General features: G+C 41.0%; 2 protein-coding genes across 7 annotated transcripts; one reads left to right on the plus strand and one right to left on the minus strand.

Moving 5' to 3' along the window:
- Nucleotides 1–868: 868 nt before the first annotated feature.
- Nucleotides 869–34,695, plus strand: LARP1B (La ribonucleoprotein 1B). 6 transcript variants are annotated; one of them, XR_012831001.1, is made up of 20 exons: nucleotides 869–1,106; nucleotides 8,984–9,045; nucleotides 10,151–10,210; nucleotides 13,908–14,076; nucleotides 15,513–15,656; nucleotides 18,149–18,292; nucleotides 18,542–18,710; nucleotides 22,508–22,652; nucleotides 22,864–23,038; nucleotides 23,841–24,013; nucleotides 24,503–24,874; nucleotides 26,611–26,734; nucleotides 27,572–27,783; nucleotides 28,190–28,296; nucleotides 28,839–28,999; nucleotides 29,331–29,475; nucleotides 30,726–30,835; nucleotides 31,056–31,183; nucleotides 31,997–32,557; nucleotides 34,007–34,695. XR_012831001.1 is itself a non-coding variant. In XM_075709001.1 (19 exons), the coding sequence occupies exons 1-19, from the start codon at nucleotides 869–871 to the stop codon at nucleotides 32,228–32,230; spliced, it is 3,072 nt and encodes a 1,023-aa protein (XP_075565116.1). In that variant the 3' UTR covers nucleotides 32,231–33,992. The 6 variants fall into 6 exon arrangements, 5 of the variants coding, with proteins under 5 accessions (XP_075565116.1, XP_075565117.1, XP_075565119.1 ...); XM_075709001.1 differs by lacking the exon at nucleotides 34,007–34,695 and having other exon boundaries at nucleotides 31,997–33,992; XM_075709002.1 differs by lacking the exon at nucleotides 34,007–34,695 and having other exon boundaries at nucleotides 27,578–27,783; nucleotides 31,997–33,992.
- A 4,334-nt stretch (nucleotides 34,696–39,029) lies between these two features.
- Nucleotides 39,030–52,197, minus strand: PGRMC2 (progesterone receptor membrane component 2). Its single transcript, XM_075709006.1, has 3 exons — nucleotides 51,831–52,197; nucleotides 41,466–41,621; nucleotides 39,030–40,707 (listed from the first exon to the last, which is right to left on the minus strand). The coding sequence occupies exons 1-3, from the start codon at nucleotides 52,195–52,197 to the stop codon at nucleotides 40,610–40,612; spliced, it is 621 nt and encodes a 206-aa protein (XP_075565121.1). The 3' UTR covers nucleotides 39,030–40,609.
- Nucleotides 52,198–71,467: the final 19,270 nt, after the last annotated feature.

Here is a 71,467-nt window from a genome sequence, read left to right on the forward strand (position 1 = left end):
TAGGTTTTCAAAACTGGGCCATGCCCTCACTTCAAAGCAACTGTTGGGTGACTTCTTATTTTTTTTGGCAGCAGCGAGGGGTGCCGAGTTAGTTTGTTTCCGAGGGTGGGGTGTGCGAGCGGGCTGGGTTCTGGGCACCCTTGGGTGACGGCCCGCTTGGCATCGTACGCCGCTTGGGCACCTCAGAGGACCTTTTTTTTTTTTTTTTTTTTCTTTTTCTTTTTTTTTTTCCCCCCTTTTCCCTCAAGGCGGGGTCAGAGCGGGCTGCGCTGCTAACACAGGCGCTTGGGCAGCTGAAACCAATCGCAAAGGGGCTTTTTTTTTTTAGCAGGGCACCCCCGCGGGTGCGCTGGGCGGCTTTAAGCGGCTGCTTCCCCAGGGCCGCCGCCGTTCCACGGGGGGGGAAAGCGGCGCCGTCCCGCCGCTTCCGCGGGGGCGGGAAGGGGAGCAGCTCGCGCCGCCGCGCTCGAGCGCGGCCGCTGTGAGGTCATAACGCACAGGAGTTGCCCTCCAAGCCCCGCCCCTCCCCTCCAGCCTGGCGGCTACGGCGGCCGCCGCCCGCGCACCCCCCTGCACGCGGGCCGGGCCGAGGCGGAGCGGGGCCGGGAGGGGAGCGCAGCGCTGCCCGGCCCGTCCCGTCCCTCGCTCCCTCCCTCCTTCCCTCGCTGAATGAGCGGCTGAGGCGGAGGGAGCAAGCGGCGTTGCGGCCCGGCCGGGGGAGCTGACGGGGGGGGACCTCCCGGAGCCCCGGCCGGCGGGGCGGGGCGGCGGCGAGGGGAGGAGGAGGCGGACCCCCCCCCCGCCCGCCCCCGCCTTGGCTTCCCCGCGGCCGCCCCGGCTGGCGGCCCCTCGCGGCGGGCGGCAGGGCATGTCCGCGGCGCAGGTGGCGGCGGCGCCCGCCGAGCGGCGGGGCTGGGGCGCTGAGGGCGGCGGCCCGGCCGTCAGCCGGCCCCGGGAGGCGGAGGAGGCCGCGGAGGAGGGCGACCGGCGGCGGTCGGCGGTGGAAGCCCCGCCGCCCAAGGAGAACCCGTGGACGAGGCGCAGACCGGCGGGGGACAGCCCCTCCCCGCCCGCGGCCGACGAGCAGCTCGGCCCGCAGGACCCAGGTGCGAAGGCCGGGCCGGGGGGCGGCGGGCCGGGTGCTGGCGGCGGCGGTGGTTTTCTGGTGGTTTTGGGGCTTTTTTTTGTTTGGGTTTTTTTTTTTTTTTCCCCCCTCCAGATCCGAAACGCGTGTTCCCCCGCTCCCCGGGTGCGGCTCCGCGGGCGGCGGGCCGGGCGCTCCGGCTTTTGACATACATGGGCAGAGGAGGGAAGCGAGCGGGGGGGGGGGGGGGGGGTCCGGCCGCCGCCTTCGCCCGCCTCGGGGAGGGGGGGCACGGGCACACGGGGACGCGATTGGGGTGAGGGAGCGGCTGCGCTGGCCGCAGGCCCCCGGGGGTTGCAAATGCCGCCCCCCCCCGGCCGGGAGCGATGGGGGTGACCCCCGGCGAGCCCCGCATGGCGCTGGGCTCCGGTACCGGCACATGGGGCCGGTAAGCTACTCTACGTCTCGCTTTGCTTTTCTTCAGAGATATTGCTAAACCCCGTTTGCTTTACCGCAGGTCTTTTTTGCCTAATTATATAGTCGGGCCCTCTGTACGATCCGTTACTTGGTTTTGCTTTCCGGAAGATTTGGATTGCGGAGGCTTTAAACGTTAACAAAAGCAGTCAGTTTGCTCGCTGTCGGGACTCAGACTGCTTGTGTTGTAGGAGACGGGGCGACGGTAGCCGTGGTATAATTCCGTGGCCTTTAATTGCTACGTGTAAGATAAAGCTACTTTACAGGCTGCGCACCGACTAAACAGGCAGATGGCCGTACGAATTTGGTCCCTGAAGACCTGATGTGAAATTGCCAGGCTTTATGCTTAGGCTAGCAAAGCGTTCCTAGAAGTCAGCAGCTGCTCGGAGTATTGTTGTTGGCTGGAAGTAAAGCGCTGACCTCAAAATACGTATTTCAGCCTGTGTTTCCCGAGAATTTCAATCTCAGCGCTTGCTTCTGAAGGCATCTGACAAACCTTTTTGTGATCTGACAGTCGCTTTTATGCTTGAATTAAATACGTACTTCCTTCACAAAGAGAAATAGATAATTTATAGGTTCAAGTATACAGGTCGTGCAAGCAGAGGAAAGAGTTCTGCCGACCACAAAATCTCTACCTAGCTGAAGATCAAACCTTTTGGCGACGTATATAGTCATCTTTATCATCTTGACTGCTTTGTTTGCGTGTAGTGACGCACTTGTAAATACCTAGTTATGCATAGCTTCTACAATCCGGCTTGCTGGGCAGCAGCTTGTGGTCTTGTCCATACATGAAAGAGAACTTGTCACTCGGTTGGCTTGCTGTGGCACTAATAATAATGGTACATCAGAAGCATTGGGGAAACTTCTTTTGTGGCATTAGCACCTTGTGCTTCACCTTCTGTAAAGTTTACTTTTCCACTTAAGATAAAACACACAAACAGTTGTCGAAGGAAGGAGGAGAGAGGAAGGAGGCAGTGTGTTCACATGCTGTGCGCATTATATGCTTAACTTGATGATTGCAGAGAACTTTAAATTATTTTTCTTCTGTGTAAAAGTTGTGCTTACCCTTTATCAACTTAATAGGAAACCGAGTAGCTGCTCCGGAACATCTTTTTCAGTGGCAAGTGTATAATTTAGCAAATATGGGAGTCACTGTCGCTGGTAATGGCATTGGTGAAGGACACGTACCAGGGTGCGTGTTTTGGTTTGGCCACCACTGAAAGCACCGGGAAGGAGCCACCGCTCTTTCCCTTGTAAAAGACGAAGCAGCTGATCTTTCCTGGCTGTTGGAAGGAAGGACTTGCCATGTGCCTCCATCTGCAGTGAGGGATGTATTTTGAAGTAACTAATTGCACGTTGGCAAAGCAAAATCAGTCATGCTAGGCCCTTATAAATGTAGTAGTATGGAAATTAGTCATGTGAAATAATAAGTAGATGAGCAGAAATACTACTGGGATGGAATGTAAAACTCTCCGTAAAGAGGATAATAAAACGTAAAAGAATCTCACATCAAAGTAGTGACTGAATCCTGTTCGACTTGTTGATCCTGGCTTAATTTGTTGAAAGTTTCCTGAGATGGGCACGTATGGTATGTTCAGTGATAGTTACACGCTCGAGAAAATTGACCCCAGTCTGTCATGTTTTGACTTTCAATTTAGCGTGGCATTAGCTTGTAATAGAGGCAAACTTGACTCTTGTTGCTGAAAGAAACTGTTAACGTCACCCAACGCTAGAGGGGAAAAAAGTCATGTAAAAGGCTTAAAATTCGTGGTGAAAGAATTCGGTCAAAGCATTGTTACTATGACCTGTTATTTTTTTTGTCTCGGATATGTTAGTAGGTTTTAATCATGTTTATAGTAAACCAAACACCTAATGTAAACATACTTGAATTTTTCATGGTACATTTGTTACCACAGGTCATTGTTTCTGACTAAGACTTTTATTAAACTTCTCTTTCAAACAGAATAATTTCAGAATTAGACAGCTACTTTTACATCCTATTCTGCATTTAACTCATGAAGAAAGGCTGGTAGCAGTATGAAATTGCTAGTGAAATTAATAGGCTTCTGTCTAAAGGCTTCCCAGCTTTAGCATAGGCTGCCAAATGGTGAAAGGTACTTCTGCAGTGTGTCTTCCTCCCCTCGCCTTCCCTTGTAGCGCCCAGCCAATGGATTGCAGTAAGTCTTCAGTTCTTCAAGTTGAAGTTCTATGAGTAAGAGAGGAACGGTTGCGAGGAAGAAGTCGTATATAATCTTGTAGATGATTTTTTACAAGGTAACAAGGTAAGCTCTCTTTAAATTGAGCCAACAAGATGTGTCCGTACGGGAGCTGCGGAATGACCCAGCGTTAGTCCTGTATTCCTTGTCTTTCCTCCGAGTCTTGTTTTTCCTCAGCTGCCCCTCACAACTGGGCTCTCGCAGAAGAGGCTAGTAACCCTTTCTCCGTAAAATAACTTGCCCAGGATGGAATTGTTGAAATATTTTTTTTTTTTTACGAAAGTTCTCCCGCCTCTGTGTTTGATGAAACCTTAAAGTGCTGCCCTTTTTCTAAGCTTGGAAAAGGGAATCTGAATGACAAGCTCTCTAGTCTTCATCCGATTTGTGTAGCTGATGTGGGTCTCGAGTGATTCGTTAGATAATTATTCAAAAATTGTTCATGAAATTTATGAAAGTATTCAATGAAGCAAAATACCTGTGCTGCTGAAGTGGTTGAAGTGGGTTTGCTTCCTAGTGTGCTTGAATGATGTACTTAATTAAAATAACTGCACAGTTCAGTCTTTTATATTGTGCTGAGTTTGTCTTTCTTCATTGCGCTTATTTCTGGGCATCAAAGAACACCTTTTATCTGATTGATATTTTGGTAGCAGAACCAGTTCACTGTAGTGCTCTTGTGTAAATTAATTTGCTTTAGTCTGTTAGCAAACAGGTTGTAAAAGTACAGTTCAGTAAATGTATACTGTGTTACTAGGAATAGCAAGCTTTTGATTAGCAAATGTGTAAATGATTTGATTATCACATTTTTTTGGTGTGTCCAAGGCAGATATTATCGTTCGTTCTTATGAATACACTGAGTGTTTGAATAGCAGCTTTTAAAAACTATTTTAAGAATTATCAGAAGGTACAACATTGGCAATTGCCCCAACCCTGAAGGAATTAAAAGCATTATCTTTACAAACCTGCTGTCTGTATTTGAGTTGTATGCTACAGCGTGTGTAATTTTGTGTGGTAGGGGAGTTTTTTGTTTGTTTCTAAACTGGACACTTGTTACGAGAGAGAAATCCATCCCGCTGCCTGGAGTCTCGGGCTCGGTACTGCCTTGCTGTGCTCTAGCACGTGCTCCCGTTAGACCACGAAAGCTTTTGTAGAAATTGAATCGCGTCCTGCAGCTTTCTATGAAGAAACTAAGAAAAAATTGAGACGAGGAATGAAATGCAAGGAAAATAAATGGTATAATGATTAATCAATCGTCTGTTGGGGATTTTTTTCCCCTTATTGCTTGTTGTATCGAAAAACTGCCTGGTTTTGAATGTAAATAGGCGGAAGGATGCAGGTGTCGTAACTCACTGCCTTGGTTAGTTGTTCAAATAGCGTGAAGAAGGTCATTCTAATGTAGCTCTGCTATAAAATGCTAGAACTATTGTAGGAAAGGATGTTAGCATAATTACTGTTTTCTTTTTTTTTTTTAATTTATTTCCCAGAATCTTGCATCTAAATCCATGCTCTAGATTTACGTTATGATGTACTCAAGGGATTGTTTTGTCACATTTGCAAGACTGTCACATTTATCTGTTAAAATGATAAATTTAAGTATAGCTTACCTTATTTAAAAATGGATTTTACTGTGAAGTTTCAAACTGAGCATTGAAAGGAAAACATCATATAAGTTCAACAGACATTTTCCACTGAGGTTTTGAAGAGCTGGGTGATTTCAACTGCTGCTTGAGGCGTTTCTGGTATTTATGCAATGTTGTTCCTTTGCTGAAGGAAATACACGTGCAGTCCAAGTAAAAATAAAACTTGAATATTGTCTAGAAATCCTTACAGCATAAACTGCATTTGTAGCAAAATTAAAATGTGTTCCACCTTTTATTAATAGACTTCGCTTTCAGAAGAAATTGGCAATATCATCCCTCCCCTTCTATCAGAAAAAAATTACTTGCTGACTAGTTATTTGCAGGACTTCAAATCATCCATTCTGAAGTACTACTACTGAAAACGTAATTTGTCTTGTAATCAGTGGTACTTTGGTGATACATCATTATGTACAAATTTTGCTTTTCTTATCTTTGGACAGCATCCAGTCTGCTTTTCCGTTTTTTGTTGCCGCTGTCTCAGAGGATTGCTGCTGTTTCGGTGGTTCAAAAATTCACCTCTCGTTTTTCACAACTGTCATCGCGTGTATCTTGACATACTGCACTTGGCATGTTTGCACATCCATGTCTCTCTGTGGAAAACATCTCCGGTTAGGATGTGGTGTATTAAAAGACTTAGAAGAACCATAATAACAGAAATCAGCCTTCAAAGCCGCTTTTTTTTTTTTTTTTTCATGTGGATGGCATCTTTACTGGATGCAGTTCAGTGATTGAAAGATAATCATTGGCAATTAAACTTCCTCATCCTTAATTTTAATTTTTTTCCCCATCCCCTCAAAACTCAGGTGAAACCCAGCAAGTGAAGTAATTGAAGATAACTGAATTTTTATCAACATGGCATGCCGTTAGTAAACAGGTTACCTTGTAGCATATGACTGAATAAACCATTTTATTACAGTTAGGTTGGAATTAACAATAAGTGAAATAGTTTATTTGCAAGAGCTTGCTGGGTTCTGCTGGAGCAATGTACTAAAGGTGCCATTTCTGGATATTCAGCACTGTTACATGAGGTTGAAACCAGACACTGGGGTAATATAGAGCATAGAGCTTTTACCTAAACGTGCTCTAGAGTAAGTTTTGCCTGAACAGTGGCCCTAGATGTGTTTGTAACAACAGAACAGATGTGACCTGGGTAAAACCTTTTAAGTGGTCCGATGTTTTGTTCTTTTACTCTGCCACCCTTCCCCTTTATCTTGCCTTTCATGCTTCACACTAAAATCCAACTCCCACACGATAAGCCCCAGAAGACTGGTCAGGAAAAGGTCAGTTGAATTTGGTTTTGAGCATGGCTCTTCTGGGAGGACAAGAAACTCTGTGGAGTTGTTTTTGGGTAGGGAAGTACGGAGTGTGGCGAGATCTCAGGCCTTTGAGTTCAGAAAGGGCACCGTCAACTAGGCGGTGTGTTGCCTAATGTTAATTTTCTTTTCGTTTAGCGTGCAAATGCATCTTCCAAGTCTTGGATTACTACATACAGATAAGAGACGTTCCTTAAAACAAGTTGGGTCTCATTCTGCTCGATTCAGATAGCCTCTCCTGCCGCCTGGAACAGTATCCCATGACTAAGATAGTGCAGCGACGTTGAGTCTTTTAGTTTTGAATCCCTTGCTACGCCCTGGTGACACACAGAGAAGAAGTTCTGGCAGAGCAGTCCTTCAGCAGCAATTTAAGTAAAAGTGCTGCGAGATGGAAAAAGAGCTTCAGTAAGGTAATTGAACAGCTAAAGGGAGACGTGTGTTTGCAGACTACTGGAGGACAAACGCTATGGCCGGTCAGTTTACCTTTACAGGTAATTGGTAGTTTAGTTGGAGAAAATTACAAATTTGTTTGCTACTCCACCTCTACAGCTGTTTGTCTTGTTTTGTAAAGGGCAATTAGTTTACTGTTGAATGACAAGTAAAAATTAGGATTACACAGTCACTGTGTGTTTCTGAAAGCTCGCAGTCTAAAGTTAATTGAGGCTGAGTAACGAGGAGGAGGAGGCAGTCTGGGGGTGTGTGTTTTGTCTTTGTTTTAAAAAGCAGATCTGTAGGAGAGGAAAAAAGACTGGTAAATGGTGTGGCAAAGGTCAAAGGCCGATCAGGATTCACTGGTCACGTGTTGTGTGTGATGTGCAAGTTGTATACAGTAGTAGTAATATAATTTACAGTGGAGTGTGGAGTATGCATTAGTTTATGCCTCTAACGTTCACAGTATATTCCAGGAAGCAAACAGGGTTTTCAGAGTCACTGGGGCACGAGGGTGGGGTTCCCAGTGTCAAGCTGTGATAAGGAAGATTAGTCACTGGATGTGAAAGAGATAAGGCTCCAGGAGGCGATGTTATCCCTGTATGAAATAATAATCCACTAGTGATTTCAGTCATGTTCGATGTTTGAAGCTCGTCTTGCAATAAAATACTGCTTAAGAAGTTTCAAGGAAAGGTTGTGACCACTTCGCTTCACAGTGGTTGTGACCGCTGTGGGCAAATACGCACTGGGAGAACAGAACTAGGGCTTAATGGGAGAAGTTAAGAGGTGGTTTCCTCTGTCTCAATTCTAATCTCCAAGAAAAATTGCCTGATACTAGTGGGGGTTTTTCCCCCTGAATTCCCAGCGCAAAAAGTAGAACACAATTCAGATGGGTGGGGAAAACTTGCACAGAATAAGAAATTCAGATTCATATACAAGAAGGGTAATTGCGTATGTATTAAAAGATGTAAGTTTAAATAGACTTTTATTTTTCAATGTAGATCATTAGGCCCAATAATGTTGCCATATGCGAGAGAGTGAGTTATTTCCAAGCGTTGTATTAATCCCTGGCAGATATTACCGGTAGAAGTAAGTCTCTTGCTCGGCAGATCAGGTGGGATCCTTATTATAAAGTTTAGGTCTTGGCTCGGGATGGTTCTGAAAATGTATGAGTGTCAGCTTCATTGCAAATGCTCATAGTTATCATAAACATATCCACTGTGGAATTTGGGCAGTAAAATTTGTTAGTATTATTGTAGTTTTTATAGCCATTTTCTCTTTTCACCTTTTTTTTTTTTTATTATTGCTTTGGCTTGATTATGAGCAATATGGCTAAATTTTATTTGGCATTTGAGTAATTGCTTATAAAAGGAAATTACTGGGAATTTGTGAATATGTAATTGCTTCTATATTTTTTCATGCTTGCATAATGATAGATTTCATAAATTAATTCCATCTTATAGCTTCTAATAGGGTAACTTTTTTAATATGTTTCAGGGGCTCATTTTCTTTGCTGCTACTTAGGTTAAAATACCAGTGTTTTGAGATAGTCTTGACCTTATAGCTGAGCAAATGCTTAAATACTGTGTTATACAGTATCCCATACACCTAGTTTTCAAGATTATCTAAGCTCATTATGAATGTGAGTTTTTCAATGTCATCTACTATTAGTTACTTTATGGAAATGTTCATTGACTTCAATACCAAGGCCTCAAGAAAACTTTGGTGTAATATGCTACATAGTTAAACAGAGTTGTTGAAGTATACCTTCCTTATTCTTTTAAAATGCAGTCTAATTCTTTACCTGAAAATATTTTTCTTCCTTTTCAGAACTACAGAATTCCACTAAAGTTATAAAAGCAGCGAAACCCAGGACAAGGAAATGCAGCAAGGTTTGTATTTGCCGGAAGAACGTTTAGCTGTGAGTTACTGGACTGATTGTATTAGAAGTCCCAGTTAATCTAACCTGTTAATCTAAACTGCCATTTAGCTCAGCTGATAATATAGTAGGAAAATGAAATAATTTCAAAGGAGTATTTATGGCTCTAAATACTCAATATGGTAAGTAGATGATATTATGAAAATAAAAAGATAGCAAGGTATTTTGAAATTCCAACCAGAAGTGTTATGTTCTGCCTTGGTTAATTTTGAAGACAGAGAAAAGTAAAAAAGGAAGGGAAACTTAAAATTTGAAGGGATGCTGAAGTGGTGTATGTATGAGGGATAAGGAAAGGCACTTTTGTTTATTAAAAAAAAAAAAAAAGCAATGGGATTATTTAAAAATGTGAAGGGGCTGCAAAGAAATGGCATCACTTGAGCACAAGTGATGCTAGATTGGTTTTGGAAATCCTTTTTGCATATTATGTGACGGGTGTGCTTTATGTGCTGTTACAAAATTATCATTATGACAACAGGAGACACTCAATCCTTTTATAGAAAAATTAAGTTTCTAAAATTTTGTACAGCCACCCCTTCTTTAGGGGGAATAATACCTGTGCTCAAAGGTCTTCCAAAAGCTAAAAAGACTTTTAAGCAGTAGATACCTTTAAATCACATAGGAAGCTATGTGTAAGACAACATTTAATCTGACAGTTGTTTTATGCGTGTTCAAAAGTCATAAGCCCTCTTTGTTTTATATTAGAATGTAGAAAATTCTGCTTGCTTGCTTGCTATCTTTTTTTGGCTGTGCCCACTTGAAATATTCTTCATGAAGGCATTCTTTAGACAATTACACTAATTACAAGCTAAGATGTAGTGGACCTTGATTTGGATGTTGCTGCAATGAGTAGTTGTTTCTACAATTGATCATATTCTGTTTTCAAAAGTTGTGTGTTTGAGAAACATAACAGAAAGCAGTTTTTAAAAATTGCTATTTCTAGCAGTTCTGCTCAAAGGGGTAGTCTGGCTATCTGAATCATGACTGATATCTTCCACATCTTCCTTTTAATGAAAGGACTAAATCTAGGAAGTAGTATAAACTGTTTGTCATCTTTTCAGGCTGGTGATTTTGGTGATATCACAAACTGGCCAACACCAAGCGAAATAGCAAACAATGAAGTAAGTATCCTTTGTTATCTTCAGTATTTTTTTTTTTTTTTTTTAAAACATATTGACTTCTCTGCTTAATACCATTCCCCTGAGAATGCGCTTTGGGTGCTGTACAGTTTCAGCAGAAATTTTGTCAATAATTCAGGGTACTGGTCTGTGCTTAACTGTCTGCGCTGGTACTGGAATTTCAGAACCCTTCACAAGCCTGCACACATATGCTCCGTTTATCATTAGTGGTGTGCTATGGACATGTAGGAAAAAAAAATGTACCATACTAACTCCACCGTTTTGAAACTTGTATTTCCCTTTTCTACTCGTCGGGAAGTTTATGCACAGATGAGAAGGCCTTTGGCATTGTGAACGCGCTGCCCTCCCTTGTGGCTCAGAACACTTTGTGCAGGTTGTCTTAGGCAACTTAGTTATCCTTGCCCTGTTCCTCTGATACGTGTTCCCTTTGCTGGACCTGTAGTTAACGTCTATTCCATCCAATTAACTTCCTTTGACTTTATCTCAAGTGATAAATGCATAATATCTTACACTTCTTTTATGCTATTTAAAACAAGAACAGAGCACAGATTATTGCGAGCTATGAGGTGCCATTTCATTCTTTGCTTTAGTTCTGCAGCACCCCTGTGATGCTTTTACTGTTTTCTTGGTGAGGGAAACCAGAAGATTTGGGTTCAACAACGTGCATTGTATAATTGAAAGTGTCCAAATGAAAACTGGAAAAGGGTATTAAGGTAGTTTGGCATGAATCATTTGTCCTGCAGGCTTAGTTACTAACACCCTCCCTTCTCCCTCAACCAATTGTCATACCTTTGTTGTTTGTCAGCAACAAAACATTTTCAGGTGTTTAAACAGGCTTTTAGCATTGCAGGTCAAAATTATAGGTGTCTGTAGATTTGACACAACATTGTTTACTGCTCGGTAGAATTTGCCTCCTCTAGTAGCTTGTTCTACAGGATGTCAAAGAAAAATCTTTGAGACTGCTAGAAGAATCTTTAAAACCTGAATAGATTATATGCCAATAAGTTAAGGCTCGATCAGTTGCTCACATACCAGTCAGAATACTTTAGTGTGTGCATACATCCCATTGTGGTTTAGGATTTACACAAGATCCTTGATTTGACTATTTTTTTTAAAGTATTATAAGCTTCTCCATCATCAATATTCCTGTCGGTTGCTGAGATGTTGTGAACGGAAGAGACTACCACTTCAGAAGGAGACAGCGGTGATATATTTAATAATATCATGAAGGATGCATGACTTGCATCCTAAAGCTGCTAATTTATCTGGTGACATTGGAGGTGTGTAACTCTCAGCTGTGCATTAAACTCCCTCCTTAGTTACTCATAAAATTAGAACTAATTTCATCTGTGCTTTTTATACCTCAGATGCACAGCCTCTTTGTTTGCTACAGTCTAAAAACTCAAAAATGCTGTTCTTGAAGATTGTGTGCTCAGTTCCACTATGCAATACTTTTTGTTTGTAACTTTTCAGAGACTGCTGTTGTAACACATGAGGTACAGTGCAGAGAAACTCTGTGTCCAAAAAATATTTTCTATCGTGTTCTGATGTTCAGAAAAGGAGAGTCTGCTGAGCTTAGATCTGAGAAACTGAATAGCATTGAAAAGATTAAATTTTATATCCTTTAATAATACTTGTAAATTCTAATGTTGATTTGTGACCGTCTAGAATATGCTTATTTTAGCATCTCTTTTTTTTTGAGGGGGGGAGGTACTGATTTTAGTGACTTAAGAAAACATGCACCCGTATCTTTTGCATTCTCTTCAGTACTGCAGGTCTTTAGCATCTACTTAGTTATTATGTCAAATTTTGATATGATTAATGATGTCTGTACAGTAGTAATCAGAGTGGCTGAGATACACCTATGTAGTGTTTCATAAGAATATACACATTTGATGTTTTCTGTCTGAAATAGTCTGCTTTAAGAGTATTTTCTAAAGGATTTTTTGGTTTACCTGATGGTCTAGATTGTATTGCATAGATGTTAGTTAACCTTTTGCTGACTTAAGTATGTGAGAATTTTAGTACACAAATTCATGTAATGTCTGTTAAACCAAGTAACATTTAGTTTGTATTTAATCTCAAGTGATTTGTCTAAGGAAAGGCTTTGCATTCAAATTAATTATGGCGTAGGACTGCTGTAGCTCCTGTATGTACTCCAGCAGGTTCAAAGCTGTCTCCACAACATAGGAGTTTTCTTTCTGTTTGGCAGAAATGTCTGCAAAGCTTAATTTTGCAGGTAGGTATTATATCTGATCACTGAATGGTTTGGGTTAGAGGGACCTTTAAAGGTCTTCTAGTCCAACCCCCCCCTGCAGTGAGCAGGGACGGCTTTGACCAGATCAGGTTGCTCAGAGCCCCGTCCAACCTGACCTGGAATGTCTCCAGGGATGGGGCATCTACCACCGCGCTGGGCAACCTGTGCCAGTGTTTTACCACCCTCATCGTGAAAAACATCTTCCGTACGTCTAGTCTGAATCTACCCTCCTTTAGTTTAAAACCATTACCCCTTGTCCTGTTGCTAACAGGCCCTGCTAAGAAGTCCTATCTTTCTTATAAGCCCCCTTTAAGCACTGGAAGGTCTCAATAAGGTCTCCCCGCAGCCTTCTCCTCTCCAGGCTGAACAACCCCAGCTCCCTCAGCCTGGCCTCGTAGCAGAGGGGCTCCAGCCCTCGGATCATTTTGGTGGCCTCCTCTGGCCCCGCTCCAGCAGCTCCATGCCCTCCTTGTGCTGAGGGCCCCAGAGCTGGGCGCAGGGCTCCAGGTGAGGCCTCACCAGAGCGGAGCAGAGGGGCAGAATCACCTCCCTCGACCTGCTGGCCACGCTGCTGGGGATGCAGCCCAGGATGGGGTTGGCTATCTGGGCTGCAAGCGCACATTGCCGGCTCACGTCCAGCTTTTCATCCACCAGTGCCCCCAAGTCCCCCTCTGCAGAGCTGCTCTTCATCCCCCAGCCTGTATTGATACCAGGGAAGAAGGAAACTTTCCACTCTCTGCTAAAATGCTGTTCGTTTTGCCTTCTTTGAAGCCTGTTATTCTGTGGGATTTCCAAGAAGTGGTGATCTGCAGGATGCTGGCACTACTCAAAGGCACACAGTTCCCAGTAAATGCCATACTCTAATGTGGGAAAAAATAAATCTGTAATCGTACACCTCCACATCCTCTGATCTTTGGTGCATGTTCTGATTTAGTGGAACAGAATTGTCAGAGTTAAGACCTATGGCTCCTTATAGTTTACATGAACATTTGGCATGCTGTTGAGATTGTACAGCATCATGGGAATTTCTGATTTACCATTCAGTATTCTGTAAGCACAGCTTTCTAAAGATAATCAGTCTGAACAGTAGGTACTGGTGAGTAATATTTCTTTCTTTCCTGTAAAATGCATTTCAATTCTGAGGTATTGAAACATGATTGTTGTGCCCTCCGCAATTCTACATCTTCAGTTAAAAAACAAAAACTTTCTTAGTCTAAAAATTCTTTTCATAGTCTTGCCAAGTTAGCAGAAAATAGAACTGTTTAAAATGAGACTTTACAAAACAACACAGTTCTTAAAACTCACCCTACTGAAGAGGTTGAGAACAAGGAATAATAAAGGAATTTTAATAGGTAAAGGAAATTTATGCTTTTTGCTATCGGCAGCTGTACTGTCAGAATTAATTACCAGTATCTCTTCCAGTGTAAGACACTAAGTCACAGTAAGAAGCCAACAAATAGAAGAGAAAAGGAGGAGAAATCTGATCAAAAAAGCAATAATGGAATCAAGGACAACCTGGAGGCAAAGCCAGATGGTCCAGGAGATAATATTAGTGAAGATGAAGCTCAAACTAATAACCAAAGGAAAAAAGGTCAGTCTGGCACTATGTATAATCCAATAAGTCACCATTGATACAGTTACGTTAATTCCAGTTGAATGACTTGATGAAACTTTTTATGTTTTGCATTTTCTAGGTGATAACAGGATATATTATTGCTTTCTGCTAGGAAGCTTAAAACAAGCTTCCTTTCTCAGCTTTTGGAGTGTTTTGTTTAGTCAAATAGGAATTCTGGGAAAAAAGCAGCTCATGTCCTACTGATGGTCCGTGGAGCTCTGACAATTTCTGGAAAATTTTAGCATGGCTGTACAAACCATTACTGTATCTCATATCTTTATTTCCCTAAATAGATAGCACTATGTTAATTTAACTTCATATATATGTGTGTGTGTTACTATATATACTAACATGTTAATTTTCATGTTTTACTATTAGCTTACACCTTGATCACTTGAAAACTAAACCAAGTTATTAATTTCCTTTTAATCCAATCTGTTACATTAACAGTAGGAAGCAAACCTCTATCTCGTTTGGTCAGTAGGCTGGAGAAACAGCTGAGAGTATTAAGATACTGCTGCCATCAGCTGCTTTTTTTTTTTTTTTTTCTTGCTTCCCTGTTGGTATTTCTTCAGAGCCTAAAGACTTTTGTTGTTTAGATTTGTTAATCTTCCTCTGTATATATGTAAAACCAAATCCTTTATTGCTTTTAATTTTTTTAGTCTAAGTGGAAATTTAAAGCAAAGCATTCTACCTGTACAACCTATTTCCGCTCCACCCCCCACACACACACACACACAGTGTGGATAACACATTTTATGTATTTGCTTGTATTTTTTGGCTCCAAAGGTATGAAGCCCACAACACCAACAAGCAATAGAACAGCAAATATTATCATTAAATAAATGGTTAGTGGATATTTTAGGCCAGCCTACAACAAAAATAAAGCTTTGCTAATAATATTTGATGCACACAAATTAACTTAATCTGACTATCTCAAGGTAAACATACAGTACCACAGCTAAATTCTCAGGAAAAGTTTTATGGTTTGTGATTGAAATCTTTATTTTAGTGGTTAACTTCATGTGTTATTTTTTACCTTTAAGTTTCATATGCAAGTTGTGAAATTATATAGTAATGAATTTACTGGATATATTTAACACTTATGTAGCTATAAAGTCTTGGTAATGGAGCTTACATCTAAAAATTCATAAAATAAAAAAGCTCACCTTCATTTCATATATATAAAGCTTAGGTAAGGTTACCTTTCAGTTTGTGAAATTCCTATTTACGGCATTTTATTATTGTTTAGTCATTCATCATATCTTAAAATTTCAGTGTTAATCTTCTCCCAGTTTTTAAACTTTGAAATTAACTGTTACTAGTTCTACAAGAATAATTCTATAGAATCTTTTCAGGAGCTGAAATGTCAAGTAGAACTATAATGAAGAGCAATATATTAAATTTTCAAGGTAACAAGCAGAAATGGGTGCCACTTCACTTGGATGATGTAAGGTCAGACAGTCAAGAAAGACCAGGCTCTCGAACTAGCTCAAGATTTCTGCTGGAAACAAACAAGTTAATACCTCATAACAACAGACGGAATGAGACAAGAAGTAAGTAGTTTTCAATCTCTGGGTCTCTCTATTTGTGGCAAATAAAGTATAATACCACATGAGTAGGGATTAGATTGGCAGTTTATGTTGAAACTTGACTTCGCCTATACTAAGTAAAACCTAGTGTTAATATTTGCCCATAACCAGCAAAAAATAAAGAAATTGTACTGTAGTTTAACAGATTTTAAATTGGAAAGTTTGGGGTTTTTTTTTTAAAGCTTACTGTCAGATTTTTTTTGAACCTCTTTACAAATTGATCAGTTACAATGTCTCAGTCACTGACTGGTGAGTAACTTGAGTTTGGAGACAGTCTATCTTTACAGCATGTGCTGGTGCTCTGAATAAGAGCAGCATATATTTTTCTCTTCACGGCTCCCTACAGAATCTTGGGCCACAGCTTTATGGTGCAGAAAGTTTGGAAATAGTCTCATAAGGTGGCTGCTCTGTCCTGCTCTACTGCTATTCCCGCAGCTTGTTGCTACCAGAGCAATTGCTTATGGAGCTACACTTTGAACTCGGCTTTGGCAATTCTACTGATGTTGTTTTTTCCTTTAAGTTGGACCAATTCCCTCAGTTCCCTGACCTGTTTCTCAGCATGGCCATGCAAAAAGTTGTCCTAGCACAACAGAGGGAGAAATGCACCACAGCTGGTACTGCTTCTGGTCCTCACATGTTCTGGATACAGCTTGTCAGATGGCAGAAATCTTAGGCTGAGTGTAACTGTTTGGTTTATGTATTTGCTTTATGTATTTTTGTTTTAAGTTTTAGAATCACAATATACATTAGCAATTTAAATGTTTGCTCATACGGTTGGACTCAATCTTAAAGGTCTTTTCCAACCTAAATGATTCTGTGATTATAGTAAGTGCTGGATGCTACTGAGATGGGATTTGTTTATGAAGTCATTTTAGAAACATGGATGTAAGGGTTTGCTCTGGATGTCTGAGGGATGGCTAGGGGCAGGGAGAGGATTTTTACTAGTGTATCACCTTCTTATTGCTCAGGATGGTAAAATGACCAGAAACTTGTATCATGAACTCTACCTCAAGGCTGTAGTGATTCAAGACCAGTTTCAGTGTGAGAGAACACAAAATGTCTCTTGCTCTTCAGGAACTTTGGATGTTTAAATAAAAAACCTGTTTCAGGCTTAAATACAACACTAGCTCGTGACGGTGTTATCTGTAGGACTTTTGCATATGTCTGAGCCACATGTACTCTTAGAGTGCAAAAATGAAACTGATTTGGGGACGTAGTTCAAATAATGCCTACACATTTGGGACCTCTAAGGCTGAGGGTAGCAAGTGTGAAGGTTAAGGTCCAAATTCCCAGTGAGGCACACACATACCGATTATGATATTCATAAACTCAGAGTCTTATTTGACAGAAAATAAAGTACAGGAACTTGAATGTATGAGCATACATATTTTGTTGTAGGGTTCATTAAAAATAATTGGTAGTAAAACAAGATTTCTAATATGAACAAAGAATCATACCTTTAGTCAGTCCTTTGTCAAATTTATCAGCTCTCAATTTGATCAAGTTGGGGCTGTATCCCCAGGCATTCCTCTAAGGTGTCCCCCAGCATCTGGAAGACTATCCAATTGCAACTTAAAGAAACTTAAGCAAGGGTGACTGACTGAAGATGGAAGTCTCTGAGAGTGTTAGGAAAAGAGAAAGAAGTGGTGTGAAAGAGGGCTTTGTTTTCTCTCATGAGTAAAGTGAGAATTACACCTGTCCTTAAGTTTGTGGTGAGTGGAGCCAAGGTCCCTGGGCTCTGGTTTGGACCTGCTTGCTTTCCTTTCTTCTTCTGCTTCTCTCTTGCTCTCTTTTGCTATGTGCAGACCACATATTTATATGAAAACCTTACACAGATTCTTACAGAGATGTCTTAGATTTGCATGTCTTACCAAAAAGGGGTCCTTAACTTAAAAGCTCGGTTTGGGGCACAACCAGTAGAGAATAAATGATTGCTGTTAAATGGGCAGAGTCAAGGGCGCTGCTTCTGGGAACAAAAGGGAGGCTCCAGAGAGCCACTGCTGTGGAAATCCCACCCCGAGCAGGATTATCAAGAGCTGGCAGCTCTTCCTAGCTCTCTCTGGGTACTGGGAGTTGTCTACAGGAGGAGACTGCATTATCATGCCTGGAAGGAGAATTGCATGATCATTCCTTCCCGTCCCAAGCCGATTGTAGGTATTGTGATCCCTCAGCTGGCACCAGAGTGTCCAGTTGCTTCAGAAGCATTTGAGATTGACTGCCAGTCAAGCCCACTTCCTCTTCTTTGTTGCTAACAGCTTCTGCCCAACTCACCCTCAGGCATGGCTGGGCAAAGCTTACTGTTTCACCCTTGCTTCAGATCTGACCTGCTGCTTCAGCCAGCGTGACTGAGTCAGTGGATTGCCTGGGCACAAGCTCAGAACTCTATGTTACAAGGGACTGTTTGGCACTGTGATATTTAATTATGATTGCAAGTGTTGTGCTTTTCTCTCTTAAAGATTGGCGTCGTGATAGAGAGAAGAGAGATGATCAAGATGAAGTGTGCAGCGTGAGAAGCGAGGGTGGCAGTGTTCGAGGGCTCTCCAGAGGCAGAGGAAGAGGTAGAGGCAGAGGAAGAGGACGAGGCAGAGGAAACCCTAGAAGTATGCAAAAAAATAGATGCTTAGCAAAAATTTTAAAACTATGTTTATAATGTTATTGTTTGCATATGGAGTAAGAGCTGTCTCAAAAAACAGATCCTGTAACTTAATATAATTAAGTAGCTTGAGTCTTTAAAATCAGATGCTGAAAACCAACAGTAAAATAGCAGCGTGTATCATGCCTTAAAATATTTGTGTGCTGGACTTAATATTTTTCATCATCTTTCTTTTATGTTCTCCTTTACTTCGAAGTGAACTTTGAATATTCAGTTGGTTGTCAGGAACTGTATGGTGAAGGAACTGACCAAGTATTTCAACCTGAGCTTAATGCTAGTGTGATGTATTACTATGGTGATGGAACAGGAGTGCAGATGTATTCTGTGGATGAAGCACTTCTCAAAGAATATATAAAACATCAAATGTAAGTAGACTGTTTAATGTACAAATATTTTTGGAGATGTAGTTAAGATAAAATAACTCATTTCAAACGGTGTTTAATCCTTATTATCCATGTAAAGGTGGAGATGAAGGCATTTCAATTTAACTTTTTGATTTGACCATTACCAGTGTCAGTTTGAATTTATTCGCTAGTGGGGTGGAAAAACTTGAGTGATGGGGAGGAATTTTAGGGAAGCTGTTCCGCATCTTGTGCTGTAGTCTGGCTCTAACTCGTATACCTGCTTTATTTATGGTACATAGCCCTCTTTTTATGTTGTCATGTAATTGAGATATGGATGTCTCTGAGCTGGTGCTTTTGAGTACTGTTGGTCTATAAAGCTCTTCTTGGGTGGTGTAGCTAGATATTTCCCTTATTTGCTCTCGGTTTCACTTTGAGAAGTCTTGTTAGTTTTATGTTTTCAGAGTGTTTCGCTTGAGACATTTAACTGAAAGAGAGTAGGTTTGCAATGATACTTGATTTTTCAATAATCTGAAATGTTTACTTTCTCGTGTACACCATTAGGCAATGAGAAACCATCTGGAAGACTGATTATCACCAGGAGACAAGTCAAAAAGGGCCTGGAAACCACTAGTTCATTTTAAAGAGACAGTTTCCACCACTGGCAGATATTTCATCTTCTGTACTTGCAACGGCATTTCTCTGCGATGCCTTTGTGGTGGTTTTTGATTGCCCTTGTATTCCATAAAGCAACTTGCTTATTTTATTCTTGCTTCTTTTGTTACAGTTGACGCAAAAAGGAAGAAAAAAAGCCTCTTTAAGTGCAGAAAGTATCTGGCATGTGGCTATCAACTTCAAAACTTCTATTGCAGTCTTTTTTGTTACTCTTGCTGCCAGGCCCCTATGAGACCTGACAGTGGACATGTACCCCCATGTCAGGATAATCGGCCTGCACTGTCCTCAGACAAGTGAGGGAGGAGCACAGACACTCCACTGTTGGCCAGATTTCTGGGCATGCAGTGTAGAATCCAGACCTTCTAAGGTAGGACATGATGATGTCCCCCTCTGCTGAGAAAAATGTCAGTTACAGCATTGGTCACATCTGACTTCTGGTTATGTTTGTATTTTATTTTAGCAACAAGAGGTTGGCAGGTGTCAGTAGAAGACTTGGCATAGCTGGCTAAGCAGAGCCACTGGTTGCTTGTCCGATATGAACTCCTAAGGCAGTTTGATTATGGAGTTTGCTTTCCATGAGAGACAGGGAGATTCTTGAGCAGGTTTAGAACATAACTTCACTATTTTTATGCTCCTTTTAAAAAAAAAAGAAAAAAAAAAACCAAGAGGTGGGTTTTTTTAATCTAGTCACTTCTTTTTTTCACATTAAAAATGATGGGAAACAGACTTTATTCATCAATTACCTATTATTAGCTTCTAAATGGGGATGGTTTTGGCTGCCTTTTGTAATTTAGTTATAAGATATTAAAGTGACTATGCCAAAGAAGGAAGCGTATACAGAATAAAGCTACACAGAACTGTTAGGTCTCGGAGTTCCTTGTGGAGTCCAAGATAAATCAGGATATATTAGAGAAGCAAGATTGGTTTGAATCCTAGTGAACTGATGAATTTTAAAACAGTTTACCTGCTTAATAGGGAAAAATCTTAGAGACTGTGTCCAACGGAGTTGATGTGTGATTACAGTAAGAAATGTACTGCTATCAAGCAGTTTATGCTTGTCCCAAGAACCAGCTTCGATGTACAAGAGAGAGTAATATTTGTATTACACACAAAAATATCTTTAACATTTTTAATTACAGGCTGAAGCTGTCAGCCTGAACAGTTTCAGTGCTTAGCAACTCCTCAGTCTGCAACATGCAGTAGAACTCTATTTAAAGTCCTCTTTCTTTACAAAATAAAGAAAGAAACGTTCAGACATACATCCAAGACTGCATCAATTTAAGAATAAGCAAAGGGACTGAGGAGAAAGAAAAGAAAACCGGGAGGGGGTGTGTGTGTTTAGGTTTGTCCCTCTACTTGGAGCAAACTTGTGCGTTGTCTTCATTTATCATTAATGGTCTTTCACATTCCTTTTTCTAGAGTGGTGGACATCAAGTGAGGCAGTTTGAGTCAAGTTCAGTCATTGTCCATTTCTGCTTGTGGAATTTTTAACTAGGTGAATCGTTATAAGTTTTTACCTTTACCGTATGACTGTAAAGGTACCATTAGTAAAATGTTGATATATGGCTTTTGTGCTTGCTTATCTTCTAGATTGGGAGGGGAAAAGAAATGTAGCAGTTCAGAACAGTAAATAGGATATTCTTGAAAGAAACCTTCTCTTTGTGCGCAGTTGCTTAAACTGATCAGTTTACTTAGCTCTGAGTGAGAGCTTAATTCTCCGAAAGCCTTACTCTCTTCTATGTTTTCTCTGATTTAATGGCAATGTTTTCATTTGTTGTATGTCTTATTGTCCAACTTTGAGACTTTATATTCATTCTGTCTTGGAGCTGAGTGTTTCATATAGAGAGCTTTTGCTTCAAATTTCTTTAGCTACCAAAAATTAGAGAAAAAAAGGTATCTTCTTGGGTCAACAGTGGCATCAGAGTCCTATCCGCTTGGTAACTTTGGCCTTGATCTCAACTTCAGCAGAGACACTTAGCATTTTATACTTTGTTGAAATTGGAATTAACTTTATTTACATTTGCATGCGGCTTTTGTCCCCTCAGCGTTTTAATGCTCTCTTGTTTTATTTTTGCACTACCTCTATCTTTGTGTCATAGAATTTTAATTGCTCTCCATTAAATATTTCACTACTTACATTTTCCTGAACCTGATGAGGAGTAGTATTTCTTGGATGTAATATGCAAAATCACGGTATGATGTGTAAACTCTGTGAAAGGCCTAGATTTTAGTCGTCATGATTAAATGGGAGGTTTTTTCCATTCTTTTTCATAGGATGTTTTCTCGTTCCCTTGCTTTGAGTGACAGATCATGATTTGAATTCCTTACTTTTTCTCTTCACTAAGTATAAAACATCGTGACGCACTGATCATTTCATAGAGCAGCTTCATTGTTTAAGAAGATTTGTCTTTCTGCTATTTCTTTGTCCCTCGTCTGTCTTGTTCTGTGGTATTGTCAGGTTCCTGAAATGGTCCTTGTCCCTCTTTATCCACTAAACATCATCTTTTCTTTTAGACTTTACCTTTCTCCATGAACTGTGTGCCTTTTGGTACAGTTTCATGACAAATACAACATTACTATTTTTGTTTTCTCATCTTCCCACAAGCACGCTTGAAGTAATGATTCAGAGTACATATATATGCCTCAACACTCAGATAGGATACTTAAACCTTCTAATGTACTGGAAACTGGGAAAAGAAAAGGTACAGTTCAGGATGAAGGTGCACTGATACTGCTGTGTGGGAAATAACTTATGCTCTGACTGTAAGCAGTAGTTGTCCTTCATCTATATGGAGGCTAAGAGAATGTTGTTTCCTTCTGTTCATGTAAGTAATAAGGGAGGGGATGGGTGAAAGAAGAATTGAGCATAGTTTTTCCTTTTGCAGTTCATATATGCAAACGTTACAAGGCTTTGATTTATACCCCTGTGCACTGTACTGGATCATAAGTCTTTCTTAACGTGTCGAGCATGCATGCTGTTCTGTTAAGTCTTGCTTATAATGATACACCTGTTGAAAGAACGATGTTGTTGATGACAAAGTATGTTCTGTTTTTAATGGAAGACTTTAACAAGGAATCTCTAAGTTGCTATTTTAGGGTTTTCTTTAACCTATAATAGCCTCATATTTGTATGTTTCTTTCTGCAGTGAGTATTATTTCAGCACAGAAAATTTGGAAAGAGACTTCTTTCTGAGGAGAAAGATGGACCAACAAGGATTTCTGCCCGTTTCATTGATTGCTAGCTTCCGTCGGATGCAAGCTCTGACTACAAATGCTGCACTCATTTTGGAGGTAAAATGATTCAGAAGTACATATGTAGAAAGCTGCTTGCCTAATTTTGTACTGCCATTTAAACTCAGTGCTATGAAGTTCAGAAAGATTTTGTTTGCAATGACAAGGATTTTATAAAGAGGCTATAAATGGCAAAGTTTGTGGTTTTTTTCTTTTTTGGATGGTGCTGGATATGTGAAGTTTTTAAAGTTAAAATATCCTTGTCACACAGGCCCTAAAGGATAGTACAGAAGTTGAAACTGTGGATCAGAGGATAAGAAAAAGGATTGATCCAGAAAAGTGGCCAATTCCAGGTCCTCCTCCATGCAATCTGCCACCGACTGACTTTTCTCAGCTCATCAATTGTCCAGAATTCATACCAGGCCAAATTTTTGGCTCTCATACTGGTAAAGGATTTGTTTTATAGAAACATATGTTTAGGACCATCTATCTAGCTTAGGAAGTTTGCCTCTTGATACTGATTTAGTAGTAGAAGTTGTACATTTAGTAACGGTTTATTCGGCTGATACGCCTGTCAGCCTTGCAGTTGCCGAGTCACGTGGCTGGCACAGCTGATGTGAAGTAGATAAAAATGTCTCTTATGTGTTATGGCTGTGACCATTCTCCACAATATAGTATGATGGACTACAGTCCTTTAGTAGTAGTAGTAGTAGTAGAAGTAGTAATAGTAATCTTAAGTTAGTCATAAAATCCGCTTCACTTTGGTAGCGGCTGAAAGTTAACGCTTTATTTGGCGCATCCTGGTTTTGGATGGGGATCTCATTCACGTTATTGATAGGGAGATGGCTTTGTTTGCTGACAACCCTTGGCAAGGAAATCTTTTGCTAAAATGTTGGCTGGAATTAAATGGGAAGAATGAAGACTGAGTTAGGTACCCATCCATAGAGCTAGAGGATGGTGTGGAGAAAACATGTCCCTAATGATGCTGCTCTTGTTTTCTGAATAACACATGATTTCTCTCAGACTGTTAGAAACTTTCCATGTAAATAAGTTGCTAGAATTGATCTTTTCCTAAAATGTTGAGTGAACTGTGAAAAGCTATCTACTGAAAATGAAAAGAAATTCTGCTGATCAGTGTTCCATTTAACTAGAGAGGTAGAAAAATGGTAGCTGTGGTTAAAAGAAAGACTAATGAAACAAAACAAAACACCACACAACAGGAACTGAACTACTGTTTTCTGCTGCTAGAGTCTGCACCAAGTTCTCCAAGAATGGGAAGCCCGCTGAGTCCAAAGGAAAACACTGAAACGGGTAATTTTCAGACCATGTCTAAAGGATTGTCTACAAGTTTGCCTGATTTGGACTCTGAACCTTGGATAGAAGTGAAGAAGAGGCATCGTGCATCCACGGTCAAACTAAAGGTAAAATCAAAAACCTTTAAGTTACATTTCAATAAAGAAATGCAAAACCTGCCAACTTTCAGATTATACTGTAAAACAAGATTTTTCACATCTTAATGTATGTGATGCTTGATAATGCAGTACAGTTAGTGTGTGTGCTTCTCACTCTACCAGACCTAGAATAACTAAGTGCATTTAAAATCCTGATCCAAAGCTCACTAAAGTGAAAAGGAAATACTGGGGTTTTTTTTCTGCTAAGGAACAGTTGATCATTGAAAAATGTATTGTAATGTCCATTGAGAATTGTTCTAAAAGCTTATGGCAAAATTATTTAGAGCAGTAATTTACTTAATAAACATCTGAAAGTGGATATATTGTTTCTAATTCCTGTTTATTTGTTTATCCTATTCAATTTGTTTATTGAAAATGTTCTGTCATGTTCTATTTGTCTCTCATTTGGATGATCACTATCCAATTCAAATATAAAATGCATCACCTTTTCCAACTTAGGAAGGCGTTCCTATTGCTGATCAAACATCAGATCAACAGCAGCCACCCCCGCCTCCAGAGGAGCAAGAACAAGAAGAACTTGATTTTTTGTTTGATGAAGAGATGGAACAAATTCAAGGTCGGAAGAATAAATTTACTGATTGGCCAGACAGCGATTCCGATTATGAAATTGATGATCAGGACGTAAACAAGATTTTGATTGTAACACAGACACCACCGTATGTGAGAAAACATCCTGGTGGAGATCGTACTGGCAACCATGTATGCCGTGCAAAAATTACATCAGAACTTGCTAAAGTTATTAATGATGGCTTATACTATTATGAACAGGATTTGTGGATGGAGCAGAGTGAAAATGACGCGATGATGAAGGTAACTCTCTTCATTTTTGACCTGAAAACCATGCCTGTCCAAACAGTTCCAAAATTAATTTCAGCCATCTGCTACGTAATTGTAAAATGCTACACTTCTTTGAAAGAAAAGTGACAGTAGTTGAGTTTACAGGTCTATTGAATTATCTTTATTTTGATAATATTGTAAACAGTTGAAAGCAAAACAAGCAAGTTGTTCTTCTCACAGATTTGGCCAAAACCATTTAATGAATGGGGTTTTTTTTTAAGAACTATTTTTAACATTTTGGAGATGGTTTGACTTTTCCAGTGGTTTTTTGTTCTGTGAATAGCTTGTTTCATTACATTTGCAAACCCCTGCCACAGGGGAAGGGGGCACATTTCTGAGGTGTGATAAGAAGAGGGGAAGGCAATACAGTCATTTTAAGGTAGTTTTATACTGAGGTTCTGTTTACCTTGTAGCTTGTTAGGATGATAGCTCTGTGAGCAAATGAAACTTTGGATTGCACACCTTATTTTACTATAGAAGCGCTTTTTTTTTTTCCTGGCCTGTATATAGGCCCCTGTCTTTGAGGCTTTCAGAACTTTGGAAGGAGATTGCCAGCTTTGTGATCGATTTATTTATTTTAAAATTATTATTTTTTTAAAATATACTAAGCAGCTGTAAAACTACAGATGAGTTGAACCGCAGCGCTTCGTAGGCAGAGGTCAACATGGCACACTGCAGTCCTGTCGCTTACTGCTCTTGGTTTATGAAGCAAGCCCTTCTTCTGTGCGAGCGAGCCCAGTGAGCGGCTTGTCTGTGGGCAGTCCCAGGGCATCGCTAGCAGATACTACGTGTGCAGAAACACAAAGTTACCCAAACGTGAAGTGGCGAGGGGAAGGAGCTTTATCTGTGCAGGAGGGCAAAGGTGGGTTGTGGGGTGGGGCAGGAAGGGGGAAAGTAGCTTAAAGGACAAATGGAGCACGTGGGCACAAAAAAAGAGCTGATAAAGGTAGCAACGAATGTTGAGAATAAGAGCGAGAAATAAAGGTAGAATTCAGAATATGGAGGTTTTATTACAAAGGAAATGGACCAAGAAAACTAGCACACTGGAAGAGGACAGTGAGAAGTAGCACATAGCAAGAGAAAATATCTTCTTTTTTGTTGCTGTTACCTCTTGACAAAGATTTAAACAAGATTTTTCACACGCAGCATGCACACGCACAAGTGTTGCACGCCACCTTCAGCTGAGTAGGGGCATGAGTGATTTAAGCTACCCATCAAAAAAAAAAAAGCTGAACACTTTATTTACAAATACTGGCTTTTCTTTAGATGTAGCCTGAGGAACGGAGCAGGGCCTCTTCTGCTCCCCTGAATTGCTAGGCCCTTCCTTGGCATGCTGACTGCAGAAGGAGGATGGTTTTGGGCTTGGCAAGGGGCAGGCTCACAGCCATTTCTATTCCTTATTTGTCTGTGAAAATTCACACGTAGGTGGCCTTACCTGCCTCCATTTGCCCATTTGTTGGCATAACTGTCTCTTTTAGCTAGTGCAGTGTGAGCAGCGTTAGGTTATATACAGTGTTCACGGCAACTTTTTTTACAGCGTGTGCTAGAGACTCCTTCCATCTTCCTTAAAAGAAATCGGTACCGGCTGTGTATGGGTAGTTGCCTGTCAATTCTGGCTTGCTTATTTTCTCTTTTATGAAATTCACCTGATTCTCAGGACGATACCCATTATTGTGCTTTGTGTTTACAATTTGTTTTCTCTAATTCAGCAAGAGATTGAGAACTTTAAGAAGCTAAATCTCATTAGTAAGGAAGAATTTGATAATCTTGCACCAGAACCAATTGTTGATCCGACCCAAGAAGTTCCTCCAGGACCCCCAGGGTTACAGAAAGGTAAGTAATATGTATTTGTTTTTAGAATCTCTGTAATAAAGAACAATTTTGTAGGTGTTTTAACTCTGCCTGTGTAATATTTTAATTTTTGTTCAGTCAGCAGTCTGAGGGGCTCTTTCAAATTGTCAGCTGTTCATCAGCAGCATGGTTTCCATTGAATTAGAAGAAGCTGGTACTCATACTGTTCAGGATATATATGAGCATCAAAAGGCAGCGTTCTATTTTGTTGTCACCATATACCAACACCAGGTGCTTTTTGCGTAACTTGGCATTTACAATGTGTAAGGTAGTAGCTAGCAATGTTGCGAAACATTTTCTAGAAACCAGTACTTTTATGGGAAACGGGGATAGAACGAAGTGAGATTAGAAGAATTTTCTACTTGTATCATAACCTTACTGAGCAGTCACAATGTCCAAATCTTCTCTTTTGAGGTATTTCTAATATGGTAGCAGTACTAACATTTACTAGGATACATGCTAATAGCATCTTTACAGTAGTTGAAGAAAACCACCTCATCAAAAAGCAAGAATGTGGTTACACTTTCACCGATGTTTATTTTCCATTACTTTGCTAGTATAGATACACAAGAACAAGCAGGTAAGAAAGAAGTGGGTTTAAATTTTCGAGCAAAGACATGCTTGCAACATTATTTCACAGTTTTGAGCAGTTTGTACTGCTTCTACGCCAAGTGCTTTTGTTAATTTGATTATCCTTTGGGGATGATGTAGTTCGCTTGAAATGAAACAGGCCTCTAAGATACTAGATACTAGGGGCGCTTAGGCTTTGGAATCTTAAGTTTCTTTTGAAAACAAATGTTTTCTCCTTCCTGCCTACAGATTTAGCAGAGGAGCTAGCCTGTAATTTCTTAAGTATCGAAGTACCTCCAGCAGCAGCAATAGCTCGATCGCTGCCAACAGCAGTTCCAGATTCCCCCTGTGTTCGCCCTGGTTTCACCCCGCAAACACCTCGTACCCCGAGGCTACAGGATCCCAACAAAACACCCAGGTTCTACCCTGTTGTTAAAGAAGCACGATCCATTGACATAAAGGTAAACGGAAAGACGTAACGTTTCTTTGGTTTTTTTTAAAACCAGAAAAAGCCTATAAAACTCTTGTCTGTGCATGCGATTTAACAAGAATGAAAAGGCAAAAACCAAAATGCCTGTACTTTTTAATTGTTTATCTTCAAAATAGTTACCGTAGTCATTCTTTTTCATTTCTACAAAATGGTTTCTGAGTGTTCTCTGTAACATTTCTTAAAAGTCCTTACTGAAAAAGTGTTACATCTAAAGATTTTTAATCTGTTACATAAGACTAATCTTTAAGTTATGAAACTGGAGTGTTGTGACTTTATAATGTGTTAGATAGAATATAAAATTTTTAGAACTGTGTTTTAAGAGGGAGAGAATGAGTGAAATCGGAGTAGGGAAATAAATATTTCATTTACTTTCTTAGACTCCAAGAAAAAGAAAAACACGACACAGTACAAATCCTCCCTTCGAATGCCATGTTGGTTGGGTGATGGATTCCAGAGACCACAGGCCAAGAACTTCCTCTGTGAGGTAATTTTTTTTTTTTTGTCATAGAAAATTTGTTTGCAATGTCATTAGTTCTCATTAGTTCTCATTGCTAATGGAGAAATAGGCTGTGATAAAAGACAATTTATGAATACAGTGGAAGCAAGAGTGATCAAGACAGACAAAAACATAGAATACAAGGCTGTCTGCAAGTAAACTAGCTAGACTGACTGTGTTCACAATGTTGTTTGTTGATCCATGATATAGTAGCAGTAATATTACTTGAAGTACTGATGTTCACGTCGGTGATTTTGCCTTCAAGTGGTTGTTTAAAATCAGGCATTGCACTAATGTTTAATTATCATAATCCAGAACTGCCTGGCTTTTGACTTATTAGCACAGAATCTGATTTTCTTGAGGTGCACCCAAAAACAGATGCCTGGGACGCCAGGCAGGCATTGTAGCCATCATCAGGTGACTGTACTATTCTGACAGCTCTTGCGTAGATCAGAACGGTTGAAAACTGATTTTGTAGAAAAGCAGTGTTTATAGGACAGAAATATTTGGGTGTTTTTCTTTTTCTTCAGCAGTTCCAATGCTTCACCTTCAGAAGGAGCTCCGCTAGCAGGAGGTTATGGGTGTACCCCAAATTCTCTTCCAAAATTTCAGCATCCTTCTCATGAACTGTTAAAGGAAAATGGCTTTACTCAACAGGTGTACCACAAATATCGTCGAAGGTGTCTAATGGGTAAGCCGCTAAATGCACTTCCTAAAATTTTAGGTGGAAGTTACCAGGTGTCAACTGATACCAGTGTTTTCTCCACATTGTTCCTCATCCTTAATTTTTCTTGGGAAAGGAAAGCAAAATTTATATTTGATGCTTCTATTTTATGAACACTGGTTTCCATTTAACTTTTCATTCCCTGACAAAAAAATTACCCTCAAATTTAAACTTAGTTATTGGAAGATCTTGTGTGTGTATTACTAATGGAAAAGCATTTGAAAATATTCTGCTGAAAAATTAAAAATAGCTGCTTTTTTTTTTTTTTTTTTTTTAACCTTTCTTTTTTTTCTTCCAGAGAGGAAACGGTTGGGAATTGGCCAGTCCCAAGAAATGAACACGCTTTTTCGTTTCTGGTCTTTTTTTCTGAGAGATCACTTTAATAAGAAAATGTATGAAGAATTCAAACAACTTGCTCTAGATGACGCAAAAGAACACTACAGGTATTTGCTTTTTTCCTGGAAGTTAAAAACTGTTGAGGTCTTACCATTCATTTTAATGACTGAAATTTACACATATCTGAAGCGAACATTTTTAGTATTGGCTTTGACTCTTTTTGTAAATCTTTAAAATAGCAATCTGCATAAGTTATTTTAATACAAAATCTGTTTGTATGTATTTGTGCTTTGCGGATAAATAGCTAAATGTGCAGCAGTTCTTGACTTGTAATCGGTCGTGAATTCTACAGAATCCTGTAACTTGTTGACCGTGACCAGTCAGCTCTATACTTACTAACACTTAGAAGATTCTTCCTTCCATAGGTGAAGACATTCTTAACCTCATTCAACTTGTTCAAACTGCTTCTTGCCTTCCAAAAATACCAGAAAAATGACCACAGAGGAAATTACCACTGCCCCTTTAGCTCTTTGGTGATATTCCCTTCCTTTCACCCAGTTTCCCCCACCTGTTTCTCTTGGCCAAAGAGACGAGGTAGCCCAACATTTTGAATGGCAAGTGAGGAAGTACGGGCTGGGGAATTCCTGAAGTTCGGATATGTTGTCTGAGACTGCAGAGCGATAGTCCCTAGGGCGCAAAAGTGGCTTTAATTATACCTTGTGTCTCTGCTCTGAGCTTTCTCCATGCTCTGTGATTATCCAAGGATACGTTCACCAGGAGAAACTTGAGAAGGCTCTTAAGGGGACTCAGGTGGCAGCAGATGAACGCAGAACAGGAGGTCCCAGCTATCGTGAGGCCCAAGGCAGCTCTGGTAACGGTGTGGCAGCCAAAGCCAGAGCGTTACTAAATACCGAGCCAGAAACCCTGGCGCCGGGTTGTGCGGGAGCTGAAAGAACGGAGTCCTGCCCTACGCATCGGGTTTTGCACTGATGGTGGGCTAGGCTGACTTTTGGTCTGAGCCACTATGGTTGGTTTTATGATGAAACTGTTTGTGTGTATGCATACGGAAAACCTGAAGGCATTCGTCTTCGTTTTGTATGTGTGTCTAGTGTCTGTAGTTCCTAAGTTGAAACTGTGGGACAAACCTGATTTTCTGAAGTCAGTTTTGATTATTTGTGAAGATGTTTCCAAACAATAGGTCAATAAAAGTTGCTGTGAAACAGAAGTGTTTTTTAGGAGAAGGGTAAAATGAGACTATGCCGTTTACTTCAGTGCAAGGAGAGACTGAAAACTTGCGTCCTTCTGAGGAACGAGGAGCGTACGTATAAGATTTGCATACCTCTTTGTTCTGTTACAGGTACGGATTGGAATGCTTGTTTAGATTTTACAGCTATGGCCTAGAAAAGAAGTTCAGGCAAGAAATATTCAAGGATTTCCAAGAAGAAACAAAGAGAGACTATGAAGCTGGTAATTATCATAGGCCAGTCACTGCTCACACCGGGGTCACTTTAGTTGGGAGATAATCCCAATTCCTTGGCACTGACTTGTTAGCTAACCCAAGAGCAGCTTTCGTTTGTGTTCCTTTTGTCTTACATTTCTCTTAAACATATAGTTACCAGTGAATAATTAAGTTTTTAATTAAATCTGATCTTTCTAAATTGGTAAATTTTTTTTTTTCCATTATTAGGTCAGCTGTATGGACTGGAAAAATTTTGGGCTTATCTAAAATACTCTCAGCACAAGACTCCAGCCATTGACCCCAAACTGCAAGAATACCTCAGTAAATTTAAGAGACTGGAGGACTTCAGAGTGGATGTAAGTTTCAATACCTATTTTACATAAATATTTGGTGTACGAATATTGTTACTGCTAGGTAAACTGAAAACAATACTTAATTTCACAAAAAGGGTGGCTTTACAAGTCCTGTCAGTGACTGGAAAAAGCATGATTAAAAATTTAAACTCAAATGAAAAATGCAGTTTTATTCTAGACATTCTTCCTTGAAACAAAGTGTGGTGCTGAGGTGTGGTGGCTAAAATGTAGTATAAAGTGTTGATCCATTTTCATTGTGTAATGAAATAAATAGCAAAAAATTGCTTACTTGTCATTTGGTAAGACTGATGACTTCTATACTGTTTAAGAATTTGGCAAATGAATTACTGCCCAACTGGCATTTCTGAATGAACTGCGACAGGCGTTGTCCTTGCTGAAACTTTATATGCCAAATTCAATGTATCCTTCCTGTAGAATCCTGAATTCTTAAACTCTGTGATTGCAGAGTAGAATGCTGCCGTGCTTTTCCTAACGGGGTTGTGGTGCACTACATTACCATCACCCTCCGTAATCCTCCGTTTTCTAGGAGTTGTGGCAAACATTTGGGCAGTGACGATTAAATAATGCTGTAAGACTGTTCGAAGTCCTTAATACGTCACCCACTCACACTGTTAGCTAAACGGCCAGGAAAGCTTTAGAATATTGTCAGTGAGCTGTGAATAGCTAAGATTACTAGGCCTAACTGAAGGCGTCATTATGGAATGCTGTGTCTTTTTTGATCCTTTAAGTATATGAAAAGGTAAATACCTGGCCTTACAGAAAAACATTTACCGGGTTGCCGATGTTTATTTTCAGCCTCCTATTAGCGAAGAATCTGGCAGAAAGAGAGCGGTTGCTGCAGCAGGTGAGGATTCGGGTCATCGCAGACATCAGTCTAATTCTTCTAAAACACTTCTTGCCGCTAAACCCACGGCTGCCTGTCAGTCCCAGGCACTGGGAAACCTTACCAGTGGGAATACTGTGCAAGCGTCCGTCGGCCATAACAGCGCTGCCGCACAATCTATAGAAAGTGACGTACCAGAAAAATAGACTTCAGAAGAGCTTGTGCCCTTCAGAATCAACTTTTACACCGCTCTCTTAATTTGGAGATCTTCAAGGCGAGTCAATCTAATACATGATTAAAAACATATGGGAAGACAAAGGATTGGATTCTCTTTTTCATGGGATATAGTTCCAAAACACTTACCCTAGGAGAGTTGCTCTTGGTTTTGGGATCATTGGAAGGATCCTAGGGAAGATTCTTTGGCTTCAGTATTGCTTTCCTCAAGCTTTTGTTTACAAAGAACTGCATTCCTTGCATATGCAAAAAATACTTTGGGGATGCCTTACATTTCAGCTCATATTTCTTAAGAAAAGGTATGATATGCCCATGTTATTTACTGTGCTTTCTTTACCCGGATTTTCTCATTATTTGTATTTTACCAAAGCAAAAAAGATTAAGTTATATGTAGAATTCTAAATGTAAAGGAAGGATCTATGGGATTGGTTTGCTCTTGAATCTAACTATTAAAAAGTATGCTTTTGTGCAAAAGCATGCTTGAGAATGTGCAGCTATATACGCAACTGCATTTCTCGATTCTATTTAAAGACATAGTTTCTATTTTTTTCAGGGTCTCCATAGTTAGTATTTTATTAAGTACGGAGTTTGAGTGGACATAACTGGGATAGTTTTGCAGGTATTTCCTTCAGTACTGGTTCATAATAACTCAAGCAACAGAAAAATGCAGGGGCAGATGGATCTGTTGATTTCATAGCGTCTTAAATTAACATACGGTATCTATAGTTTGTGCAGGCTGTTAAAATAGCAAACTGTTCAAATTATTCTTGGCTTGAGAGGTGTCTTCATTTGAATTCTCTTATAATTATGAAGTACTCTAACAGTTGAGGCATAATTTTTAAATTTTTTTCTCCATATTTCAAGTAATAAAAATGAGTTTGGAGGGAAACAAAGTATTCCTTGTAAATCTTATTTTTTGCTTTATTTTGTAATATCTGAATGAAGTTCTGCTTAAGTTGTGCTAGCTAAGCCTAATTTCAAACAGGTCTAAATACAATTTCACTGAATGTAAATTATTCAAATGCAAATCCATTTCTGTAGCTGAAAGATGATGATTATAGCCTGTAACTTCTTACTAACTTCATTACTTTGTTTTTAAAGACTTGAAAAGAATTGAGTGGGTAACATCTCTTCCAAGGGTAGGTGAGAAGAATTTCAGCTTTTTGTTAGTTAACGGCAAAAAAGACTTCAGTTTAACTTTAAAAGTTAAAAAGTTACATCTAGCACAAATGCCTTAATCCATGAAGGTGCCCTAACTGACTGCAGAGCCACATACAGGGTTTTAATTAACAAGTCCATTAATTTTTCAGTTGCTGTCACATGAATCTCAATGAAACAGATCATGTTTGCCTTGCAAAGGAGTACATGTTAGCAGTGGCCTTCCCAACAGTTAATACAATTTCAGTACAAAAGGCTAAATTTTGTAAGTGGCCTGTTTTAAATGAATTTAAATGAACACATACCCATATTTTAAGTAATATCCTATAAATATGCTGAAGTGACACATCTCAATCCTGTGTTTGATCCATGCCTTTTGCTATCCAAGAAAATGATGCAAATGTAAATTTGGATTGAAATTGTATATACAAGTAACAGATTTAAGATATTTCCTTTCAGTTTTTCATTGGAAAATGTGCAGATTAAGCTTTTAGTGTCTGTAATTTTGTGGTATCTTGACAAATTTTATAAAAACAACAACCAAAAAACCCCCTAATACTGTTGTATATCAACTTTTTTTTTCCCCGAAGTGTGAAGAAAAGCCACCTGCAAGAGCGTAAGGCTGTAGATTTGCATGTGAATTTCTGTTGCCTCTGGTGCGCTAAGGTATGGGGGAAACCCAGCCCATTAAAGGCGTGAAGTGGTTCTTGGAATGTGAGCCAGCTTTCTTCAGGTTCAATGTTGATGTATTTTTTTCATATGGCTGGGTATTTGCCGAAGAAAAATACGACAGGTGAATGATCAATACGGCTGACAGCCAAGAGAGCGAATACTTGACGGGCTGCCTGCCCTGTTGGCCTCTCCAGGGCTAGTTGCTTAGAGAGCGTCCCTTTATTTAGGTGGACAAAACCCCACCCAAGTCCACCCACAGCTCTGGCTAGCTTTCAGGAATGCCCCCTTTGCTTCCCACAGGCTTGAATCTTCCCTCTCAGCCTTGCGGATAGGTGGAAAACATGATACTTACGTCGCCGCTGTTTGCACGCTGGGCTGAGAGCAAAGCCATTGACCTTTAGCGAGCCCAGAGACATTGCTGGCTAAGCAGCTTGTTTCTCTATCTGGCTTCAAGTGGTTAATCACCTCTCAGTGACTGGCATACCTGCTGCAGAGCCAGAAATTTGTCTTTGAACACGCAGGTACATGTCCAGCATCCTTTCCGACGCCTTTTAGGTCCCTTTAGGCCAACCTTCAATTCGCTTTTCTTAAGACTGGTTGTATTCTAACAGTAGTCTATTACTAAACACTTAGCAAGTCTTAGAGCTTTCCTTGTCTAAAAATTCTCCCGTGCACTTACTAAAGAATTTTGCTTAGGTTTGTCTTCATTTCTTCTGTTGAGAAATGACTGCACAAATATCTCAAAACGCTACCCTACCTGAACTCAGTACGATTTTTCTTTTGTCATGCTCAAAATATTGGATTCTAAAGGCTTTTTAAAAGGGAAGGGAAGATGGCTCTTGTGCCAGAGGAGACCAGATAATGCTTTCCTGTAAGGAGCAGCAGTAGCCTGTCTGTGTGCCTGGTGCTCCTGGAGTTCAACAGGGATTTGGGTTGCTGTGGGAGATCAAGCATTAGAATGAACAGAAACCAGTTTGCATTCATAGCAGCCTCTACCCTGCAGCCTTTGCTTCAGGCATCGCTGTGGTACTGAGGTGACAACTGCACTCCCTCAGTTCCAGATGGAGGAAGAGACTAAGCGTTAGCCGATGCTGCGTGGTGCTTTGTGTTTGGGCTTTTTTACTGACAAATCCCACAGCTATGCTAGGCTCTATACCTGGAATCTTAAAAGCTTTCTTCTCTGCTGCCTTCAGCCTAGGTGTTTTGGGCTTTTTGGTTTGGTGTGGGTTTTTTTTTTTGGGGGGGTAGGGAGAATGCAGTTCCCTTCACAACTTACGCTTCCACAAACTCCACTATGACAATACAGCACACAGACCAACCCCAAAACCTAATCCCATAATGGACTTACAGCTTTTAACTTGGCTAAGGTATTACTGTTGTATGACCTAAGTGACAAGAAACTTCAGACAACTTAAATGGCAACATTATAGCATCTTCAATTTAATCATCTCCCTTACCAGTTCTAAGGTAGGGCCTCAGTACCTTCAAAGCCGGTTAGTTGAGGTTTCTTTCTAGTTAAAAAAAAAAACAAAAAACAAAACCCCAAAAAACCCCATGCCTTCAAATATGTATAAGCAAAGGACAGTGATTTCACTTCTGTGAAACGGAAGCCGGAGTCAGTCAAGAGAAAGGGAGTTTTTATACAAACAATAGTTGAATGCTTGTGGTCAAGTGACAAATCCAAACTTGCCACCGGCACTTCACGCCTCCAGAAGGCTTTATTCTTACATGCTCACAGAGAGTATGCTCGTAGGCCTTGCCTGGTTACCTAGAAATGTGACAGGTCTGTAAAATATGATCGTCAACAACAAAAAAGGTAGTAAACTTTGTAACCAGAACGGGGACAAGTCAATTTGTTCACGAGTTCTGCAGGCGGGTTGCAGTGCCAGACCAGACCTCTGAAACACATTGAAGTTGCCACCTTCTGGTACAGGAAAAAATACATAAAACCACAAGAATCCCCAAAGAGAAAGGGTGAGGAACACTTTGGGTTTGTTTGGGTTGTTGGTTGGTTTGGGGTTTTTTTTAAGTTTTCAGGTAAACAACCCTTCACCTGTGTTTGAACCAACCTTGGCACAGATGTTCTATCAAAAGCAAGCTTAAAACCTGATCTGTAAACACCTGTTAGCAAACATTCACCTTTAACCATAAATTAGAAGCCAGGGGAAGGATTTGCCAGTAACATTCACACTTAATTATTTATTTGGTTTCCATATTTAAGTAAGCCTTCAAGGCCAGAGTTACATTATTACTAGCATTAAGTAGGAAAAGGCATAAGTAGCCAAATCTGCAGCTGCAATTGCATCATTCCATTCATGCCTGAAAGAGCAGTCAGAGGACCGGGATGGCAGGGGTTTCCCCGCAGCCTACGCTTCCCTCTGCAACTTTAAAATGGGAGAGAACCGAGAGTGCAAGAAGGAGTCGAAGGCCTCAGGACTTCATCACAAAACCCACTTTGACCTTAATAAATGAACTTCAGCAACACTTCCGTACTGAGTTGCTGAATTAGTGAGTTCTCCTTCATGGAAAACTACACAGCTTTGTCCTAGATGAATAAAACCAACCCCAAAGCAGGGCCAGGAAGACCATTATATTCAAAGTACTAGGTCTTGGTCGATATTTTGTACTATTCTACATCCAACAATGCACATAGTTCCTGGAGGAAATAGAACCCCACAAACTTTTATTGCAGAGAAAACAATTATCAAAGAGACTCAAAGCATAAGTAAGGATTAATTATTCTTTGACCTTTACAATTAAGAAAGTAAAACTAAACTGATTTTGCACGAAGAAAAAAAAAATACGCTAGAAATAGCTTTGAACTAAGATATCTGAAGCGAAACAAGACCTGAAGCAGAGTGCCAAACTGCTTTTACATGATGTGTCTGACCCTGAAGGATAGAAAATTTAAACCTTAGCCAAGGAAAAGTAGATCTGGCTCAACAAAAAAGATACAAACAAGTACAAGCACGTGAAAAGATAATTCTGTAGTCCCTAGTGGAAATTCAAGACATGCAGATCAAGTAACAACATGGTACTTTTTTTTTTTTAAATCAAGAAGGTTTAAAAATAGATTTCCTGCCATAATAAAGCATTTTTTGGGAAGCGGTGTACAAATAGAGCAGAAAGATCAAACCAAATGACTACTCAAACTAGTTTAATGCTAAGTCTAGCCTAGGAAAACAAGTCCTATATTAAACTGGAAATGTATTTTGTTTCTAAAGATGATGAGAAATACTCCCTTCAAGTCCCTTCTGTTGCTTAAACAAAATTTAACACATTGTCAGTATCAACCTGCTTGTCATTTTAGTTAATAGTGAATTTTGACCAAGTGATTGACACAAATGTGCCAAGTATGAACGCCTCCATAAAAACTATTATATTAATTGCACTGAAGTTTTGATGGATCTGCTGTTACGCTAAATTATTCTTTCTATGTGTCAACTTTTTATAAAAATGAAAGCTACAGTGTGCTTTAAAGCACTTTTTTTTTTTTTTTTTTTTAGGTTGTCAGCTTTAAGTCACTAGTGACTTTGTATGTAGGATGAATGAGGTTAATTTAGATCCACTAGACATGAACATACAGAATTAAGCCTATGCAGCATCCTGCCACAGGATGACAGTTTTGTATTCTTCACAGTTACCATTAAGTTGCTTCAAAGCAAAACTCATCCTTTACCCATCTTGCTGTTCAACCAATCCTAAAGCATAAGAGTAAATATTTGAGCACTGTTCTTTTAAAACAATTTAAAAAAACCCCAAACAATACAAACCACAAACAAACAACAAAACTTCACGTAACTTCACTGTGATTAAGCTTCACCACATTCCTTACACTAAGGGAAAGGAAAAGGCTGCAGTCAGGGTAGGAAGGCACGGCAGATGCAAAACTGCCCTTCCTTCTCCAGCAGGAACTTTGTACATAAAACAGATACAAGCATGACAAACAGCTAACTCTACAGCTACACCAGATGTAGCCATACTAGTAGGGTCAGGAAGTGAAGAGCAGAGTAACTCACAGCAAGGGTTAAGAATCTCCAGCCATGAATTTGTACAGTAAAAGCTGCAACACGTAGTACGTGTATTTTTATGTGGAAGCCTGGGGGGCGGGGGGGAAATATTTATCTGGTTGCCCGATCTGGCAGTTGGGTAAGCTGCCTTTTCCTGCTCTACAGCTCTACACATCTCAGTGCCATGATGAGGTGCAACAGCTGGCGCAAAAGCTAAAAGTGAAAGGTATACTGTAAATGAAGTGTAGTGTAAATCTTTTTATAGCGAGATTTAGTAAAAAAAAAAAAAAAAAAAATCCCTAGTGAAGCATCCAGATAAAGAACTGGTGCTTAAGTACTCCTGGCTCCTGTCCTATGCAAGAAAGCTTTTCTTTATCCCATGATAGCTTCCGTAGTTCCATCTAAAACACGTATTTTTGTGGTTAGTTACGCCAGCGTGCCCGGCATTTCAGCAGCATTAGATGATTAGCAGACACTTACTGTAGCACTAACGTGCAAACCGAAGGCTGGACGTTGCACCAATGCTCAGCTTATAAGGATGTGACCTAAGCAGACGCCAGTGCTTTACTGAACTACAGTCAGCAGCTGAACAGCCGCACACCCAAGGGGATCGTTCAGCCTGTGCAAGCACCTGCAAGCATAACCTAACTTCTGTGGAGAAACGGCTCCAGTTCTGTTACTTCTTCTGTGAGAAAACGATTCTGTTCCAAGCTTGGATACGCAAGGAAGAGAATTCAGCCTGCCTTCTAGGACACGTGAGTTACACACGACTCAACGGAAGATTTTTGTTTATTTGTTTCATTTACATCAATATAAATCTCTTTCAGTCAAATGGTAATAAAAAGGAAGTAGTCCCTGGAATTTCACAGTTTACAGTTCGACAGAATGTATATATAGAAATCTGTTACTGTAGATGTATCACAGGTGACATCTGCAAGCAGAGGTACAGCTGTGAGCCATAAAGCTGCAAGTCATGAACTTCATAGTGTCACCGTTACAAATTTAGCAGAACAGACGGTGAAATGTCTACAGTATGTTGAGCAATACCCATGTCTAGATCTCCAGCGTTCTTGTCCTGTTAGTGCCACGAGACATACTCCTTTTACTGTACATTACATGACTTCCTAAGATGCTTTTCCTTCGCTTATGTCCCCCCTTTTTTTTTTAAACACCGTAAATGCATTGGCATATGTTTATTCTCTTAAATATAGCTTACCTGAGTAACTCTTCCAGATTCTTCAAAAGCTGGGACTTGAAAGGAAAAATAACACCACGAGGACAAGGTACAGTATTAGCAACAGTGGATGTTTCATACCCAAGACTTCCTCCCCTTACTTTGTATTCCATCGTATTCCAGCTCTGCTTAACAGCTTCTACATAAAGTCTGACAGCACATTTGGTATTGTACATGCTTTATTAAAATGGTACTCGTATTTACAATATCTGCAGGAAACAATCCCTCCCAAGTCTTGCATTCAGACAGACACGCACACATACACACGCGCGCACGCCCCTTCACTCTACAAGGGTGTGAAGGCTATGCTCCCAAAAGTTAGGCAGCTTCTGGAAGAGGAGGAAGGGTGACTTTGTGTTTGTAATTACTTAAAAAGAAGCATGGGAGTATGCATTTGGCCATCACAATGCTAATTTAAGTATATGTAGTATTAACATATGGCAGTAACACTGAGTATTCCTCTTTTACATTCTATACACAGAATGACATCAAGGTTTTCCAGTCAACAGAACATTCTAACTTCAGTCTCAATGCTGCTTGTAGTGACTATGAAACCGCAATTTTGGGGCTGTCCCTTAAAACAATTCAAGTCTATGTAAGCGAAATAAGGCACAATTAATAGTGGATTTGATTTAGAGGATGGGAAAAGGGGGGAGAGATAGGCTTCAGATAATAGTTGTTGCAGAGGAAACAGTTTTACCCAATCCTTTTGAGAAAAGGATGAATTTTACCCCCATCCTAATCTACATGGACTTCTCTTAGAGAACTGAAGTGTTCTGCCAGGGCTACTAACGCCCACGTACAAAACAACATTGGAAATTCACATTTAAACACCAATTTCAGTAGTCCAACCTACTGATACTGATGTACATGAGTACGTCTTTTTTTAATGCTGAAGGAGAAGACACACATGAAATAAGAATCAAACCTTCCACTGAGCTTGAAGACTCACGTCTTTTAGAGAGCTTGTAATATATACTATTTGAAGGCTTCAGCTTACTGATAAAAAGGAATAGCATTTTTGCCTTTAAATCCCTGGCCCCTCTTCACTAACGAAGCCTAACCAGACATTACAAATAAACTGCAACAAAAAGTCTGGCAGCACAAATAATGTCTAGTATTCAAATCTTCATTTGTGAGTACATTATTTTCCTTGTACAAAACCTGTTGAATGTTTTTCGCAGCAGACGAACTGTACCCAAAGATGCAGGACATTCTGTGATGGGGAATAAGAGGTTGCAGTTCCGAAGGCCCCTGACTTTGGTTGTTTACAAAGTTCATTCCTGTTTAGTGTGATCCTTGGTATCTTCCTCATCTGTGTATTCTGATGGTTCTTCCCCTGGTTTTAGGAGTCTACCTACGTAGTCGTATTTTTCTGAAAAAGATTTATGATTCCATTACAATCAAATACAGCTGCATTTGCTAGTTAGCCTGCACTGCTGCAAATTCACTTTCTCTCCTATGCACTAAGGTTCTGAACCCCAATCGCTGAAACTGATAGCAACTTATCAGCAAGCTCAGCCTCCTAAAACAATCTTGCTACCATTGCTGCTCACTACTTTCTCTACTCCGAGTACTTTGTCTCAATTCTCCTGTACCTAATCAGGCAAACTTTAGCACACATTGGCTGAAAACGCTGCTATTAAAACCGGCACAAATTCCCTCAGCCTGTTTTGATTTCAATTAATGTGAAAAATGACCCCCCCCACCTCCCTCCAGAGGCACACTTCCATACTTTTGAGAAATTATTTCAAGACAAACTTGTTCAACCCTTCATGGCAAAACAACTCTTAGTCCTAATCATAATTCCATGGCACCCAAAGCCAACAACCTCGGAGCAGGGGTTCCATCAACTGAGCTACACTGAGATTCACGAGTGAAAGTCTGCGCTGAAGAGCTGAGAAGAGAAAAGCTTTCTTGTATAAAATTAAAAAGTTGAAAAGCTACGGTGGGATACAGTGGAGTCCTCTCTAAGGAAGAAAGGCCTGAAATCCCTGGTCTTTTCCTAAGAAAGTTACATTGCATTATTAGTGTTACTGTCAACATCTCTAAGAGCTGCCCCAGCCCAAATCAGCCAGTTTCATTAAAAGCATTTCCTTAAGCTAAAGATGTGCTGCTAATTTGAGAATTTACCTTTAAATTGCATTTCCCACTCTCTGACACTTTCCATCTGTACAGCATTTAAGTCCGATAGGTCATCATATTCATCTCTGAGTGCATCTTTATCTAGACAGAAAGTTGCTAGTCCCCTGGAGGCATCTCTGCCAGCAAATATTCCATATGGACCCTCTGAAAACAAAAAGACAAAATCGATACCTTCAAGTTCTTTGTTTATGGTGACCAATCTCAGTTCTTTATATAGTCTGCCAAAGCCATACATTTAACTTCTGCAGTGATGGGAACAGCCGTAGTTTCAACGCCATGGCTATTCGACATTCAACAGCACTGCAATTCGATCTTAAGTATCACTAGGAGATAAAGTCTGCTGAGAGAAGCAGAACCAGGAGAATAGCTTTGAAGGGGTATCTGGAAAAATCCCTGTCATTTGATGCAAGTCAGTTGACGTAAATTCCAAAGGGACTGGAGGCTGGAATTCCAAAGAAATGCACTTCTATTAAGCAAAGCATAGAATATTTACAAGTCAGGCATGAACAGAAGCAAATTGTACAGACACCTTTATTAGAAATCTATTGAATTTTATCAATAAATAGAACTTAAGAGTGCTAATTAATAATTTCACTTCACTTAGAGAACCACCACAACTTTCTACATACTTGACGGACAGTGCGTCTTTTGACACATTTCTTTCTTCTGTGGAAATAACCTCATTTATTTTGGGCAGCAGATCACCCATACGCCTATCCTGTATCGTTCTTGAAAACGCACAAATCTTCACGTTAAGCACGTAAAGCAACTACTTCCTTTGTGCTTTTTGACTGATGCAAAGCAGCACAAATATGCTAGTAAAATTTTGAGCAATGACTGTCAAATAAATATTATTACAAAGAGAACTGGATGATTTGCAAACCAACAACTTTCAGGATGAGGTTGGTAACTGGCTTTCCCAAATTTTAATTAATGTAAAGAACTTCAAGCATATCGTTACCTTAGATTTTTCTTGACCTAAACCCAAATACCTTAATTCAGCTCAATTTAAAAAGAACACAAAGCAACACAAAAAAGCACAATTTAAAATTTTCTGCACTAGTACAGCAGCTAAGCAACAGGGAAATGCCCAAGACTTTATAAAGAGCGGTCACTACTTGAAGATAAATAGGCCAGAACCCTTCTCTGGCTTACCTCTCGGAAGATGACAGTGGCCGTCAGCCTGAAGAAAAGGCAGCAACCCACGGGCAAGAATGAACACAAGCAAGTGGCCACACACTGTCCTTCACCCCCTCTACTGCCTGCTGTAGCAGCACCTCAGACCTCTTCTGCACCAGGATGAGCCACAGGAAATCATTCCGAGAGGCTGGTTTCTCCCAGGCCGCTTGCTCCAGCCACCACACCTATCTGCTCTTGCCGGGTATTGACTTCAGGGTTGAGACAGAGGCTGAATGCAGCAGGAAGAACTCCTGAGGCAGGGAACCCGAGTACCATACGGATTAGAAGAAACTACATCCTCACCAGAACTGGTGTCGTCTCTCCACCCCAGAGTGCTTGGCATTGTAAGCTGCTTAGAGGCAAACCTGAGAACAGAAGGGTGCCTTCTACGCCAAAGACAATTCCTCTGTCTCTCTGGAAATAAACCAACCGATGAAAAAGCAAAATTTCACAAGAAGTACACATCAGAGAAAGAACTATCAACTGGAAGCTTGCACTGTACAAATCTGGCTGTAAGAGACAACCGTAATGATTAACAGCATCTCTATGCTCGTCCTGTCAGATATTTAGCTCCAGGAACAGCATTCACAATAACTACCTCTGCTGCTTAAGAGAAACAAAGTCAATGAACTCCATTTTTCCTATTTGTATCCTGAATGAGATGTTTATTCGAAAAACAGGATTCAGAGACTGAAATCAATCCTATACCAAAATATTTAATCTATGCATTTTGCATGCTCACTCACTTCCCATGAAACAATGGAAGAGGGAGTGATGGCCATCATTTGCAACATAGCATAGAGCTTCTTTAAACAAAAAGTCTTGCTTTGCTCCAACACAGCTATCATTCAAATGATCTAGTTTTTGACGTTCTGAATGAAGAACACAGGAGCTATAAACAGCTCTTACAAAGACCACACACAGGCAGTAAATCCTTAAGAGCAATTATAAATTGCTACTTAACCTCCCCACCAACAACATTTTGTCCCCAGTTCTTCCTTTCTCTGAAGTGCTTGAAACAAGTATTTCCATAAACCCTACTAGCTATTTGCATAATGTGTTTTCAAAATTCTGGCTAACCAGAGTTCGAGAAGCACACTGTTCCCCTTCTACCCTGCATTTAGTGGTTTATGCAGTTTTACAGCACCTGCCGAGATGCCACCTCTCGGTCCACCAGCTTCATTCCAATTATTTCTATTAAAAAGAGAATTCCATTATATTTATCAGTATCAAGCCCTGAACACCCTTGCATCTCAATAATATACTTAGCTGGAAGTACGAGTGCTTTTAGAATGTATCGGTTTGCATTACAATTAATGGATGCAAAATTTCTGCAAATATATTGTAATGTCAGATACTATTATACCAGTATTTTTTTTTTTCTTTTCTAAAATTGAATTTAAATGTTAACATTACAGCACGTTTACTACAGGAGTCACAGAGAAACCATCAAGCCAGGTCCCAGCACTCAACAGAATGCTAACAAGTAAAAACCAGCCTTTGGACTTGGTAGACAGCATCTCAAATTCCAGCTCTGTAAATGAGACTTAGAAACGTGTCCCATTCTTTAATCCTTTGCTGAAAGGCAAATATTGAATTGTGACTATTTCAAAAAACGTGCACGCCTGGCTTCACCTTAGCTGCAGGGTTGCTGAAGCGGAAGTTCAGAGATCTCAGTATGAGCAATCTACTTCAAGATTTAAAGCTTCCATTCAGATACTTGTACGCAGAGATTACGTACAGCATTTTATATTAATATAGAATATACAGGTCTCAGGTTTTGCTATAAGCCCTAGTCTATTATTCACTTTTATATAAATACTGGTGCAACAGTCTTAAAAAGGTATTTTGCATATCAGATTTCGTTGCGCTTAGAGAAGCATCCAGGAAGGTGCCAGCACAGAGAAGCCTGGGGAGAAAATACGCTTCGAGAACGTGATTCTGAGGTAGAGACATTAGTGCAATCGTAGACGTAGTCCCAGAGAGTTCCTTCACGACCAGATGCAATTTACTCTGCAAGCCCAACCCACAGTCCTTTGCTTCTTTCCTTTTGTCTGCCTACCTATTTAGACTGGCTCCAGTTCTAAATAATTGATTGCACCATGACATGATACACATACTGAAGAGATCGCAAGAAGAGATGCTATTAGCATAAGTATGTACACCAAACTGATTTTTCAAGACCCTATCACAAAATTTCCGTGGTTTTCTTTTGCTGTACCCCCAAATTAGCTATTTCATAGTCAAATATTTCTCTAAATCTCCTTCCGCTCTTGTTTGGCATCTGACAATGACAAAAGGAAAGTCAGGGAAGAGTCAAAACCCATTAAAACACGTCTGCTACATGTTACTTGGCTACACATAGCTACGCGCCTTACATGAAGGAAAACTTTGTTCCTTGAAGAATGCTTTTCTTCCCATCATTGCTTTCACATATTAAAACACTTTATTTCAGAGCCTTTGTTCATTTTAGCACTGACAGCAAACAGTCATCAAGCCTATGTATTTGCCTACATATCTCCACATCTATACCACCAGATTTATATGCTGCCTTTTTCTCCTGTATGAAGTCCTCATTTACCTTACAACTCTACCTTGTATAAAGTATGCCCTTCTCTAAGCTACAACGCATGCAAAATGTCACTGCCCACCACCTGCAGATCCTCACTTTCAGAATCCAGTTAAAAATCTGGCTGCCTTGATGGATTTGATGTCTTGCTCCAGCCTGACATTCATCTTTATTCACAAATGAACTAGGCAGCTTGAGAATTGGCAAAATCAAAGTCTCTTCAGCCAGTAAAAATACCTTTCCAATTTCTGCATCTCCTTGCCCTGTTTTGGTACTCAAATGAAGATCTAATTTCTTTTTGCAGACACTCTAAAACAACAGCAGGTAAGGAAAAATACATTTAACATTAAAGCATTGTATTTAAAAGTTTGAGATATGAAGCTGTCCAAGCTGAAGTTTGTATTTGGAAGCACTGCTTCTAGTCACTTGCTCCAAAACAGGCTAAACTGGATCTTGGAACAGCACAGGTTTCATTTTTCGACCAGTTTGGGCAATAGTTCCCCTAGCAAAACCTATGCTGGTCTTCAACTTTTGAGCAGATATTCTTGGTTTACCAAAGAGGCTATCTGACCACTTCAGTTCTATACCAGCTTTGCAGAACATCCCAGACTTGCTCCAAAACTAGTAACAAAGGTGAACGCTGTACACTGAACTTTGGATTGCTCCAGCTGTCAGCACAAGGACTGCACCACAGATAGCCACATGTTGACTTTATATCTAATGAAGTGATTTGTAATCTAAGAATCATGTTCCTTTTCACAAGGCACATACAAGTTCCCTGAAGAATCCACACAGGTTTACAAGGTTCACTTTTACACCAGCTTTGGTTTCTTCAAGTAGTCAAAAAGCACTTCCAAGCAAGCACCAAATATGCAAAGCATACCAGATGTTCTTTCCATCTGTGGGCTCCATGCAGCCACTGGAAATAAAACCCAGTTTTGTCTGAAGCTTATAGATTCATGGACAACAATTCTTAAACTGCAGACAAGAATAAAGACTAATCTCTCCTTTAATGCAAGTTAAAGGAACAAAGGGAGACAGACCACAAAATTATTGACAGCTGCGCTATTTTACCACTTTGTCTACCTTTCCCACTCCAAATCAAAGCGAAATCTCCACTGTCTGTTTAAAATTTTCCATCTGAATCCTGACACGTGTTTGTTCAGTGTTGCATCTTTTATGAGGGAATGAAAAAGCTACAAACTAGACAAAGCCATTTTGAGATGCAGCTTCAAAGCAGAAGCTTTCTAATAACATTTATCACTGGGAATTCAAGGTGACATAATTTTAACTTTACTGCTCCAGATTTACGTGAAAGGAAAGATGTGGGTCAATTTTAAGTTACAACTTGCATGGAAAGTAAGTGTTCTTACGAGAGCGCTCCACAAAGTCTACATGCTAAGATGGGAACTGCTAAGAAAGAGGGGTCTGAACTTGACTTCTTAGGCACAAGACCAGAGGGCTTCACCCTCTCTTTCACTTGCTTCCTTTTTTACTCTGTGGAAAAAAAAAGTGCAGGAACCAATGACCCAATTTCAACTAAAGGGGCAGACAACCAGCACGGCTAGGAGAGTGTGTAGTTCAGCAGTCAGGAGATTCCTGGAAGACAGCTCCATACTTGAGGACGACCTAGATCCCATATCTTGCTTTAGTGAGAAGTGCTCTGGCCACTAGTTTATTCCATAACAAGGCAAGCAATGCTGGCCAGGTTTTTGATTAAATGAAAGAGAGCTACACTGCTATGTACCAGATTTAACATCTATATGTCACTAACAATGATGCCACTATCATACCCTAATATATCTTGCTTTGAGCATACCCGCTTGATCAAGCCCCTCAAACCTCAGGTGACTGGAACCTGAATGGTTTAAATAGGAAGTAGGGATTTACACAGACCTTTTATCAAACACACGGTTGTTCAAGTTTTAAGGAATATATTCAAGTTATTAAAAAAGCTAAAAAAAAGAAAAAAAAAGACAAAGAGCTGACAGACACACAAAGCAGGAGCAGAGGAGACAGAGCGATGCATCTTCCTGCACAAAACCGCTTTACTGGCCCCTGCTCTCAGTGAACGTGGACTGAGGGCTTAGAAGAGCCCCTTCACCCTGGCAGCAAGGGCACTACTCCCTTGGATCAGAAGCATGGCAACAATCTCTCGCCAATATGCACGTATACACCTTTTTAGTTTTATTCCTTCTGGTAGGAACTTCGCTTCTTTATCCAGAAATGCTGTTTCTTTGAAAAGCTGAGCCCTGGGGCGGGAGACACCTCCATTACACAGACACCGAAGAGCTGGCAAATATCAAAAACACAGAGAAGATACACATCTTACAGGAAGCACTTCTTTTGCCCCAGTCTTATCCTCTGTGCTTATCTGTAAACCCTCAGCCTGTTGTGACCTTATGATAAGGCCATCCTTAACAGAATCCTCCAGACACAACATATATGATGTCCCACTCCAACTCCAACCATACCCTTGTAAAGAATGTATTGAAAAGCATCAGTGCCATCTTTTAAATAGAGACACAATGACATTTACAGCACTCAATTCCAAAGGAAGCCTAAAAGCATCAGATTATTTTTATGCAAATTATGGGGAAAAGCTACAGCTGTTTACTACAACATTTTTTTCAAAATTGTTAACATCAGAAATTGTGGTTCTTCACTGGATTTGCAATGCGAAATAAAGGTAATTTTCCCCTCACGAAAAAATGAACTATGATGGAATTTTTTGTGGAAGGAACTACTACTACCTAATCTATTCCCCTTGGCAAACTGGAAAGCAGAAATCTTCACAACGCTTTGAAAGACAAGAGTGGGATGAGAAATGAGTTGACAGTGACAACGTATTGCAGCGAAGGGAAGTCAGGAAATTGATTTTTTTTTAAATCATGAAACATTAAGAACCAAGAAGTGACGTGGAACATTTGTATACACTGGATTGCATATAATCTTGCTTTGTCATGCTCAGAGCCATATATTTTTCGTAACTGCACAACGTATTTGATAAGTTCATCAAAACCTGTTTACAGCATTATCTTGGCATGCCAATTTAAATGCTAAATATTAAGATTTGCTAACATTACTTGAACTCTTACTACGCCCTTCCAATATACTACCAGGAATCTTGATACAAACAAACATGAAATTAAATGTTGCGATAAATGAAATGGTAAAAACTGTCTCTCATTATAAGGATATAAAACCAACATGGCACACACTAAAGTTATTAATCATTAGACTCTAAGTCATGAGATGTGATTACAGATGGGGAAATCGCCCAAAACCAGCTTCTTTGAAATTCTGATTACATGGTATTTTTAATAGTGAGCTGCTAATTGTTTACTTTATTTCTTTTAAGAGTTTACGGGTGATAAAGGAAAAGGTAATTAATTAAAATTAATCACCAAGCAAAGCATTCTAGGACACTTACTCATTTGGGCACAAACAGGGATGGTATTTAATACAACTAAAAGTGAAGTGTTGAAACAAAGGGTATACTTGCAGGTCAGAGGACTATCCCCGGAAGCAGCATATTCGAAAAGAATTTGGCAAGTAAAGTTTTAAATTAACAGTTCACTGTAAGCAAAGTGATTTTTGGAGGCAGAGACAGTTAAACATGTCATATAACCTTTTCTTGCTCTTAGCTAAAATGGTTTGGCCTAACGAAGACTAATAGGATACCAATGAGAAAAATTGTGGAAGGCTTAAAGAAGACAACATGAGAAAAAACAAAAAATTTGGAAAACATTTCAACTGAATGTTCAAGAAACTGAAGTTTTCAATCATGGCCATTTGAAAGGATGAGTTGAACAGTCTATCCCTTTTAAAAACAATCTTAACTGTATGTACGTAAAGGGCTCTTCAATGAAACAGACCAAAGTATAACAGGATTCAGTGGATAGAAACTTAAAAACAGGAGAGTTTCTAAAAAAATCAGAAGCTTGGTGCGAGTTTTAATGGAATCTCAACCGCTGGACAAAAATCTGGAGTAGACGACAATTCCATGCATTTGTAGCCTTCTAAGTAGAAAAATAAGGGATACCTTCATATCCAAACTACAGCGAAGAAAAAAACCCAGACCTTAATTTCAAGACATCAGAAGCCTTCCAAGACAGCCACATTATTCAGCGTGAACCCAGCAGTCAAGACATACTTAAGATTTGATAGTGAGCAGCCCTCAGCCAATGCTTTTTGCTGTCTTCAAAGCTGAAGCACTATTTCACATCAGTACCTCAACAAAGTACAAAAGGCTCGCAGTCCGAGTGTGCAACATCAGCAAAGCCAGTGCCCTCAACTGTTTCTTCTTCTGTTAAACAAAATTTGGCCATAGCTTTTTTGGTATGCTTTGCACTCCTCTTGCTATACTCCAGCTGCGAGGCACAAAATTACCAAGAGAACTGCTGTGGACATATGGCTACTCTGACTCAAGTCTTTCTGAAAAGGTCTCAACCAGCTGTAGAAGACTTTTCCACCTAACACTTCTCAGATCTTCTAAGGCCTGCAAACCACCTACTAGCTTTTCTTCTTTTCAGACACAAAACAGTCACAAGAAAATATTCCCCAGCATGCTTCCATACAGGGAAACCATGCCAGCACGACTCCAAAATCAATGTTTGGCAGAAAACACACAGCTGATGATGCACAGGTTGAGCATCACTATCCTAATGTGTGTGGTCCCAAGTAACAGAGGTCTGATAGACAAAGATGATGTCTGTTCTGTTATGAAAAGGCAATCTTTCACTACAGGATGGGGGGAGAGCCTTTACCCCTCTCCAGGAAAAGCTGGAAGCACTGCTTTAGCAAAACCAGCTGCTACCAGTTATCAAAAAAGCAGACTGATGTCCTAGAATATAAAGCTTTAGCTTCCTCACAATAATAGACCTCCAGAGGTTGGTGATGTGAGCCAGTGATGATATCTACAGTGGCAAGTCTAAAATTTAATTCACGTTTGACACACAAAAGAGTTAATGTTTAGATTATGGTTCAGTATTACTTCATGGAGTAATTTATGAAGCAATCTGTCAGCTTACTGGTGTTCTAAGTTTCATGTAGCATATGTATTACCTGCATTTTATATCAGCACACAGGTCAGTTTAAAAATCCCTGAAGTGAGACAGACAAAAGAACTAGTCCAATTAAGTGTCATGAAAGCTGCAGCACACCAGACTGAATTTTCTCAGCTTTACCGGTCAATAAACAAAATCAGGCATGGCAAGGTAGTTTAGATTCCATTGTTAACTTTTACAGTACCCAGTCAGAAAAGCATTTTGATTCAATTATGGCAGTTTCAATTCCTGCAACTGTAGCAGAGCTGGTATCACAAACTTTGAGGGTAACAAGAGTTACAAAATACTAGCTCAGCTCAACCATACAGCTGCTTGTCACTTCCCTGGTAAGAATCAAAGACTTGTAACATGCCAGTTCTGTATTTTTCTTTTTGTAACCTAAGATTATTAGAAAATAATCATTACTTAACTGGAACTATTTCCTGGGGGGGGGGACACGACACATGTATCCTCTCTCTCCTCCACCCCTCATATAAGGACACTTGCCATACCTACTATGAAAACTCCTGCATAATTTGATTAGATCAAGTTTTCCAAACTGCCACTGTTTAAGGAAGAAGATTATCAGCAGTCATAACCCTCATTTCCTTTGGCATCAGATGTGAACACAGTGCTCACTAGTAAGTTTATCCACCTCATTATTAAGAACACTGTTTATTATGAGAAAATACGCTGCAGTTTCACTATCTACAAAGTGAATACGGAAACATAACATTGCCTTTGAAGCATACTTTCTGAACCTTTGAAGTATACGCTTCCGCTCCAAAGAACTGTATTGTCAGTCTTTCTATTTAAAAGACTGGGTTGATTTCTGCACTCTTCTCAATGGTAGCAACGTATCAGTCCCCGAGCTCTCCCTGCTTCCCTCTGTCCTGATTAAAATTCATACTCAGTATGGCATTTGCACCTAAATAACCAGCTGGTTTTTTTCCTTCCTGAACTGTAAGAGCTAGAACGAAGGAAGCATTGCTCAGCTGCACTTGGGAAACCTACTAGAAAAGACAGAAGTGAAAAAAAAGGAATTAAACATTGCACATCCGAATCTAGGCAACTGGAAAAGTGGATGCGTGACGGACGCCAAACAGAACGCAGACCCGTTCTGCACCGCCTATTTAAAGCTACCGTTAGGCCCCAGGCAGGCGGGCGGGCCTGGTAAGGGGCTGCGGCCGGGGCCAGGTCGCGGTTGCACGGCTGCTCCCCAGCTGACACCGCCACGGGCAGCCGGAGGCCCCGCCACGCCTCCGGACAGCGAGATAAGCCCGGGGACCCGAGCGAGGTGACGGGCGCTGGAAGGCAGCGAGGCCTCCCCGAAACCCACCGGACCCGGAGGGGGGGGGGGGGGGGCGGCAGAGCCCCCGGCGGCAGGGCGCGCCCGCCGCAGCCGATCCCCGCCGTCCGCCCCAGCGCCGCCCCCGCCTCCCGCCAGCGCCGCCCGAAACGCGGCGGCGGCCGAGGGGCGGCGCGGGGCCCCCGCCCGGCACGGCGGGAGGGCGGCTTCCGCCGAGGGACACCCCCCCCCCGGCCCCGGCGTCTCACCGGGCCCGTAGAACTTGCTGCCTTTGGTCACGTCGAAGACTTTGCCGTTGACAGCCAGCAGGATGCGGGGGTCGCGGGCCCCGTCGAACTCGCGCAGCTGCTCCAGGGAGAAATCCCGCCGCTTCATCCGCGGCAGAGCGGCGGCCTGGCTCTGCCGGGCCGCGCCCCCCGGCCCGCTCCGCGTCCCCCAGCGCAGGTACAGCCGGTAGGCCGCCAGCAGCGCCAGCGCCAGCAGCCCCACGTTCAGCAGCATCTCACCGCCCACCGCCGCCGCCGCGCCGGCCGGCGGCTCCCCCGCGCCCCCGCCCCCTAGGCCGCCCTCGCTGCTCCCCTCAGTCCTCAGCCTCCCGTCCCCATCGTCCGCCATCACTGCCCGGCCGCCGCCGCCCCGCCCCGCTCGCGCCCAGGGAGACGCCAGGCGGCCGCCGCGCCCCGCCCCGCCCCCGCCCGCCCGCTTCCCATTGGTTGCCTGGGCGCGGCGGCACCGCCCCCGGCGGGCTCGCGCCCCGCGGGGCGAATTGGGTGCGGGCGCGCCCCGCCCGCCTCAACGGCCCCGCCGCTCGCGAGAGCCGCCGCTGCCGCCCGCGCGCGCCTGCGCGTGTGTCTGTGTCCTGTGCCCCCCCCCGCCGCCGCGCGCGGCCAGGTGGCGTAGGCGGGAGTTTGAGGCGGGGGGGGGGGGGCGGTTGGTGTCTCGTGCGGCGTAACCGCCGCCCCGGGCGGCTCGGAGCTCGCCTCAGCCGCCGCCGCGCTCTCCCTCACGCGGGCCGGCGGGCACCCCCGCCCGCGGCGGTGAACGCAGAGCGCGGCGGCGCGGCCGAGGGCGGTGTGGCAGCGCGTTAGGTGCCGGGGGGCGGGTGGCCTCCGCCGCGGGGGGGAAGGGTCGAAGGCCGGCCGGTGTTGGCCGCCCTGGTGCGGCCACGTTGTGCAGCGCCCTTTTCGGCGGCTGCTGGGTAAGCGACACGTCTGCTCGGAGCTCTCGGTGCGGAGGTGGTTGCGCTGTCCGCTTGAGCGAGCGCGGGCGTGGCCCTGAGGTGGAACGGCAGCCCTTCGTGGAGGGAAACCTTTGGAGGTAGCTCAAGGGACCGCCTGGTGCGCTTCACTGCTTAGGGTAAATACACCCTTCCATTTTTGCTGTCAGAAGGCGGGATGATTACTAACAGTAGGCTAATCCACTAGAATGACTCCTTGTGCTGTGAAACGTAGCGGTGGCAGCGCACAGATGCCTTTAGAATATCTTCTTAAGTACAACCCATGCCCGGGAGTGAGTTTGCTCAGTTATGTGAGGAGAAAGACTTAAAGCGCCTATTATTTTCAAGGAGAGAGACTGGGTGCATGTAGATCATCTCGGCAGGACGACACTTGCCTGCAGAGAAGACACGGACCTGGGCAGAATTTAGCCCTGCCGTTCTTCTCATCTGGTGAATGTGTTCCCAAGCAAAACCAACTGTCTGATCAGATGATACTGAAGAGCCGCTCTACAAATGTGTAACTGGGCCTAGGGAACATAAGCCGGGCTCAGCCACTCTCCCTGCGGTCGGAATGAGATCCTGGGAGTACTTTAGACTTGAGAAACGTTGTTATTCCATGCAGCCGTGCGGTGCGGAAGCGTCCCTGCCTAATAACATCAGCCTTAAGAATAATTCCCAGTTGTGTCACTCAGTCACGAAAGTTGCAAAACTCAAGTGTTTTCACAAAGGCTGGGAGACGGTGCAAGAGACTCAACCCAGTGGAAAATAACATTAATGATATTTAGCATTTACATAAAGCTCTGTGTTTTCAGCCCCCTGCGTAATGATTAGGTGTTTAATCTTCTGCCCTCTGAGCCAGTTCAGTAATGACTACCTCTGTGAGGAAACAGGATGAAGTTCTTGCCAGTTAGAGACCTGCAATTAAAATACTACTACTATTCCTCTTAACCCAGCAGGCTCTATTTAATATATGTATAAGTAAACACCATTAAGAAAGTCCTTTTATCTCCACAAGTCACAGCTTGATTGTGGTTAACAACAGTTTTTATCACAGGATCTTAATATGTTTGGATTGTCTGGGCACAGCTATGGTGCAGGTCAGAAAAAGATGGAGTTGCATTCTTACCTCCGGATTTCCTTCCCTCACGAGTTTAATTTAGATTTTCCACAACATCTTACTATGTTCTCTTAACTTCCTTTGTATTTTAAAGATGGGTTCAGAAAACAAAAACAAGTAATAAGATATGTGAAGTACTTTTATCCATCTTCCTACCAAGATCTTATCTCTAAATTCATACAGACTGGCTAAATGATTCTAGACATTTCTTTGAAAGCCCATGGTTTCCCACTGTGTGAATGTGATGTTCTGCTATATTATGGAAGGAATACTTTCAGAAATCAGCATGGCTACCGTAAGCGTTCTAGCCTTCATTTGTCCATTCGGGATGCCTTCTTAAGAGATTATATGCTACCTGGGCTTGGCTTGGATACCTCCATGTACTTCTGTGGGCCTTGGGTCTAGCGCAGCAAAATGGTAGCTATTTTTGATGCCCAGATAAGAGCTGGAAACCAGGAGGAGTTCCAGGAACCCGCCCTAAGGAAATTAAATTGTTTGAAAGACTGAGTTTAGAAGAATTTTACTTGAAAAAATTTAAACACTAGAAAATAGACAAATATAGTATAATACAAATACTGAATATACTGAGCATACTTGGATTAGAATGTTTCCAAACCTAGGAGAGAAAAACCACTGAAAATGTGTTGGTTCCAAACTGGGGAAACACTGGGTAGTTGCCCCCTTGTTAGCGTATGCCTCAGACAAGTCCAGGTACCAAGTGCCAAGGAAGTTAAGATCCCAGTGTAGCTGCATCCACCTTCAGTACCAGACCACCATCATTAGAAGACAGGCAGTCATGATCTGCTAACTCAAATATGACAGGCAAACGTCTTCCTGTCTTGAGGCAGACTACTTTCAACTTCAAATTTTGTTACTCTGCTGTTAGCTTTACCTGTCAGAAATACCAGGAAAAAAGCCAGTTTCTCCACTATGACTGCTTCCAGTGTTTCTTCCTCACCTGTCTTTGGTTTGCCAAGGCAAAAAGGCTGTCCCTGTAAAGCATAAAAGTTATGTCTATAAACCTCCTTCAACTGGTAAAGGGTCCCCAAAAGTTCCTTAGCATTACTGCGTTGCTTCCGCTGTTCTTTCGGTGCGCTTCTTGGTGGTTCCTTTGGTGTGAACAAATCTTATTTTGATCTAATTGACAGCCATCTGCCATAGATCCTGACCCATGATTGGGGAGCCCAGCTATTGCTAATATATATAATTGTGAGTGTCAGTGGGGTAGTTACAGCAATATGATTCAAGGAGTGAAAGGAAAATCAGGCATTCTGGTTTACCTGTGGAAAAAACCCTCAGAATTTTCCAATTTCTAAAATTAACGCACAGCTAATTTATTTGTACAGATTTGATCTGAAGAGCAAATGAAGTAGTAATACTTGCGTATCACAGTTTTCCATAAAGAGCTTAGTGAGCCCTGAAAAAACACATGAAAGAATATTACCAAGTTTCTAATTACATATGTTATAGCTTTTGTTGTACTTGGGTAATTATTTAATTTCATAGGGTTTTTTTACCTAACAAAATTTGAAGAATGCCTAGAAAATGAATAATTTATTGCTATATTCATATGCAATCTCAGCTATTGTTACTTGTTTATCCTCTAGTTCTTGGAGGTTAATAGCCATTAACTTTCACAGCAGTCTTTCTGCCATATCTTACATGATTTGTTCTAGCAACAAGGAAAAAACAGTATCTTTTAAAGTTATTTGCTCACTGGTGTTAGATGCTCAGTATTTTTCTACATCAGCATACATTTTCTTCTTCAGAATAGAGCCTTCTGTGTTATATTATGTCAGATATGTTGTGACTGACTATTGCACCTTTGTCCTAAGAATTTCACAGACAGGTCAGTTGCCACCTACTTTGTTTGCTCCACATATGAAATAATTCTTTAATTTTTTTTTTAGAGATAAGTAGGCAGCATGCTTCTGGATGACATTTCCATTAGGAGGTGAATGCCTCAACTCAGAGTTATGTTCTTTACTTTTTCTTTTCAAACACTGCTTATTACAGTCTCTGGAAAGAAGACTGAACTCAGTGAAAAGCACAATGACAGCGCAACTTTACAAACAGAAATTGAACTCTGATACAAGCCACTATTATGGCTGAAGTTTATTTTCCATTGATTTTGAAGCTGAAGAAACATCTCTTATCACACAAAGACAGGCTATGTTCAGGACAGATTAGGAGGTGAACTGTGTGTGAAGGAATGTAGGGGATGTCTCAGTAAATTTGGAATAATAGAACAATCAATCAGCTCCATTGAGTTTGGATATTTTTAAACCCAGCTCAATGTATGGGATGCACTCATGATTTTGTTTTAAGCTGATACAGGTTGGAAATGCTTACTGTTGAGATCAATGCAATACTTGATGTCTTCTTTCAAAATAGTACCTGCTTGCATTCCTTAACATGTCTTTATTTCGTATTTATTTTAAGTGCTACACACAGACCTATCTAAATTTTTTTAATATCATGTCACAGGGTCTTTTACTGAAGGGATGCTGAATGCATACAAGTTATTCAGAAATTTCTTTCAAAAATTTGAAAATATAGTATGAATAGCTGTATAGAGAAATTCATATCAACCCACTGTGCTGGTTTTGGCTGGGACAGAGTTAATATTCTTCATAGTTGCTGGTATGGGGCTCAGTTTTTCATTGGTAAAAAGTCTACTGTTATTTCTTAGTCTTTGTAAATGGTGTGATATCTGAAGTGCCTGGTCACAGTATCGCAGAAATAGATTAAGTTAATTCTAACAAAACAGTTTGCTTTTGTTCACCCGTTAAAAAGTTACTCTGTCTAACGGTGTGCTTCAGAGAAAAGGCTCTCTAGTCCAGACGGGGACCAGCAGAAACCTGCGAGCACCAGTCAAGCACTGAGCAGATGAGTAACTGGTGGTGCCTTGCTACAGGCTACAGAGCCCGAGGTAGACTTGCTGCAACGGGAGCTCAGCTTGGCACAGGAGCTGAGAGCAGCTTTCCTTCAAAGGTGGAAAGCTCAGGTTACTCTGGCTCTCAGCTCTTGGTCTCACAGTGGCTCTGGCATATACTATTCCAAACCTGGTCAAGTAAATTACTGACTTGTGTACTAGAGATACATTTTCAAAAAACATATGCCAATGCATTTGCAAAGGCAGGTTTTTAACAAAACAACTTATTTGGGATATTTGCAACTGTATGTTTGGGGCTGTGTTTTCACATGGTAACTTCAGACCTGCAGTAATAAGGCTGTAGTGAAACAGCAAAGTAAGTACCCAGGCAGGCCTTCAGGCATAGCCATCTTTAAGGAAGAAGGTAGAATTTCAATATAAAAGGGCATGCTCCTACACTAAGTAACTATGTTTTCATATTTGACTGTAGGTGTTTATAGGACAAATACTAAATGCCCAGGCCTATCATTAGATTATATAACCTCACTGTACTGTGGGATATGTCTGCAGAAAGCGTGGACCCTATGTAAGAGCTGCAGAAGAATATTCTTTGGTGGGGTCTCCATAAAGGAACACAAAGAAGACAAAAATAGCAAGTTACACAGATCTAAGAGTGTAGCAAGGAGACTGGGGATAAGACCTGTCTGGGGGGTTGGGAAGTAGACTGTTTGCTGGTACATTGCAGTTCACGAGCTCAGACACAGGTATTTTTGCCTTAGCACTGGTAGTGTATGGCACTACAGATAATGAAATAGTGTATGTTAAATGTGGAATTAAAGTCAGAAAATAATTTGAACTCCTTGATGCAACTGCAAATAATTTTAGTGTTTCTATTCTTCCAACTCAGTTCTTGACTGTACAGGTATGACCTTTTGCATACTGGGCAGAATTACTGTGTGTATTTTACTAGAACACTGGCAAACCAAGCACTTGAGTAACCAAATTATGTTTATATGTGCAGTGATATGGTTAAATCCCATGAAGTCAATGAAAGCTTTTCCAGTGGCTTTAATTTCACAAGTTTAATACTAGTGACCTTGTCTTGGTTTTAAAAAGAGCTGGGTTGGTTGGTTTGTTTGTTTCCCCCATAGGAAACACCACTAACATAGACAGTTTTCATTTAGCTTTAAAACTAATAGTGATTTAGCCCAATTTCAGTTGATGCTGCTTTTGCATTTTAACTCTGTCTTGGAGTTATCTTTATAAGATACTGCTGTGTTCACATGTACATTTTGTTCTGTAGCATAGTATCACTTACATAAAAATTCCTATGGTAGTTTCCTTGGTTCACCGCAATTATCATCTGCTAGGTTGTCCACAGGTGTCCACCTCAGCTGCTGTTTGCTCTGTAAGTGTTAGTGTTGATACACAACGCTGCTAGCGTGAGTTAAAGATCTCAAACAGCAGTAGGCCGCTACTGTCATTCCTTCTGTTCTACATTCTTGTATCTCTTTGTCGTGCTTATCTGCCTTTCCATCTCAGTTCCGTTAAGTCTTTGAGGCATTTTATATTCTATTCAGTCTTCAATCACAATTTTTTTTTTTTATAGGCTATTCCAAGCTATTGTTCAGAGGGATGGCTAATGAACCCCTGTTCTGACAAGGCAATGATTCCTAGTAGCTGACCATAGAAGCAGACCTGTCTTTGGTGAGTAGTGGTGGGAAATAGACTACACACCCCAGTTTTGGGTTCATTTCAGAAGTGGTCGCTAGCTAGCCTAGGAGATTTCAGCAATGAATTCCGAGGTGCCCCCACAGGATTAAAGTGAAGGAAACAATGTTTCAAGCTAATACATATTTTTTAGCCATATCTGTATAGTGTTGGTTTTCCTAGAGAGATTGGCTTCTGTTAAGGGCAAAAGCCATTTAAGCGGCTTATACAGAAGTTTATTGCTTCTCATCCATCCCAAAGTCCACATCGTTATCGAGTGGGGAAAACAGTAAACACACAACCACGTGTAAATGTGTCATAGTAGTGACCTAATGATTTTAAAGAGGCATACGTAACCATTCATATGATTAGACGGCTTTTCTGTAGTGTGTTGTCATAATCTGTAGAACTACATCATTCACACATAATGAGAAACTGAGATAGAGCTAAGTCATAACTTAGGCTACTGATAATAGACCTCTTCATTGGACAAAATGGGTTAGGGTTCAAGGTAATCAAAAGTCAGTCTGTCCTTGTAAGTCTTGTTTGGTTTTTTTTTTTTGGAGAGGGGTGTGTGAAAACTGTGCACACACGCAGCTCCTGTTCTTTGGCAAGCATTCCTAGTGAGGAGTAAATTGCTGAAGTTCTCTGTGGCAAAGTCCATGTTTTTCAGTTTTTGCCCTTTCTTTTTTGTATTTTTCTATTTTTGATGAGGAAAGGGAAGGAAGTTGCAGAATACAGCCAGATTATACTTATCAGGTAGCAGCAATTACATCAGCAACTCATCAGTAGCCTTTGCCAGCTTCTAACAAATAATACAAACTTATGCAGCCAGAATTTTGGTTGATTTGTTTAGTTAATAAGGTGAATTTTGCTGGGTCTCTTCTGATATTATCACTCACATTCACTGATATTGTCACCAGGGTCTACAAAATCTTCTTTTCACTGGCTGAAGAAATTTCTCTACTGGAACAGAATACCTTCTCCTTGCTTAGAAAGACAGCATAGCCATTGCATTAAAATTTGTAAACTGGGGCTTTTATCATGAAGAAGCTAGGCAACATTTTTCTTTTGAATTTCTGATTAATTAATTCTGTTTCTCTAATTTTGCAGGTGCTCTGGGTATGGAAGGGCCAGTTAGGAGACGTAGTAAAGCCATTGCTACAGATAGCAAACAAGTGCATCTCATTCCCAATGGCATCGCTGTGGAGATGCAAAAGAGGAACACCAAATTCTAAGACTTGCTGCAGGTACAACAGGAACAAGGGATAAAAAACTCTGACAACTTAATGGCATGAGAAAAAAATGAGGAAAGAAGGTGCTTGTTAGAAGGGTAATGAATAGTTTCCAGCATCTAAAGTTTATGTGTGGATACAGATCCTATAAAGACTAATGACGAGGTCCCTGAGCAATAGCCTCTATAGTATAGCACTGAACACATAAAAATTATGACAGTGCATTTATAGACTTTATTTTCACAGCTTTCAGTTTAGCTTTAGTTTGCACTTGGCATGCCAAACTATACTAGGTAGGTAGTTAAAAAACATTTTTTTGTTAGCCGACAGAAGGTTTGATAGCATTGTTCTTAAAACATTTCCTTTTATATGTTTCCAATATTAATAAAGTTGTTTGTTTATTTAGACACTGGTTGTTCACTTAGTCATAAAGAAATGGCCGTTATGCCAGAATGTTTTAAAGAAGAGTAAAGCAACCAATCTGTAAGACCAGACACAACAGCAACCCCTGCTCACAGAAAAGTACACACCAAGATTTATGTTTAATTTGACATGTAATTAAAAAAAACCAATCAACCCTAATCCCATGCAATCCATGCAATTAATCTGGCATTGTACAACTGTACAAATTTATAGTCACCTAACCTAAAGCTTGTTAAAGAATAAGCACCACAGGCCTCTATAAAGTCTCATAATGTATGTGCATGGCATGTTCCAGAGCATTTTTCTAGGCAAAAACCCACCCTGTATATTAGCAATAAATTGCTCCCTAAAATGGCCTCATCTGGATACATAGAGTCTTTCACATTTTAGTCTTCCTGATTTCTTGTGAAAGGTATGGATACTTCCCAGAAGTGTGAGTCAGCTCAAAACAACTCATAGCAGAAGTTTATAGGATTCAAACCTTGTCAGAATCCTCACTCAGTTTCTTAAGTAACTGTGCAAAAGGAAGTATGTCACAAACTTGCTTACACTGGTTGTAGTATAAAGGGGAGTGTTGTCTTGCCTTCCAAATGCATGTTCTACTTCAGCAGTGGCTAAGGACATAGCTGATTTTTCTGTGCAGGCCCACATTGTCTGGGACTTGCTTCTAAAATAATGTCAGGAGAAGGTAAATGAGGTTTACCCAGGTGTGTTACAACTTCTAACCCATTGCAAGCAATGCCACTGGTTCTGAATAAGGTTCCAGTTTGTCTAGTGTCTTGTCAGTGCCTGTCACCTGTTTTTGATGTAGGTGTGACCAAACTCCTCAAGACATTCAGAATTAGAGTTATATTTCTTCTGGTTAATGCAGGCAGGTGTTAAACCTTTTGGGCCCAACTTTTTTGTGGGGGGAGCGCTCCCTATGCTGGATTATGAAGGCAAGCCTTATGTGAGAAAAGACAGCCATATCCTTTTGGGAATAATCAACATCCTGTGATGAGAGGAATGTAATTATTTTACATATAATAAATACATTAAATATTTAATGAATTGAAGGACAACTGGAAAGAAGAAGAATGTAATTTTTGTGTTATGGTTATGTTTTCTTGACCGTACACATCAGTCTGAAAGTATCTGAAGCTGGATTCAGAGTTTCTACTTCACTTAAAAAAGCAGCTGTAAACCAGTTAAGCCGGCAGGTTTAATTGTTACTGAAGTGCTCTAGAACAGGTGAACCCCATCCTTTATATTTTACAGGGAACATTTTCATGAAGGGTAAGATTAACTAGTTCTCTCATTCCAATTCATCTTTTATTTATATATTATAAGAATGTGAACCTTTATTCTCCACTGCCAGAAAAAGAGAAAGCACCAAATAAAAAAATGTTGTGTAAGCAAAACACTCCGGTGCATGTGTTTTACGTCCTTCCCTTTGGAAGAGAGAGATCTAAAGACCACCAAACATATGGTAGATGATGGTAATGTTAGTCAGGGGTCAGGTGCAGCTACACTGAGATGACAGAGCTGCTCAGTCACATGGTTGCTACTGTATCATATGAGCAGGATCATGCCTGCCAAGCTAGCCTGCGCTACCCAAGGAGAGGGAGGCTGAGTGGGAAGGGACTGAAGTCTTTTAAAGCTCACCCTGCTGTTAAATACACGCTTTCCTCAATACATTCCTGGCAGATTTTTAGATACTATAGCAACAAGTGAGTTAGCCTAGAATACCTTGCAAATCTTTTGTTATTAAAACCTTTTGAAAGTAAGTGTATAATCCTAACAAAACAAAATAGTAGCCCTTGACCTGCATTTTGCACTCACGCAGCAGGGGTGTGTATGACTACGTAAAACACAAGACACTGGAAAAGCAGGCTTAGTGTGTACATATCCATATTTTATCTCTTTGCACCCCTATCTCCTCCTTTTCATTTTGAATCATGACCAGGGCTAGGCTGAGTCTAAATGGGAAATCCACGTTCCAAAGAAGCAATACAATACTACAATTTAAAAATCGGTTTGTTAGAATTGGAAGCTGGAGGGGCGTTAGACAGAAACAGCCTGGAGAGAGTCAGAGAGAGAGGTTGTTTTTAACGCAAGTAAAGATTTGGGAACTTCCTGTTAACATCTATGTTCAATGCAGTCTTGCAGAAGTAGTCTTTGGAGACTAAACTTTTCCTCCAATGGTAACAGCAACCATGTACTTCTAGTAATTTGTGCTGACGAGGGATTCAGCTATGTAGGCAGCGCAAGGTGCACATGAGAGTACAGACACAGCATAAAGCTTGTGTAGGACTATTTCCTGTTGCAAATCAGAGTATCCTGTTTTCTCTGTTCTAGTGCTGTTAGTGGCTGCGAAGAGGTGAAAAATAACACAAAAATTTCTACTTTGCACATGAGTGTATCTCCAGCGGTACAGATATACTGCCAGTCCAACATCTTTTTTACAGAGGGGTGTTACAGTCTCTTTTGCCTTGAGTGAGTAAATTTTTGTTTAGACCATAAAGGTACAAAATCATGCATGCCAGTGTTATAAAAGGGACATTTGTGCCATCTGGAGATCATGTTTGGAGAACCATTATACTACAGCAGACTCACTCCACACAGGTATTTGTCAGGGGCATTTCAAACAAATCTGTACTCTTTATTTGTGCCTATAATAAAGTACTTAAAAATCAATTAATATGCAGAAAAAATGAAGCAATATAAGGCTGTCATTCTGCATTAGGTAATACAAAATCTGTGCATGCTGGATTTCCTGGCAGTAAAAATTTGATCTGTATTGGCGTGAGCACACGATTGCATTTTTATCGAATCAGCCAGAGCATATGTTATAGTGTTTATTCAGATTTTATGCCAGTTTTCTGTCAGTTGAGGAGGATAAAGTGTGCCTGATCCAGCATAAAGTTAGAGTGGTAAAAACAGACAATATCTCATCTGATAGGAACTCTCCTGGGACAAAATTATTTCTTCAGGCTATTTACTATCTCACAGAATGATAGCCTACCACCCTAATATGCTGTAAACCCTACGTAGTCCTTAGACAAATCTTTTTCAAGTCAGAGCATGTCTGTATCTGATTAGCTGTAAATAGACCGACAATTTTTTCCTCAGAGGGAAGGAAGGGGAGAGCCACAAATTCAAATTATATTTTACACTTTAGGCAAATACAGAAATGTTTCAGAATATGATTTGTATAGAAACACCAGGTGTACTCATGTATAAATATAAATAATGAGATGGGAAAAAATGAGTGGTAATGATAATTAGGAACATAATTCTTGAAATTATGGGCTTAGGTTTGGGCCCATATTATGAAAGAAAAAGGATTTGATTTTGTGCTTCCCGCCATGTTTCTTCTTTTAAATATGCAGCTGCTGTGTTATATTATGGATCCTTGGCATACCATTCTGAAGATGAACTGTCATGTCATGACAGTAGTTACTGGAGGTGATGATAGTAAACAAGAACATTGCAGTGTGAACCAGGTGATTTTTGAGATTTCCTAAGTTGAAAGGCCAAATCCATCAGTAGGTGTATACAGGTTTTACTAACTTTGATATAAAATTGGCTGAGGTTATTTAAGATTTTGTTGGGATTTTGTTAATTGTCATTTAAATTCCATTAGAATTTATGAATTTACTTTTGTCACTGCACTATCATCTGTCTTTGGCCAGGGATTGTAACCGACTGCAATTCCACATTCAATGACAGTACTGCTTAACATTGTTCAGGCAACCCTGGCTACACATTTCTGCACCTGCACTGCAGTCCTTGCTAGGCTAGCACGGCAATTTTTTGGGGTGCATACTGGACTAGCCCATGGAACTGATGTAACTAAAGAATAGCAGGGATTATGAAAGCTGGCACTGCCAGTGAATTGTTTTTTCCTCCAAACTACATAGTGTGTGAAAACAAATGGAGCTGGGAACTTACAGTGGACCTAGCAAAAGGGTATGGCAGTGTGGGATAAACTGAAATAGGATTATTCCTGACAAACTCAAGGTAAGAGCATACCTGTACCTCCATTCCAGGGAATAAGTTAAAGTAGGAAGAGGTATCCTGAAGTAGATGCAACCATATGAACACAGAAATACTTTTGAAAAGTACAGCATGTGCTGGGGGCTGTACATCAGCTTTCTTCTGGTATGACTACATCTATGCAAATTGTGCCGGTATAACAATGTTAAGAAAAATGTTCTCCTAACTGACAGAGTTATGCTAATAAAACTTTTACAGGCACAAGACCCCTAAAAATCAGAAGCATCAATAAATAGCGTACCCATCTAATGTAAACATTGCACACTCCAAATTCAGCAAGAATTCCTATTACGCAGATCTTAGTTAAGGGTTTGTAGAGCTGTAATTCTGCTAAGCTAGCACTTTGGGAGTATGCAGAAGTTCCGTTTTAGAAGTTGAAGAGCTGTTCCATTTCTCTTGATACATTTCAGTGAACTTTCCAAAATCATTCTCAGCACAGCTGAAGCATCTTTAGCATTCTTCTACTACTATTTCTTCTACCACTACCACCTCTTAAAAGCTTATGTTTGTTCTCAGAATGGGGCCAGATTGTACTGAGAGATTGGTATTTTTAATAGAGTTTCCTGTGGAGGAATAACCTAGACTCTTGGCAGCATACCACTATTCAATTCATACAAAGCACTCACATCATTTACTCTACACAGGCTTAGGCTCATGACCATTCCAATGTAATCTGTACTAGCAGTGCCACTTTAACTGCAATCACATTACATTATATGTGGGTACTAAATGTATGCAAGAAGAGAACTTAAAACATGCTTTGGGGTTGAATTTTGCAAAAAAGTGATGCTTCATAAAAGCTCATCAATAGAAAACACTTCCAAGAGAAAGTTGATTGAATAGACTAAGTTAAGCTCTGATGATACATAGCGGTTTGCTACATATGTAGTTACTTAATCCAAAATGTGATTTGTCTATTTGACTTGCACCTGCAAGAGAAACAACAGCCATCCTAAGTGTGATTACAGTGCACTTGGGACTGAATGGGTCCAGCTGCTGAGCAGCAGACATTATAGAGGCATTCTCTTAGATAGGCTGTTTTGGCTGCTCAGAGACTTGGGAGTGACCACAAATCCTAAAGCAAAGAAGCTACTGAAGACTACTGAGTATGGCTGGCCCAGGTGCTACAAGGAGGGTCTGATCTCCTTGAATGATAGGGCCTGTTAATTTGTGGTTGTCCTGGTTTTGGCTGGGATAGAGTTGGTAAATGGAGTGGGAACAAGAGTGATATGAAAAAAAACATGTATGTGATTTCTCCTGATGCAATTTCTTATAAAATAATGGCAAATTTGTGTGATACCTTTAACTATTAAAATCGTAATTCATCTTATACTGTTCCTTCATGTAACTGTACCTACATAGGAATTTTTTTCTATATTCCCCCAACTGCCGTGCACATAGCTTCCACACTTGTCTAAACAACCTGCTTTTGTTTGCCACTCTGAAGTCACAGTGGTTGGATTAAATGTTCAAATGCTGGTTTACAGCCAGGTTTACTATCTCTATGTATGCACACCCTAGGAGTCAGGATTGCTCTGGCTCTCCTTTGTGCTTCCCATAAGTGCTGTGCTGAGGTCTTAAGTCTTCTTGCTCTATGGAAGACACAAAAGTACAGGAAAGACTAGAATTCAGACTTTTTGAGGGAACTTGTGACGGGAGCTGGGTCACAGGCAGGCTTCGTGCAACATCACATGAGAGCAAAAGACGTGAAGATATCCAAAAAGAAGAGAACTGATACGTGCTGGGCCTTTATCAGAATTCAAACTAATTAGGATATTTTTAAAAGACATTGACAACTTACTCTTCCATTTTGGCGATGGACAGCGTGGAAGAGAATAGTGTGTTGTGACTGAGGAATGCTTGTATAACCATGTCTCCAGGGGATCTTTGGTACACAGAAACTGGACGTAGTTCTGTGTTCTTCCTCTTTCCCGCTTACCTTCCTCTACACGTCCCTGTTGCTGGCCGGTCTTCTGTCAAAGAAATACTCTGGCTGTAAGCTGCACTGTAGAAGAGTTTGTTAAGAACCATTGCTCTTGCCATTTTAAGATATTGGTGCAAATATCATGTTGTGTACACGTGGTATTTATTTTCATTCTGTAATTTGGTGCTCTTAACATGTCGTATGGATAGGTTTTGTGATGTGGATTAGCTTTTGTGAATGCTGCTTACCTCTATTTAAGTTACTGTCGTCCTTACATGCTCCAAATGACAGTTTCTTTCCCAGTAGTAAGCCAGGAAGCCACAAACTTTTTTCCTTCTTTCATTCAGTGTTCCCTCTTCAGCCTTCTAGGCTACTGTCTGTTCTTAACACGTGCTTAAAATGGTGGTGGCTTCAAATGGTGACTTGTAAGAGCCAGCTCATTTGCTGGTAGTTTCTGCAGTGAACTAGCCACCGTTCTTTATGCTACCGTGCCAATCATATCAGCCCCCAGAGAACATGCCCTATCATCAAAACGTGTATAAGTAAGAACATTTTGATCACACAAGAAATAATTCATGATTATACAGTAATGTCTGTAAAACCTTGCCAATGCATTTTTGTAATCAGTAAAAACCTAATTAACCTTTTTTAGATACAAATGTTTTTTTAAAAAAACCCTTACATTGCACTAGTAAGGCAAAATGCACAGAAACATTTTACACAACATGATTTATAATTATATACAATTATTATAATTGTTATGCTGTTAACTCCCAGTGTGCCTAAATCTCATTGCACAGCAGTGATAAAGGCACACCTAACTTAGGATTTGCCCACTGCTGATAGAAAAAGAAATTCTCCCAAAACAAAAAATGCTTGGAAAGGCTCTAATGCAAGGCAAAACCACTTTCTGATTTCCTGAGTAAGTCTCTAAGGCCTTCCAGCCTTCCAGAAAATCAGTATAATAATGTTCTTGGATTTTTTTTTCTTTTTGGCAACATAAATCAAGGCTTTATGCCTATTCCAGGGCTTTAACCCTCTAAATGATTCCTGAATTGCACTTAGTTATGGCCTTATTTTCCCTATGTTAAGACTTCACAGGGGCTCTGTATACTGTTCTAAGCAATATTAAGAAAGAATGAGAACGTGGCCTGTGCCACAAACAAGCTCCCATTTCCCTCACTGCTCTGATGCAGCTACTAACAGTATCAGAGCTATGGACGTTTCCTTAATTTCCAAAGCATATAAAATAAGAGGTGGGAAGAAACATACGATCTCCACAATCTGGAAAGAGACTCAAAAACCAAAATCAACACCTTCTTTGCTACTATAAAAACTGAAAATTGAACAGTAACTCTTCACCTTTCAGGTTTTGCTTCCAGGCTCTGAGCTCCTCAAAACCACCTGTATTATCTAGTGCTTGCACAGCAAACTTAAGTGGGGAATTAAAATTTTTTTTAAAAAGTAAATTTTTTGGTGACCATATGAAACACTTTAAGAAAGGAGAAGGTTGAGAGAGAAAGAGAGAAGAGCTTGGGGAAATGGATAAGTAATAAAAGGATAGGCTGAGGGTTTGCTTTGAATGCTGTTTGGAATTAATCCTGAGCATTACCCAGTTTAAACCATGTTGCCTTTTGCGCTTACAGCCTCATCAGTCATGCACATAGTGCTCCTTGGTCACAGAATCACAGAATAATTTAGTTTGAAGGGATCCTGGAGGTCACTTGGTCCAACCTCAGTTCAGAGCAGGGCCATCTGAGATCAGGTTGATCCTTGTCCTGCTGAGTTCTGAGTATCTCCAAGGATGGAGAGTCAGTAAACCCCCTTGGACAACCTGCCCCAGTGTTTGACTACCCTTGTTATTAATTTTTTTTTCACAGTATCTGTTCTATCTGTTCTACAGTCTGTCTATCCTACTATCCAATCCATGACCAGGACCATTTTAGGAAGTGATTTTGTCTCTTCTTCAGAATCTGCTGCTCTTGTCTCTTCTTCGAGTCTTGGACTCTGATGTTAGGGGAGCACAAAGGGCAGGAAATCATGAGTCAAGGCAGTGTAGAATTAGTTTGGGAAGCCTGGTTCTTACAGCCAGAGAGGATTTTGTGCAGTGCTTTGGACATGGTCATAGAATAGAACCATAGAATCGTAGAATCGTTTAAGTTGGAAAAACCCTTAAGATCATTGAGTCCAACCATTAACCTAGCACTGCCAAGTTCACCACTAAACCATGTCCCTAAGCACCACATCTACATGTCTTTTAGATACCTCCAGGGATGGGGACTCAACCACTTCCCTGGGCAGCCTCTTCCAATGCTTGACAACTCTTTTGGTGAAGAAATTTTTCCCAATATCCAATCTAAACCTCCCCCAGTGCAACTTGAGGCCATTTCCTCTTGTCCTATTGCTTGTTACTTGGCAGAAGAGAACGACACCCACCTCGCTACAACCTCCTCTCAGGTAGTTGTAGAGAGTGAGAAGGTCTCCCCTAAGCCTCCTCTTCTCCAGGCTAAACAACCCCAGTTCCCTCAGCCGCTCCTCATAAGACTTATGCTCTAGACCCTTCACCAGCTTCATTGCCCTTCTTTGGATACATGCCAGCACCTCAATGTCCTTCTTGTATTGAGGGGCCCAAAACTGGACACAGTATTCCAGGTGCGGCCTCACCAGCGCCGAGTACAGGGGGACAATCACCTCCCTGCTCCTGCTGGCCACACTATTCCTGATACAAGCCAGGATGCTGTTGGCTTTCTTGGCCACCTGGGCACACTGCTGGCTCATGTTCAGCCGGCTGTTGACCAACACCCCCAGGTCCTTTTCAGCCAGGCAGCTTTCCAGCCACTCTTCCCCAAGCCTGTAGCGTTGCATGGGGTTGTTGTGAACCAAGTGCAGGACCCAGCACTGAGCCTTGTTGAATGTCACACAGTTGGCCTCAGCCCACCAATCCAGCCTGTCCAGATCCCTCTGTAGAGCTTTCCTATGCTCGAGCAGATCAACACTCCCACCCAACTTGGTGTCATCTGCAAACTCAGTGCACTTGATCCCCTCATCCACATCACTGATAAAGATATTAAACAGAACTGGCCCCAGTACTGAGCCCTGGGGAACACTCTGTGTGACCAGCCACCAACTGGATGTAATGCCATTCACCACAACTCTTTGGGCCCGGCCATTCAACCAGTTTTTTACCCAGCAAAGAGTACGCCTGTCTATGCCATGAGCAGCCAGCTTCTCCAGGAGAATGCTGTGGGAAACGGTGTCAAAGACTTTACTAAAGCCCAAGTAGACAACATCCACAGCCTTTCTCTCATCCAGCGGGTCACCTTGTCATAGAAGGAGATCAGGTTGGTCAAGCAGGACCTGCCTTTCATAAACCCATGCTGACTGGGCCTGATCGCCTGGTTGTCATGTGATGGCACTCAGGATGATCTGCTCCATAACCTTCCCTGGCACCAACGTCAGACTGAGAGGCTTGTACTTCCCTGGATCCTCTTTCCAGCCCTTTTTGTAGATGGGTGTCACATTTGCTAACCTCCAGTCAACTGAGACCTCCCTGGTTAGCCAGGACTGCTGATAAAGGATTGAAAGTAGCTTGGTGAGCACTTCTGCCAGCTCCCTCGGTACCCTTGGGTGGATCCCATCCGGCCCCATAGACTCGTGTGTGTCTCCAAGTGGTGTAGCAGGTTGCTAACCATTTCCCCTTGGATTATGGGGGCTTCATTCTGCTCCCCCTCCCTGTCTTCCGGCTCAGGGGGCTGGGTACCCCAAGAACAACTGGTCTGACTATTAAAGACTGCGGCAAAGAGGCATTAAGTACCTCAGCCTTTTCCTCATCCTTTGTCACTGTGCTTCCCCCACATCCAATAAAGGATGGAGATTCTCCTTAGCCCTCCTTTTGTTGCTAATGTATTTACAGAAACATTTAGTTTCTATAAATGAGAACTTTATAATAGAGTGTTAGTGTAGCTCCCACTGTGGAACTGAGCTGAGGAGTATCTTTTGCTATAGTTAGTCAGGAGTGTCAAGGTTTGCATGTGTACTTCAGTGGAACCGAAATTTGATATGTTTTACTTTTGCTTTCCCTTAGGCTGGTAATTTGCAATCAGGTGCTAAGAACACTGCTGTTTCTCCAGTCCCCGCTCTACTCCCAGAAGGGCAGGCAAACTCCCTCATAAACACTGGGAAAGGATTACTGGTGCCTCAACTTATTGCAGTACATAAAGTCATGGACCGTAGCCCTGGAACTGGCCAATGCACATGCAGGTATGCAGTGCAAAGACGGACACAGTAAAGGTATTGTTCCATGCACACTTTTCCCAGCAGCAGCCTGTTTTAAGGCATTCCCACGACCCACCTCAACTGCCAGCTGCTTGTTCCTGACACCCTTTCAGCTGTGCCAGTGCAGCTGTTTATGAGTATGTTTGGGAACTGAATCGTGAGACTAATTCAGGTTGATCTGCCTAACAATGCTTTTTTTGCAGAATTTTTCTTTAATACCTGTTTAATTCCCCGGGCCTGATTTGCAGTGTGGCCTTACAGACAGTTGTGTTGATAAAAGTCATATGGCTGTCAAGAGAACAGGACAGGCAGGAAGGAATGAAAAGTTGGTGGAAGTACCTTAAGTCAGTATTGCTGCCAAAGGCAACGTATCTTCAAACTTACAGCTTTGTGGTCTTGCTGCTGGCAGCTGAACTAAGCTGTTGCTGTTGCTCAGAGTCCAGCGTCCATGTTACAGTCAACCTCAGCTATGCTGACACATCCACAGGTATACTCGTGTCAGTTTGCTGATCAGCAGTGACAAGCTAAAGGTTAAATTAAAAGGATGTAGTTTCCAACTCTGCACTATGGATACCCTCTGACTTGAGGGCTAATAATCTTGCAACATCTTCTGTCAGTTCTCGTGTCTCCACAGTTCAGTAGAAAATAGTTTCCAGAGTGGCATTGAATGAGGTGCAGTTTTACCATACACCTAATCCAGAGGAACAATGGGCAGCCAGTGGAAAGAGCCGATTCTACTCTTCCCCCAAACTTGTGTACATCAAGTGCTGGCACCTCTTCTCTTGCACCAGATCAAATGGTCATGCAACGCAAGAAGAGTTGGTTCCCTTTGAGAATCTGGTGGATAACTAATAATCTTTTTGGTGGGAACAGTGGCCTAAATTGAAGGGATTAGGAAAAGCAGAGGTAATGAGCTAATTCTTCAGTGAGGATGTAGCTACAGAAACACTTAGAAAGGGATCCCTCATAACCTTGTGAAGTTTTTTAAAAGGAATTCCTTGCTCTTTGCAAACCCAGTACTGCTGAATTTGCAAAGCAGCACTCTCTGGAGTTGCGGAATAGAGTCTGAATT

This window comes from Pelecanus crispus, chromosome 4, assembly GCF_030463565.1.
Source record: "Pelecanus crispus isolate bPelCri1 chromosome 4, bPelCri1.pri, whole genome shotgun sequence".
Classification (NCBI taxonomy): Eukaryota; Metazoa; Chordata; class Aves; order Pelecaniformes; family Pelecanidae; genus Pelecanus; species Pelecanus crispus.

What these genes read in the sequence shown, in the direction of transcription:
- LARP1B (XM_075709001.1), top strand. Translation starts at nt 869, where the DNA reads ATGTCCGCGGCGCAGGTGGCGGCGGCGCCCGCCGAGCGGCGGGGCTGG. An exon ending in AGGCAGAGGAAACCCTAGAA is followed by an intron (nt 18,293 to 18,541) that starts GTATGCAAAAAA and finishes TTTACTTCGAAG; the next exon opens with TGAACTTTGAATATTCAGTT. An exon ending in CCAAGAACTTCCTCTGTGAG is followed by an intron (nt 28,297 to 28,838) that starts GTAATTTTTTTT and finishes CTTTTTCTTCAG; the next exon opens with CAGTTCCAATGCTTCACCTT.
- PGRMC2 (XM_075709006.1), bottom strand. Translation starts at nt 52,197, where the DNA reads ATGGCGGACGATGGGGACGGGAGGCTGAGGACTGAGGGGAGCAGCGAG. An exon ending in CAGCAAGTTCTACGGGCCCG is followed by an intron (nt 41,622 to 51,830) that starts GTGAGACGCCGG and finishes TTTTGTTTTCAG; the next exon opens with AGGGTCCATATGGAATATTT. An exon ending in GTGGGAAATGCAATTTAAAG is followed by an intron (nt 40,708 to 41,465) that starts GTAAATTCTCAA and finishes AATCTTTTTCAG; the next exon opens with AAAAATACGACTACGTAGGT.